This window comes from Nicotiana sylvestris, chromosome 4 (assembly GCF_000393655.2).
Source record: "Nicotiana sylvestris chromosome 4, ASM39365v2, whole genome shotgun sequence".
Classification (NCBI taxonomy): Eukaryota; Viridiplantae; Streptophyta; class Magnoliopsida; order Solanales; family Solanaceae; genus Nicotiana; species Nicotiana sylvestris.
Genome location: NC_091060.1, coordinates 168,560,344 through 168,632,230, shown reverse-complemented (window position 1 = coordinate 168,632,230; position 71,887 = coordinate 168,560,344). Strand labels below are relative to the sequence as shown.

General features: G+C 35.9%; 5 protein-coding genes across 9 annotated transcripts; 2 read left to right on the top strand and 3 right to left on the bottom strand.

Annotated features, from left to right (window-relative positions):
* The first annotated feature begins 18,494 nt into the window (after window positions 1-18,494).
* Window positions 18,495-24,211, top strand: LOC104212635 (sugar transporter ERD6-like 6). Its single transcript, XM_009761960.2, has 18 exons — window positions 18,495-18,889; window positions 19,505-19,567; window positions 19,647-19,736; window positions 19,850-19,909; window positions 20,014-20,079; window positions 20,181-20,246; window positions 20,339-20,414; window positions 20,946-21,010; window positions 21,091-21,183; window positions 21,324-21,404; window positions 21,492-21,576; window positions 22,063-22,109; window positions 22,265-22,327; window positions 22,408-22,467; window positions 22,565-22,630; window positions 22,725-22,784; window positions 23,032-23,146; window positions 23,786-24,211. The coding sequence occupies exons 1-18, from the start codon at window positions 18,689-18,691 to the stop codon at window positions 23,896-23,898; spliced, it is 1,470 nt and encodes a 489-aa protein (XP_009760262.1). The 5' UTR covers window positions 18,495-18,688; the 3' UTR covers window positions 23,899-24,211.
* A 4,491-nt stretch (window positions 24,212-28,702) lies between these two features.
* Window positions 28,703-30,794, bottom strand: LOC104212634 (3-ketoacyl-CoA synthase 4). Its single transcript, XM_009761959.2, has one exon. It carries the CDS (start codon window positions 30,577-30,579, stop codon window positions 29,029-29,031), a length of 1,551 nt encoding a protein of 516 aa, XP_009760261.1. The 5' UTR covers window positions 30,580-30,794; the 3' UTR covers window positions 28,703-29,028.
* A 3,475-nt stretch (window positions 30,795-34,269) lies between these two features.
* LOC104212633 (uncharacterized) lies at window positions 34,270-42,290 on the top strand. 3 transcript variants are annotated; one of them, XM_009761952.2, is made up of 10 exons: window positions 34,270-34,404; window positions 34,554-34,625; window positions 35,148-35,222; window positions 35,650-35,733; window positions 36,122-36,202; window positions 39,003-39,075; window positions 39,150-39,241; window positions 40,856-40,897; window positions 40,991-41,071; window positions 41,929-42,290. In XM_009761952.2, exons 1-10 carry the CDS (start codon window positions 34,378-34,380, stop codon window positions 41,998-42,000), a joined length of 699 nt encoding a protein of 232 aa, XP_009760254.1. In that variant the 5' UTR covers window positions 34,270-34,377; the 3' UTR covers window positions 42,001-42,290. The 3 variants fall into 3 exon arrangements, with proteins under 3 accessions (XP_009760254.1, XP_009760257.1, XP_009760260.1); XM_009761955.2 differs by lacking the exon at window positions 36,122-36,202 and having other exon boundaries at window positions 34,282-34,404; XM_009761958.2 differs by lacking the exon at window positions 35,650-35,733 and having other exon boundaries at window positions 34,288-34,404.
* Window positions 42,291-43,204: 914 nt separating this feature from the next.
* LOC104212632 (protein RADIALIS-like 3) lies at window positions 43,205-45,686 on the bottom strand. Its single transcript, XM_009761951.2, has 2 exons — window positions 45,319-45,686; window positions 43,205-43,430 (listed from the first exon to the last, which is right to left on the bottom strand). Exons 1-2 carry the CDS (start codon window positions 45,576-45,578, stop codon window positions 43,406-43,408), a joined length of 285 nt encoding a protein of 94 aa, XP_009760253.1. The 5' UTR covers window positions 45,579-45,686; the 3' UTR covers window positions 43,205-43,405.
* An 11,154-nt stretch (window positions 45,687-56,840) lies between these two features.
* LOC104212631 (uncharacterized) lies at window positions 56,841-69,312 on the bottom strand. 3 transcript variants are annotated; one of them, XM_009761950.2, is made up of 18 exons: window positions 68,706-69,312; window positions 68,434-68,585; window positions 66,691-67,001; window positions 66,126-66,203; window positions 65,770-65,990; window positions 64,686-64,778; window positions 62,224-62,307; window positions 61,877-61,993; window positions 61,602-61,707; window positions 61,456-61,518; window positions 61,313-61,366; window positions 60,903-60,960; window positions 59,908-59,984; window positions 58,392-58,462; window positions 57,783-57,843; window positions 57,592-57,651; window positions 57,279-57,341; window positions 56,841-57,165 (listed from the first exon to the last, which is right to left on the bottom strand). In XM_009761950.2, exons 3-18 carry the CDS (start codon window positions 66,970-66,972, stop codon window positions 57,043-57,045), a joined length of 1,611 nt encoding a protein of 536 aa, XP_009760252.1. In that variant the 5' UTR covers window positions 66,973-67,001; window positions 68,434-68,585; window positions 68,706-69,312; the 3' UTR covers window positions 56,841-57,042. The 3 variants fall into 3 exon arrangements, with proteins under 3 accessions (XP_009760252.1, XP_009760250.1, XP_009760251.1); XM_009761948.2 differs by lacking the exon at window positions 68,434-68,585; XM_009761949.2 differs by lacking the exons at window positions 68,434-68,585; window positions 68,706-69,312 and adding an exon at window positions 67,714-67,736.
* Between the last annotated feature and the right edge of the window lie 2,575 nt (window positions 69,313-71,887).

The following is a 71,887-nucleotide window of genomic DNA, read 5'->3' as shown; positions in this document are numbered from 1 at the left end:
CTTCACACTCATATCCGTTTTGAACTTCCTCAGTTTTTGCTTGATGGGAGGGCATGCCGGGTCATGGGCAATTTATGAACCACTAAATCTGTGCTTAACACCGGCATGTCATCATACGACCATGCAAAAACATCTTTGAACTCAATAAGTGTTTCGATCAATTCCTCCCTGATATTTGGTGCAATGTGGATGCTTACTTTAGTTTCTCTAATATCGCCGACATCCCCTAAATTGATGGCTTCTGTGTCATTTAAGTTGGGTTTGCATTTTTCTTCAAACTGGCTTAACTCCCTGTTTATCTCCTCGAATGCTTCATCCTCATCGTATTCCGATTCATTATCATAATCGACCTCTTGTATGGTTAGCTCGGAATCAGATCGATCTTTTAGACTAGGTTGAAGATCCGTTGCGCATGCCATGTCATTAGAACCAGTATGAAAAGAACTGTTCAGAAAAAGAAACGAAAGAAACAAAATTAAAAATAATAACTTATAAAATAAAAATAAAATAAAGAAGAAACTTTTCATTTTATTGAATTATGGGATAACAAGGTTTCACACTTTATTGAACACAATAAGAAGGAATCTGGATTACAACCCTCGAATAATCCAGAAAACAAACAAGGAAAATCAGAGCCAACTACCAGGACTCCCTCCAAGTAGGAAGAAGAGTAGCCATCCAATTGTTGACCTTGACTTTAGGACCCACAAACTGTATGTCTGCCTTACTGGAACCCTCTCCAGCTTCTATCATGTTGACGTCGGCAAACACTCTTCCAAAACTCTCATTCAAATCTCCGTTTGGCCCCATCAGAGGTCCAAGAACTTCCGGGACCGGCAACTTTCTGCACCCTGCTTTGACAAATGATCTGGATAGGCGTGGGACTGGTTTAGGAAGGACCCAAACTCTTTTCTTCAATTTGCGGGCTCGCTTCACATCCGCTACAGTAGGCTTGAATCCCAACCCAAAAGTTTCCAGGTTCTTGGGCAAAGAAACTGGCTGGATCATTCCCTGCAGATCAACCCCCAAACCTTTTCCTGGTACAAACCCATTATTCAACATGATGCTATCATGAAGGTTGCAGCTGTGATTCTGGGAAGTGGAAGGCCCCCGCCCTCAGGAATTTTGTCTACTGAGACTGCGTCGAAAACCTGATAAACCCATGGGCCCTTATCATCGTCGGTTTCTATGAAGGGCACAATAGCATCGCTGACGGCATGTGTGTCGTCATCCCCGTGTACCACAATCTCTTGTCTATCCCATTTAAACTTGACCATTTGATGCAGTGTAGAAGGCACTGCTTTGGCTGCATGGATCCAGGGTCGTCCCAACAAAAGATTGTACGATACTGCCACATCTATTACTTGAAATTCCATGGTGAACTCGACCGGACCAATGGTTAATTCCAGTACGATATCACCCACTGTGTCAGTGCCGCCCCCATCAAAACCTCGGACGCAGACACTGTTCTTATGGATCCTATCATCCGCAACCTTTAGTTTGTTCAGAGTGGCCAAAGGGCAAATATTGGCACTTGACCCATTATCAATTAGTGCTCGAGTGACCACCGATTCTTCGCATTTTACCGTCAGATAGAGTGCTCTGTTGTGTTCAGTACCCTCTACCGGTAACTCATCGTCAGAGAATGTCACTCGGTTTACTTCAAAGATCTTGTGCGCTACTTTCTCCAAATGGTTCACTGAGAGCTTGTTCGGGATATAGGCCTCGTTCAGAATCTTCATTAAGGCCTGACAATGATCGTTTGAATGGATTAACAAGGATAGCAACGAAATCTGGGCTGGGGTCTTTCTCAATTGCTCTATAATTGAGTAATCCTGCGCCTTCATCTTCTTCAAAAATTTCTCTGCTTCTTCCTCTGTTACTGGTTTCTTTATTGTTTCAGGATTGACCCTTCTCAATTCTGCGGGAGCAAAACACCTTCCCGATCGAGTTAACCCATGTGCCTCGCATACGTCTTCCACAACCTCCTTCCCCTTATGCGTCACTGTCACTTGACTGTAACTCCACGACACAGCTTTCTCACTTGTTATCGGCAATTGTATGACCGACTGGATAACAACTGGTTCAACGTGGACCCCTTTTACTACCAACATTGGTTTGTTTGCTACTCCCTGCAACACTGCTCTGACTGACTCTGGCTTCTTCGCAGTAATAGATGATCATTTCCCTGCTACCACAAATGGTTTGTCATATACCTTTCCCGACAGTACCACTGCCTTTCCACAAGTCGACTCTTCATTAGAACTGGCGCGAATCATCATTACCATTTGTGAGGGTGTTTTTGGTTTCCCTCATTCGTGCACTAGTTCGATAATGTGGGCTTCATGGTGCACCGGTAATGGATTTTCATTGATGTTGGGTTCCTCTGGTGCCTGAACCTCGATCCTATTTGTGTCAATAAGATCTTGTATGGCAGTCTTCAACTTCCAACATTTCTCAGTATCATGCCCGGGAGCACCCGAACAATATTCACAGCTTACTGAATGGTCCAGACTTCTGGGAAGGGGATTTGGCAATTTGGTTTCAATAGGACTTAGTAGGCCTATATGCTTCAACTTGTGAAACAGAGTAGTATAGGTTTCTCCCAACGGAGTGAATGTTCTTGGCTGTTGCATTCTTTCTTTCCTGAAAGCCTGATTTCCGCGGAAGCTTGGCCCTGAAGGATTCCTGTAGGCCCTCGGTGGTGGATATGTGTTTTGTGGAGGTGGATATGTGTTTTGTGGAGGTAGATATGTATGTTGGGGAGCCGGTGCACGCCATTGCGGACGAGCCGGAGGCTGGGTGTAAGTTTGGGCGTGATGGACGGAAAAATGTTGTTCTGTGGTGGGTAGTAGGGTTGTGGAGGGTAATTTGGAATGTGTGAGTAGTTTAGATGATGGGGTCTGGGTTGGTAATGAGGGGAAGGACCTCTAGATCTGGACCAATTGCCTGCCTCTATTGTCGTGACCTCTTCTCTCCTTTTCTTTCCTAGCGCACCTCCCGTGCCGCTCTGAATGGCCTGAGTTGTTGCCTTAATTGCCGAGTAACTCAGGATCTTATTGGACTTAAGTCCCTCATCTATCATACCTCCCATCTTCACCACTTCATTGAAGGTTTTTCCAACTGACGTCACCAAGTGACCGAAGTAAGTCGGCTCTAGAGTTTGTAGAAAGTAATCTACCATTTCTCCCTCTGTCATTGGAGGATCAACTCTGGATGCCTGTTCTCTCCATCAGAACCCAAATTCCCTGAAGCTCTCTCCGGGTTTCTTCTAAAGCTTTAGCAATGTGAGACGTTCTGGGACTATCTCAAGATTGTATTGGAAATGTCCTGCGAAAGCCTGTGCCAAGTCATCCCAGGTGTACCACCTGCTCGGATCTTGTCTTGTATACCACTCCAGTGCCGACCCGCTTAAACTCTGGCCAAAGTAAGCTATCAGTAGCTCATCTTTTCCCCCTGCTCCCCTCATTTTGCTACAAAATCCCCGTAGATGTGCCATAGGATCGCCATGCCCTTCGTATAAATCGAACTTGGGCATATTGAACCCTACTGGTAATTGAACGTCAGGGAAAGGGCATAGATCCTTGTAGGCCACGCTGACCTGGTTGCCTAACCCATGTATGTTCCTGAAGGACTGCTCCAGGCTTTTAAATTTCCATATCACCTCGTCTTGCCTTGGCTCTTAGCCGGCTTTTCAATCTCTGCCGGGACCTCAAAGTGGGGATTATAGGTATGTGGCTCGGGTGCTTTGAATGTGAGTTCAGGAGGGTAATATTGTGTGTCGTCAGCCTGAAACAGTGGCTCACTGGATGATCTGTGCAATGAGGCTGGGGGAGGCGCCACAAAGACGGGAACATTTAGTGGAGGAGGGTTTTGACTGGGTGGTGGAGCTTGGGGATCATAGGCCTCTCTTCCCTGATAGTAGTGATGGCTTGGGAAACTCGTTGAAGGGCCGGTGGAGGGGTATTCTGACGTGTGTCCTGGTTGGAGAGTAGGAGTAACAGGTAGTTCCTTCCCCTTTTGGGCTCTAGCTAAGGCTATCTGCATTTCATTCATTTCCAGCCTCATCTTTTCCATTTTTTCCATGGGCTCCTTCAGCATCTGATTTGCCGTCTTTTCTGACTCAATACTGTTGTCTGAACCAGTCATGCTTTCTGGTATGGGCCTTTTTGATCTTGTTTAATAATGGTACAGTGCCAGTACGCTTTAACAAACTAACTGATATTGATTGGAAAAACAACAAACTTGTCAGTGTTAGAGTCTTAACAGATATTGTATTTGCACGTTGGGGGGATGCAATGTTCTTAGGCAGTTAATCATTTCTAACAAGCTTTTGCTCTGACCGCATGCATCATCCCGGCTTATTTTATTTGTGCCTTTTTTGAGTGTTTCAGGGACCTTTCTTTTCTTCTTCTCTCTCTTTTTTTTTCTTTTTTTTAATTACGGTCGAATCCTATAGAGATTGCCTACGTATCGTGACCCCGCACGAATCAGACCAAGCGTAGTTCGTGCCATAAGTAAAATAAATACCCAATTTTACTTTTTATTATCCAAATATGCTATTACAAGCCATCATTTGAAAGAAAAACAAACGAAAATACAGACTCCATACTTTTTAAGAATGTTTGAAGAGAACATAAGGGTAGACAACAGACTCTGAAAAACAAACAAGTGCAGGATTTAACTAGGGATACATTAAAGCCTTGAATTTTGGTGCCCGCGAGGCATCATTCGGCCTTTCCGCGGGCTTTGGTGTTAGGCCTCTTTGCAAGCTTTTTAATTCCTCCATGATCTGGTGGACATAACCCATGACTGAGGCAAAAAGGATATCACGGGGCATTTCTTCACATGTTAGGCATTTCATGGTGATGTAGCGCCCAATCCCATTGATCCTACCCCTGATTATATCCCTCTCTATGCACAGCTGTTCTATTCTTTTATTCTTTAGTCCCAATATTCGAGTATTGTTAATGAGCTGATCTTGGAACCTCTCCATTTGTTCTTCTATTCGGGCTATTGCTCATAGCAGCGTTCCCTATCTGTTCTAGCATCTCGGGCTTGTTTAAGGACCCGATCACTGAGAGTGGAATTTATTTCTCTCAATGTTGTAACACCCATTTCCTAATCCCTTTTCACTTGCCATAGGTACTTTCTCCGCGTTGCTGTAACTTTTGCCCACCTGGTCTGTAATCTTGCTATGCTAGCCTTGGATCTTTCCAAATCTTTCTCGCCTTCAGCGACCTGATTCCTTAACTCTGCTATCAACCTTTTATCAGCCCGACTTCTCAGTTGGTTGTCGGCATCCATTTTCATCTTCCGGATCTGAGCTTTGAGGATCTCGCCTTCTCTGGCTAATCTGTTCTTTTCTCCCTTGTTGGCAGCAAACTGCACTTTGCTTTCAAATTTCAGATCCTGAATCTGTTGTTTCAGTTTGCCTATTTCGGCAAGATATTCCCGCTCTTTGGCCAACCAGTCCCAATGCTCTAGTGAGGACCTGGCAAATTCTTGAAGGTGAGATCTTTTAGTCGGCCTTCCAGACGACATTTCCCCTTTGTACCAAGCTTGATATCCAGGTGAAACTTCCCCTCTTGCCTAATTCAGCACGCAAGTATTTGCCTCTAAGTATTGACATTGGCTCCAAATCTGGCGGACTCTTGCTTCAGGAAACTGACCATCGGCACTGATCTCAATTACCTGGGTACTTAGATCCTCATCTTTGGGCACTATCTGACACCTCCCTAGTTGCCTCAACACCCGATACGGCGCATAAGGTTGAATGCTCTTAAGTCCCATCAAGAGAAAATGGGGCCTAGCTGCTGGCATGTATATGACTTCGTCGACCGGTAACCATCCCAGTGTCCACTGTATTTGACTGGCGTTGAGGGTCCGGAAATATGAGGTCCATGCCGAGACTCCTTCAGGTAGGTGGGCCTCATTAATTCTGGTGTAGAACTCCTCTATGCAGGTCTTTTCAGAAGATCCATGGCTCAGGAATTGGGCTCGGTGACATAGGTGCTCAGTCATCCACATTTGCAACAACAAGTTACAACCTTCGAAAAAATTTCCTCCGGCTTTGCAGGCCGTGAGAGCTCGGAACATATCAGATACAATCATGGGCGCCAGCGTGCTATCTTTTTGAGTGAGCAACGTACTGACGACCCCAGCTATCTTTATGTCGATATTCCTGTCTTTTCTTGGGAATACTAAGAGCCCTAAGAAGGTTATCATGAAAGCAACCCGTCTATGTTCATCCCACTTTCGACGGTTACTTTTGTTGCACAACTTGTTTTCTGGATTGTCGAATCCTCCTATGTGACCATATCTTTGGTATATGAAACTCATAGTGCAAAAACCTTTTTCCAAGTCAGGGTTATGGATTGTTCTGACTATCTTTAATGAGTCCAAAAACCGGTGTACCGCTACGGCTCTTGGAGCAACTAGGTATTTATGCCTCAATGGAACCTCAACACTGCCGATGTAACCTGCTATTTCCTCTAAAGTTGGGGTAAGTTCAAAGTCCGAGAAGTGGAAGACATTGTGCGCAGGGTCCCAGTGAGGGATCAGTGCCCTTATAATATCTCCTCGAGGACTGATGTCCAACAAACTCATGAGACCTTTCAGATGTTTCTTGATTTCGTCATACCCTTCTTTGCCTAAATCATTCCACCATAGCCGCAATTGGAGGGGAATTTTATTCATGATTGAAAAAGGTTCATTTTGACTCGTGCTCATTCTGCACATTTATTAATAAGATTTAAACAAGCGAAAATTTATTCGACTAAAAAAAATATGACCATTTTTCCTAAAAAAAAGAATTTCTAAACACGACCTTTCAGTACTTCAGGGACGAAGATTTTAAGGTTGTGTGATTTAACCAAAATAAAAAATAATAAGTGGCCGTTTATACAAAGGCAGCCTTCCGGAGTTCCTTTTGGGAACATTCGGCTATTTTTGATATAAACAGCATCACCCGACTCTATGACAGAAAAATGAAAATTTTGACATTTTTATTATTTATTAATTTTTTACAAAAATGGGAGGTTGGACCCGACGAGGGTTGCCTACGTATCTCACGTCCTGTGAGAATCAAACCGGCGTAGTTCGCCCAACATAAACTAAACTTGTAAACAAGACTCTTTTTTTTCAAATAAATCAAACTAAAAATAATTTTTTTTTCATTTTTTCAAAATTTCGGCAGGGTTTTGATACTACTTGGACATTGGTTTTATTTTTCTAAAAAGTAGTTATCTCCTTACACTGCTATATTTTTTATTGGCAATTTTTCAAAAATTCTTGATTTCAGAAACCGGTCAGCATGCAGATCTAAAGCAAATAAATGTGCAAAACAAACAGAATGCAGCAGGATGGTCTTTTTCCATTTCAGGTTGCTAGTCCTAGACGGACCCAACCCCTGTGTTGAGTCCCCTAAGCCAGATGCAACATGATGCAAATAAACGTTCCTACTAGGGATCCGGCATGCAGTCAAGTTATTCTAGGTTCAACTTGGGTATATGTTCTAGACAGTGTACCCGAGTGGACAACTCGAGTTGAGGAAGGAGCTCCTTTCCGGGAACCAAAAGGCCAGCCGGCTTAGAAACTTTCCGAGCCTCTTCTATTTCAGGGTATGACACTAACAGAATAGGGAGTCTCAACCAGTAAGCACATCCCCGGAGGTGAGAAGAGAAGGTTTCGGCACAGTTTATATGCACAGTTCAAATAATATCAAAGCGGTAAAAAAATATCATTTTGCACATTTAGGCCAAAACATGTAATAAGATCAAATAATTAAAGCCAAATACAACAATTCATCTAAGCTCGAATTCTGAACCCTGAACCAGAGATTCTGGGTTCGTTCCCCAGCAGAGTCGCCAGAGCTGTCACACCTCCTTTTTCCGTCCTCGTGAGGGGTGAAGGAGTTTTTCCAATTAAAGGACAATCGAAACGGGATTTATTTATTTACTTAGAGTCGCCACTTGGGAGATTTAAGGTGTCCCAAGTCACCAATTTAATCCCGTATCAAGGAAAATATTCGACTTTCCAAATGAAGTCTGCGAACCAGAAATTCTAAGTAAGGCATTCTGTTGACCCGAGGGAAGGTGTTAGGCACCCCCGAATCCCGTGGTTCTAGCACGGTCGCTTAAACTGTTGTAATAGCTAAAATATCTGATTTTAATACATGTTCAAAAATTATAGTGCAATTTCAACTTTTAACCGCTTTATTGTTATTATTATTTTATAGAGAATTGCAACATCGTAAAAATGTATCTCGAACCACGTCACATCAATGTACCCGTGGTTATCGACATATTCCGACTCTGTTGAGATTTTGATTTGGGTCACATAAATGTGCACCCGAGTTTTAAGAAAATTAAATTATTAAAGGCGCGCCTAAAGCGACTAACGTATCACTTACTTTGGGTAGGGCCGTGAAAGTTTGCTAAACGGTCCATTCCGAAGTCTAAGCAATTTTTATAGTAAATATTTACTGAGGGCCCCGCAATTTGTGATTTACTATGGCGAGGCACACCTCCATTTTTATTTTAAAAAAGATCGTCCTATAGTAACTATGTTTTTCTATTTCCGTCCGTCTCTAAAATAAAATAAGAAAAAGTACCTAATTTATTTACATGCTTGCGGGTTATTAGTTAAGATCCGTACACGATTTGTTAATTCTGAAAATGATGCAATAAGGGCGATCCGTTTGCCATTTATTGGGCCCAAGTCCAACATATGTGAGGTAAAACTGGACCCGGGCCATCCTTAATCCAATAGGGCTAATTAATGGTTTCTACACATTCATAGCTTGTAAAAAATGGTATCATCTTATTAACAAGTTTCTTCAAATTTAAAGTGGCGTTCTACTGGAATGTAAGAACTTGGAAATCTAATTAATTTTTTTTTTAAAAACCATTTACATGCATTAAATTAACTACTTGTATCAAATTAAACAATGTTCCTATCAGTTTCCGAAATAGGCCATTTGTTCAATGAGATAACTATTGAATGTTTGATAATAATCTAAATGGCCTAACATGCTTTTGATATATGCAATTTAACAAATAATACTGAAGTAACAGAACAAGAGTTACTATATCATCAATCCTTTTAACTAAACATACATGGGTAGTTTTCTTACTAAACTATTGCAAAAAGGCATGTCCAGTTATACATAAATAAACACTTACATGATTCTAATGAAAAAGGTATTCTAATACGTATACAAATAAATAAACAACTATAATGAATTTAAAACTTCAACTCTTCACTTCTTTGCATTCATACTTCAAGTTTTAACCTACAAGAACTAGTGTATCAATTTGTGTACCTGATATTTGAAAAGTAAAGAGAAGAAGAGGAGGATCAGTGCAGAAAGAAGCAGTAGCATACACAGCAACACAGCAGTACAACAACAACCAGTAAATCCAGGAAATACTAAAACTGAAAGCTAGCAATACCAAAATGAAACACAGACAGATGTAAGGACACAGTCTTCTGATTTGTTAAACACTCAAGAAAAGCAGCCTGAAACTCTTAATGTAAAAGTTCTGATTTTTACTTTCTGAATTTTTTCCTCTCTTTTCCAGTATTTTTCCAGATTCCTTTCTCCTTTAGTCTCTCCTCTTTTTTTAAAATTTGTTCTTTTTCCCTTCTGTCCAGACCCTCCCCTCTCTTTATACAAGTCTGTCACCTCTCCTTAAGTGCTGCCCGACCCCTCTTCTTTTCAACAAAATCAGAATTCCCACTAAAAATCTGCTCTTTTTACTTTAAATCCCACTAAGGAAGCCTTTTCCCTGATTTTCAGCTCCCCATTACCTTTTGTTCCCCATTAATGCATTAGTTAATACCCCCATTAACAAAGCACTAATACTAAAGTATGAACTTAACTGTTTCAATCCCAAATTGCCCCTGAAAACCCTTAATATTACTGCCCTCCTAACACAAACACTATTGCGTTACAACTTTTAAAATCTGAAATCTGTTTTCAACCTTAACAAAGATTTAAAATTTAAACCTGACTTTCAAATGTACCCAAACTTATTTTTGATTACTGAAGGATGGAACTAATGAACTTGGAATTAAATCAATCTAGACTTAGCACAACATAGAACTTAACACAATCCCTAAAACTGAAACTGAAATATTTAATCAATATGCACATGAATGCAGTATCATTGTCAGTCTATTGACAATTCTCTGAAACTGAGTATCCGTAGATCAACACACACAACAACTGTCTGACGAACTTACTGGTCTATAAACAAGAACGAATTAATAGACGAAACTAATTAACTGACTACTTGCCACAACTGATACTAAATAATCAGACCCAGACAATTAGGCAATTCACAGGCAATTTCAGTGGTATTGACAGAAACATAGATTAACTGGAAACTAATTAATCGACGCAACTCATTAATCGATTATACAAATTATAACACATAACAATCATATCGAACCTAAACAAATGACAAAATTGATCCTATTGAATATGAACAAGGTCAATTGACTAAAAGAAATTTTAAAATCAATACAGCAAATAAACAGATATGTAGAGAAGCAAATACGAAGGAAAGAAAAGGAAATACCTCATAATAACAGAATTATACGATCCAGTCTTCAAAACTCTAATTCGGACACTTTGAGATCGAACAAACCTTAGTCGAAGTATTCTCAACTGAAAATACTTCGATTAAGGTCGATTAGACCCCAACCTTTTATTAAATTTGGGCAGATTCTATGATTTGGAATTTTAGGGTTCTTGAAGGTCTAATTTGGGGCTTGATCATTTCTGGTCAGATTCGAACCAAACCAAGTTTGGTTTGGTTACAAGTGAGGTCAGGAGAGTGACTGGTGGGATTTTGGGGTACATTAGGGTAGTTTTAGGTATTCGAAGATTCGAGCAGTTCCAGGAATATTCGACCTAAACTACTACCGGATCCATAACGAGGATGGTCAGGAGAAACCATGGTGTTGATTTGGAAGCCATCGGAGAAAATTGGGTTTTCAGACCAAACTTTGATCGAAGATTCGAGATGTTGGGGCCTGATTCGAGGGAAACTAACATCAGATCTGGAAAGAGGATGTTGTGGGGAAGCTATGGTGTTAAGATGGGGTCATTTGGACCACCGGAACCGCCGTGAGGCGATTTCCGGTGGGCGGTGCACGGTGGTTGACGGTGGGGATATGTTTGGTCTCTGAAAGTCAGAGACGAAGGTGGGAAAGGGGGGTATGGCTTTGGGGGGTGGGGTAAGGATTTAGGACTTATATACGGGGTGAGGTAATTGATCCTGGCCGTTGGATGAGGTGGGATCGATGGCCAGGATCTTTCGTTAAGGGGGAAACGGTGCCGTTTGGTTTAAACAGGGGGGTTGGGCTTAACCGGGTAATGGGTCAGGGGTCGGATTTGGTCACATCTTTGGGACCGTTTGATCATCTGAGATCAACGGTCCAGATTGAGACGCTTGAAACGGCGTCGTTTGATAGAGGCTGGAGACGGGTTGAATTGGACTTGGGCATGGGGTGTGATTTTGGGCCTGACTTTCCTTTTAAAAAAACTGGCCCAATCCGAATTCCTTCATATTTTGAACTCTTTCCCTTTTCTTAAAAAATTAAATAAAATCCTAAACAAATTGTAAAATAAAAAATAAATAAAACTACTCACATATTATTTAACACCTATAATAATTAACACACAAATTAAACATTTAAATAAAATCAACACAATGGCAAGAAACACATATGCATATTTTTTTGTGATTTTATTTTAATCCAAATTATGGTTAATTAATTATAAATATATATATATATATATATATATATATATATATATATATTTATTTTTTATGTATTTTATCCTTTTATATAAACCAATGATTAATTAGTTACGCAAATGTAACATTAATTCCTAAATGCACATGTACCTATATTACTATTTTTCTGTATTTTTCTTTAATTAGAATAAAATAAACATGCACAGATAAAATGACACGAAAAATTCAAAATCCTATACAAAGAAAAATTATTTGTGATTTCTTTTGGAGTAGTTCTTGTGAGGCAAAAATCACGTGCTCACAAGAGGTTTCCTATCGATATTCGGTTGTTATGTGCAGCTGCTGTGATTAGAGGTTATCGCTGCAAGCGTTTGAGCTCTGTGGTATATCACGTAATCGCACCGAGGTTGCGGGTATGGGTTATTACAGCTTTTTCAAGCTTAGTCAGAGTATAGATATGTGATTTTGATCTTGTGGATGATTACAGAAGTAGAAATGTGGTTCTAAGGTTCATGGGCTAGTTTGGACTGGGAGATTTCAGTTACATTGTGTTATCGGACATATACGAGATAAGGTGACATGGGATCATCCCTGAGTATATGCATGGTAAGGTTATTCAACGATTGGTTGGCTTTTGGAACAACTCTGGGCACGTTCGAGGACGAACGTATGTTTAAGTGGGAGAGGATGTAACGACCCGACCGGTCATTTTGAGATTTTGTACTTTGCTCGCCAGTTTTAGGGCATGACTTGCTCCGTGTAATGTATTATGACTTATGTAAATCGTTGGTTTTAATTTTCAGGGTAATCAGAATGAATTTGGAAGAACAGTTCCTAGTTTGAAGCTTGAAATTTGAAAAGTTTGACCAAGATTTGACCTGTTAGTATATGATCTCGGATCAAAATTTTTATGATTTGGTTTAGCTCCGTTAGGTGATTTGGGACTTAGGAGCATGATCGGAATGCATTTTGGAAGTCTGTGGAAGGTTTAGGCTTGAATTGGCGAAATTGAGATTTTGGCATTTTCCGGTTGATAGGTGAGATTTTGATATAGGGGTTGGAATGGAATTCTGGAAGTTGCAGTAGCTCTATTGTGTCATTTTTGACGTGTGTGCAAAATTTCAGGTCATTCAGACGTGGTTTGGTCGGTTTTTTGATCAAAAGCGTAATTCGAAAGATTTTGGAATTCTTAATCTTGAATTTGATGCAAATTTGGTGTTTTAATATTGTTTTGAGCATTCCGAAGGTTAGAACAAGTTTGAATGATGTTATGGGATATGTTGACATGCTTGGTTGAGGTCCCGAGGGCCTCGGGTGAGTTTCAGGTGGTCAATTGGACCATCTCATGTTGTGAAAAATTGCAAAATTGTTGTTGTTGGTGTTGCAGATTTTTGGCCTTCGCGTTCGCGATGCATGTCCCGCGTTCGTGAAGGGTTAAGGTGCGAGGCTGTGAAATTGATGTCCCAGCAGGACCATCTACTAGCATGAGAGCTAGTGAACCCAAAGCACGCCTGAAGCGTGGTAGGCCTATGGGTTCTAAGGATTGAAATCCTAGAAAAATAAAATCGACAAATGGTCAAAATAATACTATGAAGGGATCTCCTGAAGAGACCCAAGATCTAATTAGTTCTGAAATTCCTGAAGAAATCAATGAACCCGAGGCTCAAGTGAGTGAGGAACTTTTAATAAGTTCTACTGGTGATGGGATTAATTTAAATCGATCTGAAATAGTAGTGGATAATATTTTGCATATAATGTTGCACTAAATATTATGCAAGATAATGGGGATCTTGAACCCCGATCTGTCGAAGAATGTCGACAAAGATTTGATTGGCCAAAATGGCAAGAGGCAATTCAATCGGAATTAAAGTCGCTTGCTAAAAGAGAGGTCTTTGGACCAGTAGTCCAAACACCTGCTGGTATAAAGCCAGTTGGTCATAAATGGGTTTTTGTGCAAAAAAAGAATGATAAAAATGAAGTTGAAAGATACAAGGCTAACCTTGTCGCACAAGGATTCTCACAACGGTCTGGAGCCGATTATGAAGAAACATATTCACCCATTATGGATGCTATAATATTTCGATATCTCATCAGTTTAACCTTATGTGAAAGGCTTGAAATACATCTAATGGATGTGGTTACAACTTATCTGTATAGGTCACTTGATAATGATATTTACATGAACATCCCTGAAGGATTTAAAATGCCTGAAGCATATTCAAAATCTCGGGAAATGTATTCAATCAGATTACAAAGATTTTTGTACGGTTTAAAGCAATCTGGTCGCATGTGGTATAATCGCCTTAGTGAATATTTTTTGAAAGAAGGCTACATAAATGATGTTATTTGTCCATATATTTTTATAAAGAAAATGGAATCAGAATTTGTTATACTTGCTCTTTATGTTGATGACATAAATCTTGTTGGAACTCCACAATAGCTCTACAAGACAATTGAATATCTTAAGAAAGAATTAGAGATGAAAGATCTTTGAAAGACAAAACTTTATCTTGGTCTGCAAATTAAACATTTAGTAGACGAGATCTTTATCCATCAATCTGCCTATACAGAAAGGGTCTTAAAACGCTTTTACATGGACAAATCACACCCACTGAGTACATCAATGGTTGTTCGATCACTTGAAGTGAATAAGGATTTGTTCCGGCCTCCAGAAGTGGATGAGGAACTCCTTGGTCTCGAAGTACCCTATCTCAGTGCAATTGGTGCACTAATGTATCTTGCTAATGCTACAAGACCTGACATAGCATTTTCTGTTAGTTTACTAGCAAGATATAGTTCTTCTCCTACACGGAGACATTGGAACGGAATTAAGCATATATTGCAATATTTAAAGGGAACTCTTGATATGGGTTTGTTTTATGCTAACAAAGATAGTGCAGATCTTGTTGGTTATGCCGATGCCTGATGCATGTTATTTATCTGATCCCCATAAAGCTAGATCTCAAACCGGGTACGCGTTTACATGTGGAGGTATTGTCACATCATGACGCTTCACAAAGCAATCTATTATTGCTACTTCTTCAAATCATGCTGAGATAATAGCTATTCATGAAGCAAGTAGGGAAAGCGTATGGTTGAGATCAATAATTCATTTTATTCGAGAAAAATGTGGTTTGGAATGTGAACCCCCCCCCCCCAACCATTTTATACGAAGACAATGCTGCATGCATAGCCCAATTGAAGGGTGAATTTATAAAAGGATATAGAACGAAACACATTTCACCAAAATTATTCTACACACACGATCTTTAGAAAAATGATGATATTGATGTGCAACAAATCCGTTCAAGTGACAATCCATCAGATTTATTCACTAATTCTCTGCCAACTTCAACTTTTGAGAAGATGATATACAAGATTGGAATGCGAAGACTCAAATATTTAAAACAAGGTTTTCATCAGGGGGAGTAAAATAAGCGATGCACTCTTTTTTCCTTACTAAGGTATTTTCCCACGGGGTTTTTCTTATAAGGTTTTTAATGAGGCGGCTAGAAATGCGTATTACTAAATATGTATACTCTTTTTCCTTCACTAGAATTTTTCCCACTGGGTTTTTCCTAGTAAGATTTTAACGAGGCACATTATCTTTTAATAAACATCCAAGGGGGAGTGTTATGAAACTATTATATTGTGGATGTTCATTTATTACTCCGCTATAGATAATCTTCCTGAAGAAGATTATCCATTTAGTACTCTGGTGAAGTTTATCTACAAGCAGCTGATGCAGGCAGGTTGCAAGCAACTCAATGAAATGATTTGCAGCAACTTCTTATTAAACAGACAGGTTGCAAGGAGCTCATGCAGACAGCTTACAAGCTGAAGAAAAGCCTCGCAGTTGCTTCATTTCTTCTATAAATAGAGGAGATTTCAGTTCATTATGGACATCAGTTTGAAAGTTGAATAATATATCAGTATCTCTCTGTACTTGTCTTTAGTTTATTTTACTTTACAGTTGTTATTTTATAACAAGTAGGATTTTGTTCAACCATTTCAAAATAAGGTGCAGCAATTATGTGTCTGAATTAAACTAATTATGATAAAATAAGAACAAAGATAAGCTGACTAGACGAGTACGTCGAAAAACGATGGAAAATCCAAACGCAATCCTATTTGGTTTACTTGTTTGTATCCACGTTCCATTATATTTCATTCAAAAACTAAGGCTCTTAATCAAATTTAATGGTTCCCACTTACTTAGCTTGTACAACTAATAAGTAATTATGCGTCGAATAAATAAATATGAAAGCACCTGTTGCATTCCTCACGTGCCATTTTTTCAAAGGAGTTATTCAGTTTTAATTTTATCAAGGAAAAGCAACAATCGTAGCTATTCTTGACCAAGAACATTTTTAAAAAAAATTAGCTGTATTTAGCTTCAAAGTAAAATAAGATGTGTATATGCTTTCATCCTCCCAAGCTTCATTTATGAAATTACATTCGGTATGTTATTGTTATTGTTGTAGTTATATTAGTGTCGGTTTCTTTTTTTTCCAGCCTAACCCAGGCCCTAGCAAGTATTAAATATATCTTTCTTTCTCCTTCTTTTTTTTTTAAATTTGTTTCTTCTTCTTCTTCTTCTATGTAAACTACAACTACTAGTCCTCCCACCAAGTCGTCGTCTCAATTATTTTTCTAATGTTATAGTGGCCTACATTTCTGGATAAGCTTGTAGAATTATACGAATTAATTATTAATGGTCGAGTTATCTATAACTTTCTCTTTCTTCTTTTCTTGATTGGCTGGTGTGATGTATTATTTTATTAAATTATTATATCAGCAAAACATATAAGATTATTCTTTTTACTCCTATTCGTCTTTTCTTCCTATCCTGTGTAATTATTTCCCTCTCTTGCTACTTAGATTTGAAAGTATATATTTGCATATTTAAAAAAGTCATGTTTGGTGTGTTATTATATTAGCATAAACTAGGTCAGCTAATAAATATAATTAAAGAGAGAGCACTATATTTTGGATAAAAATCATCAGTAAGTTGGAAAAAGGAAGAAGGTAGTGTGAATGCGTTGCATAGTAGGAATTCAGTGCCTAAATTTCTATTGCAGAAATACTACATTAAGGGGTCAGTTTGATTACCGAGATAAGGATATTTATCATAATATAAAATTTAATATTATAATTATTCCATGTTTGATTGTAGGTATTAGTTAATATCATTATAAAAGTTATACCCAAAATAGTGATATTAGCTATCTTATACATGAGATGGAATAGATAATCTCATAGGTTTGCAGAATTATAATCCCATAAAATATCCCAAAACTGAACCAAACGACTCCTAGGGATTTGTGTTATGCACATTAACAGGGTAAGTTTTATTATATTATCAATGTAGTCGACATGTAATATCATACTACTCCCTCTATTCCAGTTCATGTGAACCTATTTTTTTTTGGGTCCGTTTTAAAGAATGATCCATTTCTAAATTTGGTAACAATTTAGCTTAAACTTACAATTCTACCCTTAATGAGAAACTTTTATAAGTACACAAATATTCTGGGCCCCTTTTTCACTTGTTTAGGACCACAAATTTCAAAAGTCTTCATTTTTTCTTAAACTCCGTGTCAGTCAAACAAATTGGAACGGAGGGAGTACTCCCTCCGGTCCAAAATAAGTGTTTTTTTTGCCTTTTTTGTGGTCCAAAATAAGTGATTTTTTTCAGATTTCAAGAATGAATTAATTTTTTTTTACATTACCCTCGGAGTTAATAGTATTGGAGTATGTGTTAGGAGGACATGAGTAGTTTTATTGTGTGCCTCACATAACTGACATTAGTTGTGTGAGACTCCTTTTTGTCTCATAAATTTGTGGACCCCAATCTTACACTTCTGGGTTCACAAAAATTCGGGTCCACAAAACTGTGAGACAAAAAAGGTGTCTCATACAACTAATGTCAGTTGTATGAGCCACAAAATAAAATTTTCCGTGTTAGAAGTATTTATGTGAAGAAATAGTAAAAATTAATATAATCAATTTCATTGTTAATTAATGTTAAAAGGTGGATTTCTTAATTTGTGTGAAAACGGCTAAAAATCACTTATTTTGGATCAAAGGGAGTATATTTTTTATCCTTTTTTTTTGGGCAGTATCGCGGATTTCTTCAGCGACTTAATTGTTTAAAATTTTGCAGCAAAAAATAGTGGCATATTCCCATAAAACTACATCATAATTTAAAATTTTAGATATTTATTGAATTCAAATCAATAAAAGTCATATAAAGTCACATTAAGTTACAACTTTCACACATTATTACTACTACTTTCGTATAAAATGATACAGGCAAGTTTATTTGACAAGACACCCATGGACCATAGCGAGTCCATGTTAAACACATCAACAAGAATTGTGGTGGAGTGATAAGTAGTCTTTCATCCTTAACCAGAGGTCTCCGGTTCGAGCCCCTGGGTATGGAGTCGTCTTTGTTAGGGAGCACTTTATCCCCAATATGGGACTTTCCGGCACGAATCCGAATTTAGTCGGGTCCCAATATGAATACCGAACACCGGGGGAAACCAAAAAAAATGTCCACGTTAAACACATGAGAAACGAACATGACAAAGACAAAACAGTAAAAAGGAAAAATAGACCAAAAGTTTTACCTGGGACCCTTTTTGTGCTAAGTACATTACAGCCACCGTCCACAGAAATGTACTTTTCTTAATTTAGCTACTGTTGTCAGTCATAACTATTTTCATTCTTTCTTCCAAACCTCTTCAATTATATCTGTTTAATTCCCTCTTTCTTTGTCTGAAAACAATTAATATCACCCATATTTCCTAATTCTTGCTCCCTTTTCTTTTGCTGTCTAAATATCAAACAACTTCCTTATTCTTGATCTAATAGTTCAAATTTTCAAGAATTGTAAAGGGGTTGACTTAAAAATGAGTTCAGAAGAAAATAATGAAGATGGGAGAGGAGGAGGAGATCTGAGGAAGCCATTTTTACACACTGGAAGTTGGTATCGAATGGGTTCAAGGCAATCCAGTTTGATGGGTTCTTCTCAAGTTATGCGAGATAGCTCTATCTCTGTTCTTGCTTGTGTTCTCATCGTTGCTTTGGGCCCAATTCAGTTTGGTTTCACTGTATTGACTTTTCTAATCTCTCAACTCTTTCTTTTTCAAGTTTCTTTATTTTGGTTTTTATACTATTAGAAACTTCAAGTTTGATGGAAAAAGATTAAATTTTGAATGAAATTGACTTCTTTAGATTCTTTTATTGTGTAGAGGAATTACAATTTAGGTAAAAGGTTGCATCTTTATTGGGATTACAATTTGTTATGCCATTCTAATTACTTACATTTTTCTCATTCAAATTCTTGTCTTTGATTGTGTTGTTAAAGACATGATTAAGTAAATAAATATGTGCTCGGAAGTTTTTAGATGAGATGATCCCATGATTTAACAATTGCGACGTGTCTGTTTGACAATCTTCAAATTTGGTGGAAGAGGATAAATTTGAATGGAATATAAGGTTTTAGGTTTTTTCCTTGTGGTCAAAGGATCACAATTGGTTAAAAGGTTGTATCTTTATTGGGATTACAGTTTGTTATATCATTTTTATAACCTGAACCTCTGGAGTTGACATTTCCTTTTTGTGCCTACACTTTATTCGGTGACCTACCCGATTTAGATTGCTGCTATGGATATTTGCATGTGTGTCTCTATTTGATCAATTGTTTGTTCTTGTTGTATTTGAAGTGTGGCTACTCTTCTCCTACGCAAACTGCAATTATGAAAGATCTGAAGCTCACTGTTTCTGAGGTCCGGAAAAGTCATTCTTGCTTTCTATTTTAATTCGATTTGTTTTAGTGCTATTGTTGACTAAAATTGATCTTCTCAGTTCTCTTTGTTCGGTTCTTTATCGAACGTGGGTGCTATGGTTGGTGCAATATCTAGTGGTCAAATCTCAGAGTACATTGGGCGAAAAGGGGTAAGAGATCATTGCATCAAATTAAATAAGATTCTTGTTTTTCATTTACTATTTCTGTGTATTTCCCTTTATTGCTCAAGTGGATTCTCAACTCCTTTTTTGTCCTACTGCAGTCTTTAATGATAGCTGCTTTACCTAATATCATTGGTTGGCTTTCCATCTCATTTGCCAAAGTAAGACATTTTACTCGAAGTGTATGATATGGTGCCTCGTGAACCTACATTGCGACGTATGTACTTGTTTCTCCCTTGTTTTTTTACCTTCCGATATGGTTCAGGATCCTTCCTTTCTGTACATGGGAAGATTGCTGGAAGGCTTTGGTGTGGGAATAATCTCTTATGTGGTACTATTTAATTTCTTAAGTCTTTTGTGGTTACAATTATTGGATACACTGACATTGTCAAAACTTAATGCTTAAGCTTTTGGCTTTTTGATGTTTTTTAGGTTCCTGTATATATTGCCGAGATAGCACCTCAAAATTTGAGAGGGGGTCTAGGGTCTGTTAACCAGGTTCGTTGAGTTAGTCACTTGCTTTCCTTATAAACCAAAGTTCTTAATGCGTGCTAAATCAATCACATGCTATCATTTCTATCTTGATGCAGCTCTCTGTTACAATCGGGATCATGTTGGCCTATTTACTGGGACTTTTTGTTAATTGGAGGGTGCTTGCTGTTCTTGGTAATGATTATTCCTCTTGAAAACTCTCGTTAAGACTACATTGTACAGTTATTACGTCACATTATCGTTTTTTCGCTGGTGAATGACATTCATTGTGTATCATTACCTCCTTGCATCCACATGGAAGTAAAAGATTGATATAAAAATCTTCTTTTTTATATATCACTCAAAGGATATTGAATATTACATCATACCCCTTGAGGTGCGGCTCCTCCCCGGACCCTGTGCGATGCCTTGTGCACCGGGCTGCAAACAAACTCAAAGGATATTGAATATTAGTAAAAGATTGATCTGAAAAATCTTCTTTTTTTACACTTTTGGGGAGAGGGTTATGCTTCTTCTTAATTTTTCAATGATCAGCTCTAAAAGAAAAACGATTACCTAACAATTTCCAGATTAAACTTTGAATAAGCTGGCATATGACCGTGGCATAGCCACAGAAACCCATGGAAATGTTTAATTGTACTTGAACTAAGTAAATCCATGGAAATGTTTAATTGTACTTGAACTAAGTATTGTTTTCTCTTATAGGAACATTGCCTTGCCTAGCACTGATACCTGGATTATTTTTCATCCCCGAATCTCCGCGGTGGTTGGTGAGCTACATTATATGCCTGATTCCTTCGAGGCGTTAGTTGCTGTTTTTTCTCATTTAAATTTCTGTGTAAAAACATAGGCCAAAATGGGTTTAACAGAAGATTTTGAGACTTCATTACAAGTTCTTCGAGGGTTTGATGCTGACATTACCAATGAAGTAAATGAAATTAAGGTAAATTATCATATAAAGCAGTTTTGCTGTATTAACTCTCTGAAAAAAGGTTATTGCTACACATGCAATTCCAAATAGAACTTGCTGCTAAATTTGTAGTTAATAGTGCATTTTTTCCCTGTGTGTGTATGCGTGTGTAGAGGTCTGTAGCATCAACAAGCCGCAGAACAACAATGCGTTTTGCGGATCTCAAACAAAGAAGATATTGGTTACCTCTTATGGTATTTTGACGTCTCTTGCTGTTATTGAAGTCTCTTTGTTAGTCTATGCCCCTGTGTTTATCAATCTTTTTAATTTTTCACGTATAGGTAGGAATTGTGCTACTTATCCTGCAGCAATTAGGAGGAATCAATGGTGTGATATTCTATTCCAGCAACATTTTCCTATCTGCTGGTACGTAGATAGCATTAAACAAGCGATTGTGTTTGTCATCTGTTAAATATGGAAGTAGCTGTAGCATTTGCCTCCTCAAAACGAAGTGTCATGTTAAGTGTGTCATGTAGCATCTATCTCTTTGATATGATCCGCTGCTGGCAAAACCAGAGGCAGATCCGAGATTTAAACTTTATGGCCATTATATTTTTACAGTTATGGGTTCATATCTACCATTTTTTGCTAATTTAATGATTTACATATAAATTATACTCCTCGTCGAAAGTTATGGGTTCGATTGAACCCGTCAGTTTAACAGTACATCCGCCACTGGACAAAACTGAGTTGTGCTAGATAATACGTCATGAGAACCCTTGAAATAAACTAATTGACTAAGATCGATCTTTTACCTCATACACCAGTCCTTCAGTTACTTAAATCTCTTATGATCTACAACTTTTTTTATGTGATATAAGTCTCTCTAATTTAGCTGTCTCAATTTGACAGGTATTTCTTCAAGTAATGCTGCAACTTTTGGTGTTGGTGCTATTCAGGTCCGGCTTCTAAATATTTTTGTTTCTCTTATTTAATTTCCAAGTATGCATATTATTCAGAAAGGAAGGGAAAGTTTTCGATTTATGTGTAACACTTGCTTGCATTGCTTTCCTGCAGTCAGATTTAATCACTATCCGTCATGTTATTCATGTAGGTTGTTGCCACTGCAGTTGCGACATGGCTGGTGGATAAAACTGGACGTAGACTTTTATTAATTGTAAGTTTTATAAAAGTCATAACATATATGCATAGTTTTCCAACTTTTGACTTAAATTATAAGGGAAATGCTTTTTGTAGGTCTCATCTACTGGAATGACTGTTAGTCTCCTAATTGTTGCCGTTTCCTTCTATCTGAAGGTAATTTTGTGGAATAAGTTGCTTTTGCGTGAAGAAATGAAACTTAAACTTATCTTATCATCTTTCTCATCGTTTGTTATCTTTTGTATTTGATCAGGGTTTTGTATCTGAGCACTCTACCCTCTATGGTGTATTGGGAATATTATCAGTAGTAGGGGTGGTGGTATGTACCATTCTCGATGTGTACGCCATTCTCTCTTAAAAAGACATGCTTAAAGTAACATATTTTCATTTTTCTAACCAACTTCTCGTTTCAGCTCATGATTATTTCATTCTCACTCGGAATGGGCCCGATTCCATGGCTTATAATGTCTGAGGTACTTATTTTTTTATTTATCTTGTTACGCTAAATTTCAGCTTGGTATTGAGTTCTCTTAGTACCCGCTTTTGAGAATTATATAGTCTGTTGTACTAGACAATTTCTGAGCAATTGAAGTAGGTCCAATTATCTAGGATACTGATCTGGAATGACATGGACGACTGTTGATGAAAATTTTCGTGCTTGCCTTTACGTTGTTAATTTTTTATTTTTTTAAAACTTATTACGTGCATCTGGTATTTTAGATTCTTCCAGTCAAGATCAAAGGCCTCGCTGGAAGTACAGCAACATTAGCCAACTGGTTATTTTCGTGGGTAATAACAGTGACTGCACCGCTGCTTATGGCTTGGAGCAGTGGAGGTATATCTTTCTCTCCGGCTTACACCACATGTACCTCTTTGTATACATATTAGTATAACATCCATTCCCGAAAACAGCCTCTCTACCCCCTCCGGGGTAAGGGTAAGGTCTGCGTATACTTTACCCTCCTCAGACCCCACTGGGTGGGATTCTACTGGGTTGTTGTTGTTGTATCCATCTCTGCTATGTGGCCATGGACATGTATAGCCATTTTGGTCCGCGTAGCATGATACGATTCCCCCATTATGAATACGTGTGTTGAAAAGTTTCGGCACTTTCATATGGACTTTTAGAACATGATCATATTGGTAGATCTAATGTAGGGGTCTCTTGGTATGATGGATAAGCAAAAATAATCCTAGGATAAAAATTTAGTACGGCCTTATCCCTTGTTTGGTTACTAATCCTGGGATAAGTTATCCCAGGATTATTAAAAATAGTACCGAGATAACTTATTCCGTCCAAGGGTGGAATAGTAATCCCAGGGTAAAGCAGTAAAATTGACAACCCCAGGATTAATGCAACATATCAAACAGTCTATAAAAAATAATACTAGGATAACTAATCCCAGCATAACCAATCCCAACATAACTTATCTTCAACCAAACCACCCCTTAATGTATGTACATTTTATATCAGGAACCTTCACCATTTACATGGTTATGTGTGCTTTCACCGTGGCGTTCGTGGCAATTTGGGTACCGGAGACGAAAGGAAGAACTCTGGAGGAGATTCAGTTTTCCTTCAGATGAAGAATCTTTATTTTGTCATTGTTCTTTCTACTCCCTTGTTCCTCCTTGTTCTTTTTGTCACAATATCTATTTCCTTTGTGCAAAAGTTTCAATTTTTTGATATGTATAGGAAAAGTTAGTGGCATTGCTGCTTCATAGAGTGTGTATTTCATCTTCAGCTTATCAGCCCTTTACGAATTGTTTTCTTTTGTTGTATTTCTTGTTTGCTTGTTTCTGCAGCTGTAATTTACTAGTATGATTTTTTTGTATATTGCAAGGGTGATTATTTCATTCCATTTAAATAATGTGCAAAAAGGAAAATTTTATCCTTTAATTTAGGTGTCTTTGTAATCAAACTTTTTTTCTGATCAGCTTTCATCCTAATGTATAAAAGGGACGCCCGGTGCATTAAGCTCCGGCTATGTGCGGGGTCCGGGGAAGGGCCGTAACACAAGGGTCTATTGTACGTTGTCTTCTCTTACCCTGCATTTTTGCAAGAGGTTGTTTCCACGGCTCTCGAATCCGTGACCTCCTGGTCACATGTAGTAATTTTACCAGTTACGTCAAGGCTCCCTTTTTGTCGTCCTAATATATGTATGTGAAAAAGTTAGTGGTTGCAGTTTCATGAACTTGTATTGTTCTTTACCGGGGGCTTTTTCTTTACCATATGAGATGCTGCCACTAATTATCTATGATTTTCCCGAAAAGAACAAAAATACTTTAACAATAAAAATCTGTGAGTTTTAGTGGTTTCTATACGTATAAATTTTATTCCATAATAGAATTTCACACTAAAAATAAGATGCTTCGACTGTCCTCAAATTATGTTACTCTTTTTCTTAGACTGTGTGAATACTTTCATATTATCACCAAGGATGTGTGGGATTAATAAGATTCATCTATCTTTTTAATCCAGGAGTTTTCCACGTTGTGCACTAAGTAGTTTTCATGATGATAGCTGTTGTTTTTTTCTTTTTCCAAATTGTCCTTCTCGATTCATAAGCGCCAAATGCAATCTACAGTACCAGCATAGTCATTTGTTCCAAACCATTAGAATTGAAAAGCCAAAAAAATAAATAGTGAAACTGTGACATTTTTGAAAGTGAAGCGGCCCCATGAATTCTCTTTTCCTCCTTTTTTTGTTTGTTTTATTTTTTGTGTGTTTTGAGCCGAGGGTGTACCTGAAACAACCTCTCTACTCCCTCGGGGTAAGGTATGCGTATCCTCCCAACAGAGGCGGGTCAATGATTTAAAGTTTATGAGTTCCTATAACAACCTTAAGTAAATATACAATAAATAATTGGATTCACAATCAAATATTTATGGATATTTAGTAGATTTTTTAATACATATACATGGTATATGCAAAAGCTACTGGGTTCACGGGAACTCACGCCCCTGCTCCCTAGACCCCATTTATAAATTTTTACTGGGTTGTTGTTATTGGCGGTGGTGTGGGGGGAGGGGAGGTGTGTCAGCGTGGGGGCTCTAGAAAGAATGGCTGAGAAACACCATCCTGAATTTTCTGCCCTTTTAGGATATAGAAAGCCAATTTTGGATTTCACATTCTTCTATAACCAGACAGAGAAATTAAAGTGGGGCAGGCTATGAGTTCTGAAAATCTATGTGCGGTTTGCAATTGTCGCAAGACAATGTGCAGTACAAGCTTGTAACCATTTGCAATCACATTACCCCATGAGATGAGTTCATCAACATGAGGCATGACTGCTTACCACTCAAAGCAATTATATCTATTCATTTTATAGATAGTATTTGACTGGAGATTTCCTTTGAAAAAAGAAAAGATTATTGGCACGTATTAAAATGTTATTCAAATTTGTGGTTTTAATCATGTCATAATATTTATATAACTATAAGAGTATGTCATTAAGGATAAAGTAGAAGTTTAAAACTAAAGAGCAATTGTTGTTCAGAACCGGTGACATAAAATGGAACAGAGTAATTGTTACTCCCTCCGGTTCACAATAAGTTACCAATTTGTTTTTTCATTTTGGTTCACAATAAATGTCTAATTATGTAATCAAGAAAGAATTCAATTTGTTTTTACAAAATAACCCCTATGTACATATTCCTAAAAAGTTCTTACTCCTCACATTAAATGTTTAATTAGGGGTAGTTTAGTCATAGTATGTATTTTTGTATAGAATTTAGTATTTTCTTAATGGGCGTGCTAAAAGCAAATTGGTCACTTGTTGTGAACCGGAGGGAGTAATGAGAAGCTTTCAGAAACCACTATGTTTTATTAGTTGTTAGCTAGTTATAGCGACCATTTACTATATTACTTCCTATAGCTATGTTTTCAGTTTTTTTTAGAGTGTATTCGATGTATTTAAGCTATTGTATTCATGAATACAGTAGCATTTCTAGGCGTGAAACAGAGAATTACAGCTAGACAGATTTTTGTATTCGACTGTATTCACAGAGTGAAACACGGGATTACAGCTAGACAGATTATTGTATTTGACTGTATTCGACTATATTCACGATATATATTTGTGAATACAGTAACGTAAATAGCGCAATTCATGGTCTATTCAGCTGTTTTTAAACGGAAAGTGAATCAATTAACATAATAGACTCCTGATATAACTCAACAAACTCAATTATAACACACGAAATTTGTATTTCCAGTTATAAAAAAGATTCTCAATCGAAAAACACCCAAAAAACATAGAAATCTTCAGAGAAAATATGCTGAATATTTTTCTCACCGATAAATACAACTAAAATATAGCAATTTGAATACATATATACATCTGAATACATAAATTATATTAATTAAAAAAATATATGAATACATTCATGGAATACAACGAGATAGTGAATACAATGAAATACATGGAATACAGCGAGGTACTTTGAAATACAATAAAAAAAAGACAATAAATACAATGAAGTACATGTAAATACATCGAGATACATTGAAATATATTAACAGAAAATTCAAGTTACTCAGCCCCAAACTCTGTCGTCTTTATTCAAGAACAAACCCTAATATTTATTTTCGCTCAATTCCCTTGTCCGTTTCTAGGCCAGCAACATTGCCATTGATCTATGGGCAGATAACATATCAGTAAAGCCATTTTCTCTAAAGAAGTGGAAATCTCATCAAAATCTAAGCACTGAAGAGGTGAATGATTTCAATAGCAGATTGTCTTCAAAAGGAAATACAGGTTTGAAAAGGAAAATAGCAGTACTACTCGCGTTGATGGAGAACACTTTAAAGAAATGGGGATACAGTTTCGCCACTTTTTCCTTATATAAAACTACAATTTACAAACTTCAATTGAGACAGAAAAATAGCCTCCAGATTGTTGATTCCATGAAACTAAAGAGAAACAAAAAAAGGAGAAATTTCCCCAACATTTCATAGGCTAAGCAACGTCTTCATACTCTTCATTATAAAAGTGAAACTTATTAGCATCCAAATGGAGCAGGGTGACAAGTCAACGACCATCAGAATGTGATGGATCTTTCTCTCTAGGGCTTGATTTCGATATTGATTCAGAGCCCCAACCCACTGACAATGAAAATTTCGCGAGACAATCAAGATGAATCAGTGGAGAATAGTGATTGTATTCTTGGAGAAAGACTGGCGTTGAGAGAGAGAATGAAGAAAAATTTGAAAGAATGAGAGAGAAAAATAATACAAAGAATATTTTATGGCTTAAGGGTAGGAGGTAACCATAAATAGATATTTAGCTATAAAAATCAAAAGGTAGCTATGAAATATAATTTTTTAAAAAGGTATTTATTTAAAATAAATAAGGTATCAACATTTGCTATATGAAATATAATCTTCAAATGGTCATGCTACGAATCAAGTGCACCAGCCAAGAAATTTCGCGAAAAATAACTAAAGAGATGCCTTTATGCGGATCAATTGGTTTTGTGACTCTTTACAAACTTGTTTTTAGTTTTATAATCCTACCTTAAATCATTTACTTAATTTTAAAATTGTAAAGGGGCGTGACTTACGAATAACACCCTTTTATGCAAAAGATGCAAAGAAAACGTGGACGAATTACTTCTGTCACTGCTGCCTCATTAAGCAAGGAATCTAAACTTTTCAATAATCGTTACAATCCATCCACATAAAAGTGTCCCCTGCATAGTGAATTTCATTGTCGAATCTTTCCACATGCAGGAATTGAAACAATATCGTTGCATCCAAATTAGGTTCCTAGCCTTACTATAGTAAGACAGCAAATGAACAACCAGCAAACCTAGAGGCGAAGCTTCCACATAGGAACCCGTGGGAACAAAATTTAATGAAAAATTTGTACATATATGTGCAGAACAAAATGTAACTATTGTTTACAAATATTTCAATACAATGTGTTCCCAAGTCCTAAAACTCAGTAACTGACAGTCCAAATTCGAACAATCTCCCTTAGTTATGCCCAAGCATTTTGCTAGTAGTGCTAACACAACTTTCACAACCAGGCAATACTGAAAAGTCTTCAGCACAACCTTACTTGAACCGAGGGTCTACGAAAACAACCTCTCTACCTTCACCAAGGTAGGGGTAAGGTCTGCGCATACATTACCCTCCCCAAACCCTACTTATGGGATTACACTGGGTTTGTTGTTGTTGTTGCTTCAGCACAACCTTGTCCTGTAATCCTTGTCGGCTACGTAATAACAGACCTTATGTCTCACCTAAGGCCAGGTAGCCAAGATAAACTGAACACCGTCTTAGGACTTACTGGACTAAATTCTTGAGGATGATGAAATTTATGAAATAGATAAATAACAACGATGAACATCAGATGCCACTTATGGAATCATTTGGCTCACAGTGAGAAATAAGTAAGGCCTACTCACAAATTCAATCATGAAGAAATGTTCATTGAAACAAGTTCACTAACTATCAGAATAGCACTCACTACACATATCAAGATACGAGTAAAGGTTGAAATGGTACAACACTAATTAGCATCAGGCCCTAACCAAGAAAAGAAAAACTGATGCTTGATTCATGAATTGAAAGTAAACGGGAAAATTGGAGGCAGAGCATCACTAAGCTTCAAGCAAAGAGGCGCCATGAAGTACATGTAACTTGAGAGGACATGGCCATTGAAGCATCTACTAATAACCGTGACCTGCATAATCATGATCTCTGCCGTGTTATGAGACTACTTTTACAGGATACCTGTCAATACAATCTTCCCAGGGACCATTTTGAGAAGGCTTTACATTTCGCAGTGCCTGCCAAACAGCACTATTACATTTAAAACCACTTCCAAATGCTATCTGCCAAACTTTGTTACCTTTCCGCATTCTTCCTTTGGCCTCTGTATACGCCAGTTCATACCAGATGGAGCTGGACGAAGTATTTCCAAAGCGGTGCAGTGTCATTCGAGATGCCTCAACATGAACCTGCGTCAGCTGCAAATTCTTTTCCAGCTCGTCAATAACGGCTCTTCCACCAGCATGTATGCAGAAATGATCAAAGGCCAACTTGAAATCTGGAATATAAGGCTTCACATGCTTATTGCATATTTTCTTTATTATCAGAGTAGCAAAGAACAGAAGCTGCTCGCTGATGGGTAGAACAAGAGGACCCAAGGTAGTGATATTCGTCTTAAGTGCTCCACCAGCGATTGCCATGAGATCTTTCGATAAAGATACCCCAGTTTTCCCAGCATCATCCTGTTCTTGGTAAACACAACGAAACGCCTTATCATCAGCCCCGCGATGTGTCCTAACTACATGAACAAGCTTATATTTTGCCCTTCTTCTATCCACAGACTTGTTAGACAGCAGAACAGCTGCACCCCCGACTCTAAACAAACAATTTGGTATCAACATGGACTTCTTATTCCCAAAATACCAATTCTGAGTAATATTCTCAGTACTAACAACAACAGCATAGGTATTCCTGTGCACTTGCAACATGTCCTTAGCAAGATCAACCGCAATCACACCAGCACTACAACCCATACCTCCCAGGTTAAAACTCCTTATATTACCTCTCAACTTATACTTGTTCACAATCATAGCCGAAAGCGATGGCGTCGGATTGAACAAACTACAATTTACAACAAGTATACCTATATCCTTAGGCTTCACAGAGGTATTAGCAAACAAATTATCCAGTGCACCAAACATAACTTGCTCAGCTTCTTCCCTGGCAGCCTGCATAGAAGGCTGCGGGGGAAGATGATGCATGGCCTCGGGAACATAGGTCTCGTCTCCGAGGCCAGAACGTTCTAGAATCTTCCGCTGAAACTCAAGCGAAGACTCATCGAAATCACCGGTGAGCCGCGAGTGCTGCATGAACCGTTCATAAGGAGCCTTGAGTTCATCAGGAGCTTTATAACAAGAGTAATCAACCAAATAAACCGGGCGCGGCCGGGTCATGATGTAAACCGTGGATCCGAAAACTAAAACCGCCGAACAAATAATAACAGAGACTAGATTATACTTCAAATGTAGCCATAAGTGACGAATATCATCAGGATTCATTTGTGAAGCTTCAATTAAAATCACAGCCATTACAGGAATCAAACAAAGAGTCAATAAATTAGAGATCAAGTAATGGTAACCTAATTTAACGTACTTCAAGTTTACACTCTGAAGGAAATCCGGCAACCTCCGACTCTGCTGGATCTGAACTCCGACTGGTTCAGCGCCGCCACGGGCGGTGTTGACTTGAGCGCCGGCGCCTCCGTCCATGGCGGCGAAAGAGAGAGAAGATAAAATGTGCTAAGAAAAAAATGAGAAGAAAAAAAAAAGAGTTTGAAAGGCTCTAGACCTCTCTCACTCTTGTTCTTCTTCTTCTCTCTAGAACTAGAATGATTGGGACTAGCAGTGGAGCTGACTTTTTGGAAATTGCAAATTTAGCATAAGGATTCCGAATGGGAGCATTTTACTCTATTTTCACGTAAAACGCCGTGCTCTTATAATACAACTCCACATCCAATTTTAGTCGTCTCTTTCTGTCATTGTCCCGAGAAATTCCTCTAATTTTTTCTGTTAAAAATATTCAAAATGTAAAATGAGAAGAAAATTAAATCAATCGGCTATTGTCTAAAAATATTTAAATTTGAACTCGAGATATTTAATTTTTTTGGTTATATATATGGGGCGGGGAAAACATATTTATGGAAAATCGAACCTCCACCTACCTTGTTAAGGCGCTTGAGTTATTTTAGACTCATTACATTCGAGCTGGTGTAGTTAGATGGATGAAATTTTATCTTAACTAGGGATCTTGGGTACGAATTTTAGTATGAAACGCTTTTCCTTAGCAGTCATACGTAAACATAAATTTAAATTAATCGAATCAATATAACATAAAGCGGCTTATTGTACACACAAAAAAAGGCTAAGATAGAACAAAAAAAACATGTCTAAAAGATTTATGTGATTGAATCCTTTTTTTTTTTTTGAATAATTGATTGCTTGTACTGTCGAATAAATTAACTTTTGTCATGTTGTGCAATGTCGGGCTGGTATTAGTGATACTCCATTTTTTTAAGGACAGCCAAGATGCTTCGATGGACATAGGGACCATACATCTATCACCTTCAAAATAAATACAGAAAAATAAAATGTAGTATCTCGTACATGTCTTTAATGCAGATTTTGTCACCACAAATTCTCTCATTTATGATGTTGGATTTAATAAGATATACAGTAAAACCTCTTTATAATAGACTCGTTTGTTTCGAATATTTTTGGATGTTATAGCGAAGTGCGGTTATAGAGAACATATATTATAACATAACATAAAAATTTGTTCCGAAAAAGCTTGACTTTTATAGCGAGGTATTATTATATATGAATGTTGTTATAGAGAAGTATGATTGTAATTTCATTATCGACCGGTCGAACACATGTACGATAATACATTGAACATACATATTCTGATATTCATTTTTTGTTTTTAAGTTTCTTAATTTGAAATCTTGCACCTTCAAAAATCGAGGAGGTAATATTATGTTATCAAATTATGTACTTGTTTTTTTCTCGAACTGAACACAATTTTTAAATTTTATATGCTTATTGAAAGAAATTTTGCATCTCCAGAAAAAGAAACATTTGAAGGTTAGTAATGCTTAATATAATTATCCTCTCTCCGTTCACTTTTACTTGTTCAATGTTGACTTTGCACACCCTTAAGAAATAATAAATAAAATGCATAATTTATCATACTACTCATATTAATTGGTGTATAGTCTTAATGGATTTGGAATGAGTAATTAATGCTAAGGGAAAAACAGGAAAAATAAATTATTTTTCTCTTAATATGTGAAAGTTGACAAGTAAAATTGAAAATCTATTTTTAGTAAAAGTGAACGGAGGGAGTATTTGAAAAACAAATATTGTTAAATGCTAGTTTTTTTTTAATCTTTGAAACATTTACAATTGGAAATAAATGTTTGCTATAAATACAGTGGGTGAATCATAAAACTCTTAAGAGAGTGTTTTATTGGCTTTTAAGCTGGTCAAATCAACTTTTAAGCTTCTTTTAGCTTTTTGTATTATTTGACAAAATTAAAAATTGCTTAAAATAAGTTAAAAGCTGCTTAAAACAAGCCAAAAATCATAAATTGCCTTAATACGGGCATGTAATACTTATAAAAAAGCTTTTATGACATTTTCAAATATTTCCCTTAATTCGAGCGTGCGACCATTTCAAACTTGGAAAAGTAAGTACATTTTGATAATTCAAACACTTACCAACTCATATTTCTAATTTGTTTAAGTTTTGATTTTTCAAAAACTGACTAAAATTATGAGGTGGCTGAAGTTGACAAAGATTACCATTCTAGAGAAAGTTTAGTTAGGAAGCGATTGTTCCTTTTCATTTATCAAAATGCACTAAAGTATTCAAGCATTTGTTGCATTTTGTTATTGTAAGCATATTGTATATTTTATTTTTAATTAGCTCCTTAAAATATGATGCACCGTTTGAATTAAATACTAGATAGAAATAGAGAATAAATAGAGGAGTATGTGGTATTAAAGTATACCATATGTAAAGCACGATGAAATAAAACATCAATTAGCCCCATCTGACCATATATAATACTTACTCCGCTTCACTGATCAATTTGTTTTTTTTTTTATTTTGGTCCAAAATAAGTGATCATTTATATAATCAAGAAAGAATTTAATTTGTTTTACAAAATTACCCTTATGTACATATCCCTAAAAAGTTGTCTTACTCCTCACATTAAATATTTAATTAAGGGTAGTTTAGTCATACTAGGTTTTTTTGTATAGAATTTAGTATTTTCTTAATGAGAGTGCCAAAAGCAAATTGGTCACTTATTGTGAACCGAAGGGAGTACCATTTTAATTGTTACATTTCTTTGTATTGCGTGCTCAAGTTGAAAATATTGTAGGAAGCTTATATAAAATCTGTAATTTAAATTTCAAACTTTAACTTTCAACTTTTATGATTAAATGTATCATAAAAAGTTATCCAATCGATCTAAATTCTCAAAATATTACAGTAAATTTGAGTCAAGCCCTAACACTTATTTTGAGACAACTAAAAGCTTTTTGGCGCGGTACACAAATATTACGGGAGGTTATTGGTGTAAACATATTTATACAATTTAAGTTATCTTTTAAATAATTTGTATACGATCAAAATCGGGTTCGTCCATGACGTGATAGATCAGGCTCAGAACATGAGGGGCTGAAGATCGACTCCAAGTCCTACCGAACCGGAACCCGAGGTCAAAATGTTTGTCTTCGAGAAAATTGAGTCTGTGATCCCGTAGTCGACCCTGACCCCGAACGAGATCGAGTAAACATTGTTAGCGTAACCAACAGAAGACCGAAATATCCGTGACCGGTCGGATATTACGGTGAGAATGTCGCACGTATCAATAAGGAACCGACAATCAGCAAATCAAGAGATTTTTACCTTTTATAGAATTGTAACTAAAGTAAGACTCCCCTACTATATAAAAGGGGTCTGATAATTCGTTTAACATATTGTAACACGCATTTCAAAGCAATACACTATTTTTCTCTTTAAGCTCTTACTCAAATGTGTCTTGATACCAATCGAAGTGCATCCAGTTCGAAAGTGACCACCCAATACTTTAACTGTTATGTGGTTTGAATTTACTTTATCATTATTTATTTCAATTGCAATCTATTTTATCATTTAATCAAATTAATTCACATGTCCTTAAAATCACTTACAAATTCAATTATTATTCGATTTTAAGGGTAAACATAATTGCGCACGTAAATCTCTTGATGAAGTAATGAATAATCTAATGAAAATTGAAGATAAGTGATAAAATAGAGAAAATATTTATATGATTATTCGTACTATTTCCTAATTTTTTTGGTGAGTTGGATGACATTTGTCAATTTAATAAACGTAAACGGGTTAGGGCAATTGACTGTACTATAACGGCTTCAATACCCGTTTCCAACAGTACACTTCATTCAGGAAATTTCCCTCCAATCGGACCTTCGCTAGTCGTTCAGTCTCCGGCGAAAATGGAAGCCAATGTTCCCCAGTTTAAGGTAATGCTTTCCTTTACGGAGAATTACTCTTATTTTACTTATGGTGAACTCATTTATCTGCTTTCTCAGTTCAATTATTTAAATCCTTTTGCATATTTGCTAATTTTGTTTTCTGGATATAATGTTCAATTTAACTCCTTTATTTTCAGCTAATTTTGGGTTCATCTTCTACCGCCCGTAGAAAAATTCTAGCCGACATGGGATACCAGTTCACAACCATGGTAAATTTCCAATTATCATTTATTGCTTGTTTTGTCTATGGGTAAATATGCTCCTATTTCTGTGAGATGTATTTACAATTCAAAAAGACTTAAACTTGGACCAGTTCCTGCACTAAATCATTTTAATTGGCCGTAAGTGACATTGAGGTAAATATACTTAAGAGGAAATGATATTTGAATAGAAGTAAATGTCCCTACAAAGATCTTCTGTGTTAGTTTTACTGATCTCTTGTGTTACTTTTTAGTGATCACCTATGAAAAAGGTCATATAACTAAACAACGTTTGTAATGGATACAAAAATAAATCTCCCTGATATTTACTAATTAACAATATTGTTAAGTGACAAACTGTATATAAAAGACACTATGTCATGTTTGGTGCATGCAACGGTTGTTCCATTTACAATTCTTAGTTGAATAGATAACAAAGGATTGATATTGCTACTCCAACTAGATTGAGATTGAGGTGTAGTTGATTGACTGTTTTTAAAATTGGTGGATTTTCACATTGTTGTAACATAGTCTGCAGATATAGACGAGAAAGCTATCCGGAAAGAAAAGCCCGAAGATTTAGTTATGGCTCTTGCAGAGGCCAAGGTTTGTTTTCCTAAGAACTTGTGCAAATTCATGCATCTCAGAACATATTCTTGAAGTGGTTTACTGCTTTGAAATTGCTGTATAGAATATTGAATCGGTTAGGGCACATTTATAGATGATGCCATTGTGATTTACTCTTGTCTGTGGCATTGGTTTTTGATTTATGAGTCACTGTATGTAAGGCGTGATGCATTCCTTTCAGAGTATCTCGTCGTGATTTATGTCACTTCAATTTCGGGGTTGATGTTATTTGTAGAAGTGCTCTATTACATACCTTGTTGTGATTGTGTATCAGATTTTTAGGCAAATCATTTAGGCTGTTCTATTTCCTGGTCTAGTTGAGTTAATTGGTTTGGCTCATAGTTTAATTGAAGCCTTGGTTTTGAAAATGCTTGTTTTAATTCCATGTAATTGTATTGCATGTCAGGCTGATGCTATCATATCAAAATTTCGAAATACTGAAAACCTAGAGAAGGATTCCAATCCAACACTTTTGGTTGCAGCTGACACAGTATGTCTTGCTTTTTTTTTTTTTGCCTTTTAAAACTTCCCACCAGAAGTTCTTTTTCTAGCTTCTATTTGAAACCGATAATATGCTATTTCTGCCAGTGCTTTTGAATGATGGAAAAGTTGTGTGCTTTTTCTTTTCTTGTATTGTTTTTCTTGCTTTTTATGCTCTGTACTGTATATACCTTTTTTCATTTTGCTTTTCTTCTTTCAGAATGATTAGATTTCTTCTTGGGATATTGGAGGATAATTGTGATGTCCACAAGCTTGCATAGTTACACAAATATTTTCTTTCTTCTCATGATGAATTCTGCAATTATTGGACTTTGCTTTATAGTCTGAAAGCATACATCATAATTGGCATTGATCTGAATTGCTGGAACTATAATCAGGCAGAAGCCATCATACCAAGGGTTTCCATTGGTGAATCCGAAGGGGATGCCGAGCCAACACTTCTAATTACCTGTGACCAAGTATACCTAATTTCTGTTCTTGTCATCATTTATGGTTAATTATCCGATTGATTTACTATGATGCTTTTACAAATATTAGCTCTGTTTTCTTTCTCGTTTTCCTCCCTAACTAATTTACTACTTTACTTTAGGTGTTTGGTTAAAATACGACACTTTTACAGAAATTTTTGTTTGATCATAAAGTGGTGTCTTTGTAAACGCGGATATGCATACTTAGTGCTGATTCTTCAAAATACATTACCAAAAAACTGCACGTACCTGTATCGGTGCTAACAGCACACCCATATCGGATACATATCTGTTAACAACTCCATACAATATAAGCTTAACAAGAAGACTGCCAATACTTTTTAGTCTAAGCAGCAGAAACCAGCCAACATTCATTTTAATACCTGGTGTGCTTCGAGAACTTATAATCTGATTTGCCAGGGGAAAATATTGTAATTAGAGTTGGCAGTTTGCCACAACCTAGAGCAACATGTTTCATTTGGTACAGTTTGTTCAAGCAACGACTTAACTATAATTCATATGGTTAGCTGTTTGGTTCTACTTATGGCAATAGGCTTTCATTGCTTTATGAGGGTCTAAAGCTGAGGTTATAGCAGGCTTGTTTGTGCTTTTTGAGTTGATAGCTTGTTGATTAAACTCTCTTTTAGCTAGAAAAATTGTTTCATAAGTTTCTTTGAAAAGTCAAAGAACGTGTTCAGCTAGCTGACTCCACTTATCTGTTGTACTAACTTTGATTTGATGATTGCACATGGTCATAACAAAGAAAGAGTAAGTTTCCCTAGAGCACCAAGAGTCTGACTATTTCAGTATTTTGGTTTTGAGCTGTGAATCTGGCAAATGAAGCAGCTATAATTTGATAAGATACTTCCGCCTCACCCTTGTTTTTTCGGCTTAACTAATCTGAGGTCATAATTCCTCTATTAGAGATGTTTACAGTGGCATGATACCTGAAGTCTATTTACTTTGTTCTATATCCTCATGCACTAGTTTCTTTCTGGTGATAGGACATCCTCTTCTTGATAGGCAGAGCAAAACTTTCATCGATTTCTATAGACTTATAAAGAAAGAGTCTTTTATTGATTTCTGTAGCACCAAGAAGGCTCCAGGAGTAGCACGCTGGAAAATCCATCTTTTCTTTTGGAGTTTTTGTAGTATATGATGTAAATATTTATGAGAACTTGATCTTCTCTTCCTATATTTCTGAAGTACCCTCTTGGTTCTTATCACTAATAAAATACCTTATCCTATAAGAAAAAAAGTCTAGGAAGCCGAATATGCTATAAATTTCATTTACGAATTCATCATATACCAAAAGTTCACTAGATGAAGACAGTGAGATTTTATAAAGGTATGGATGTTGCTTTCCCTTCGCAATCTATGACTTATCTCTACCCAAACTGGTGAAGATGTGCACAACGGAGTGGTTCTTCACACTTGTCTCTGATCTTTCCTCAGGTCCCTGCCAGCTTTCTACTACTCTGTTAAGGCTATTAGGCATCAATAGGAGTGACAAACGGGTGGGTCGGGTCGGGTCGGATATGGTTCGGGTCATGAAAAAAGGGGTAAATTATCCCACTCGACCCATATTATCCATGACTTCTTGCATATGATCACTTTTGGGAGAATTCTTAGTCTCCCTAACTTGAGGAACCCCCAATTTGAGGCTTTACAAATGTAAAAGTTAGACCCATTGGTTATCCATTGATTACCCATTGGTTAACCATTTTCTAAATAGATAATATGGTCCTTATCCATATTTGACCCGTTTTTAAAAAATTCATTATCCAACCCATTTTTTAGTGGATAATATGGGTGGTTAACTGATTTCTTTTAACCATTTTGCCACCCCCAGGCATCACCGACCGCGCTCCATCAAGTTTAGAGACATGCTTCAGATCTTCCATTTCTTCTAACAGTGTAGAAAGAGATGTCTAACATGTGTCATGTTTAGCTAACCATCCAAAACATGCTACCTTAGAATGTGCCTCCATTTTCCAGATCATCCTTCGTGGCTGCTGTCTATACCCTTCTATTTCCCCCCCTTTGCATGAATTGATAACAAGATTTCACGGAGAAGATACCATCTTCCTTCAAAGTTCGAAGTCCACTGTCTATATCTGATAGACATATGTAATCCCAGCACCCCTACCAGCAAAGTAATACTCCCCATTTTCCAATCCTGAATGTTTATTTTCCGGTTCAGATTCCTTCCCCCTTCACTGCTGCATTCTGCTATAGTGCATCTCTCGTGACCATTAGATAATATATCCATTTATCTCTTTGAGGGGAGCATATCCGGTCCGGCTATCCTGCACTAATCTTATTTCCTGCCATATTCCCACCTTTAATCTTGTGAAAGGTTGGAAATCACTCCATAATTTGCTGAATTGTTTCCAGAGACCTACCATGAGAGGTCTTGACTGATTTATCGCACCAGTAGTCTCCACACCTTTGATCACCTCCTTCATTTCATCTTTTTCTTCACTGAATCTCCATAGCCATTTAAATAATAGACTGCTATTTTGCAAGATCAAGTCTCTCACCCCAGTCCCCATCTTTTTTCGCGGCCTTTCGCCTCTCAAAACAGTTTGCCACTTGGTTAGATGCATCATCTTTCTATATCTATTGCCTTCTCACAAGAATTCTGATGATGGGACATTCTAGTTTACATGTTTGGGAATTTTTTTTCCTGTCCAATTGTTCTCGTTTTCTTCAGTTTATTTCATGGTATGAGAACTTTCCATGTTAATAATCTTCTCCTAATCTTATTCTAACTTGAAATGATCTGGAGGTGGTGGTGGTCTATGAAGGTATGGTCAGGGAAAAACCATCCACTGAAGCAGAAGCACGACAGTTCATGAAAGGTTTACCATTTCTCCAAATGATTCTTGGTATATTAGTTTTGTAATTCTGCTAGTCTTACACTGGTAATTTGCAGATTACGCTAATGGACATGCAGCAACTGTTAGTTCTGTTCTTGTTACAAACCTGGTAACAGGATGCAGAAGAGGAGAATGGGACAAAGTAGAGGTACCTCTGTTGATTTCTTCTCATTTTCAATCATCAGATTGCTCTCTGTGGCTTTTTATGCATTTTTGCTTTTCAGTGGATTTGCGTCTACTTGCAATCTCAAATTTGCAATGAATACCTCTAATTTAAATATTAATAAATAAAAGTATTAAATGCTCACAGGCGATTAATGACTTCTACGCGTTGGGTTAGGCTTATTGAACACTTCACAAGGTTCCAATTCCCAAAAGCCATTCAAATTAAAGTTTACAGAGATGAGTTTGTGGAAAGTAGAAGTTAGTTGAAGTTGGGCCAGATTGGAACTACGTATCTGGACTTGTGAGACAACACCAACAACAACAAACCTAGTGAATTCCAACAAGTGGGGTCTAGGGAGGGTAGTGTGTACGCAGACCTTACCCCTTCCCACTAGTATCTGGACTTGTGAGAATGAGGCAAAATTTATAACTGCTGAAATGATGTTCAAATACTGATGATATTGCATAGATTGTTGTTTCCGACATATTCAATTACCATGTTCTTAGGTTCTCAAGATTATAACTTCCACAATTATGCACCTATTGTCTGATGATCTGGAAATTTTTTGTGTATATTCAGCTTAGCTTAATCAAGTGTTTAAGCATGTTACCAAAAAGTACAAACGAGTGATGAAATTATTGAGTTTTTACACTTGCATTTGCCTTCAAGAATGCTTGACCTTTTCCTAGATTCATTCAGATATCCACTACATTTGCTTATTGTCTTAAATCAGGAAAATTGCCTATATCCTGTTTGGCTTTTTAATCATTAAGTGTTATAACATGTTACCTCAGTGAAGATCATAATCATAAGTGGCTCTCTTTCTGATTGCATAAGTTCTTTCAAGACGTATCCGCTGAAGTGGTTGAGGCCTTAACGGTATATTTTTCATTAGCCTGGTTGTGAATTCTGGCTTCTGTTGCTGTCATTGATCTATTGTCTATTGTTTATTTTCTTCTTCTTGAGCCGAGGGTCTTTCGGAACAGCCTCTCTATCCCTCTGGGTTAGGGGTAAGGTTTGCGTACACTCTACCCTCCTCAGACCCCACTTGTGGGATTTTATTGGGTTGTTGGTGTTGGTGTTGGTTTGTGAATTTTGGATTGCAGCACAAGTTCAATGCTGCAGCTAATGGTTTCTAATAGTGGAAGTACCATTTGTACCTTTACTTTTGTTTTCCACCTGAATTAGGAAGTCCACCATACCTTTTCCCGTTCATCCTCTTCCGAAAAGTCAATGCAAGCATCCTTTTCCCGTTTAAGTGCAGATTTTCAGAAAGCTGCCATAAATCCTTCCACAATATGCTCAGTGATCAAAGAGTTTCTAATTAATTTGATGGTTGTGATTGAACTGACTTTCAATGAGTTGGAGATGGAAGGTTCGCCAGGTGAGATTGTTTGTGTTAATGGGAGGTTAAACTCGTGAATCTTTAGAGAAAGAGAGACCCTTTTTGTTTATCCCTTTCGAGCATGTGGCTTCGCCCCTGTACCTCCCGCTTAGTTATTTGTGTACCTTAACTGCTTGAGATTTTTAGCATAATCTCGTTTATTTTTATTTCTCACTCATCCAGAAAGAGGAATAACATTCTTTTGGTTGCAGATCTATTTCCATGACATACCAGATCAAGTTATAGATAAGCTGGTATAACTTTCAGCTGAATTCTTAGTCATTGATCTTATCAGTTGATGCATGCTGTAGTCTGTTGTCTTAAGATCTTTTCTTTTCCCTGATCAGATTGAGGAAGGGATAGTTCTTTATGCAGCTGGTGGCTTGATAATTGAACATCCTCTTATTTTACCTTGTATTAAGGAAGTGGTGAGTGTACCTTTCTCTCAAATATCATCCAACACAAGTCATAGTCGTGATGGTTTTAACATTTGTTTGTTTGACCCTTCATCCTTATGGAGACCTAAACTTTCATGAAGCCATTGATGCCAATGCAATAAAAATAAAATGATGGGACAGAATATCTCTGGAATACCTGACCGAATGAAAGAACTTCACTGATTTTTATTTAAGGCAGGATACCCAGATTTTTATATTCAGGCCGGATACAAATCCAAATCTACTCTTGTCCTGATAGGTATACGAATGCTTCCCAGTGGCTCTTGTCAAGAAGAAGCCGATATGCTCATTAGGTCTATGGAAAAGCTGCTTTAGAGTTTCGAGAAGGTGTTTTTGCATAAGGCATGATAGAGCTACGAGTGTCTTACAGCATATAAAGGATATTAAAGTGTTTGGTTAATCGTGAAAGGAACTTGTCGTTTGTATAAGATGTACTATTAAAGATACCTTTTGGAAGTGCCTTTCCATAAAAATTTAGGCTTTAGACAAAGTCACACCTTTTACTTGATTTTACCAAGCACTAAAAGTCCTCTAAAGAACAAGAAGTACCACAACCTTAATGAAATGCTTTTGTGACTTGGTTGCCAACCACTCTAAGAAACTTAAGGAATAGAACTTTCTTTCCTTCTGATGGAAAAGTTTTTTTTGGTTCTTGCTGCTAAGCATTCCCGAAAGACCCTCCACGCCTCTTTTAGTACTAAACGGCAACTTGCATCAGCATCTGATGTCAAATATTCTGCATATACCATGTTTTATTCTTTTTTTTCTTCTTGTTTATGTATATTTACGACTTGTTATAATTTGTAAGATGGTTTTTATCTGGGCAGGTTGGTTCAACTGATAGCGTGATGGGTCTCCCAAAAGCTCTGACTGAAAGACTTATAAAGGAGGTTCTCTAATATGACTTGGAATTTTTCTGGGCCAAGTCCTACCTCATTAGTCGACCCCAACTTGCTTAGGACCAAGGCATGGTCATTTTCAATGGTCCGCCCTCATTCTTATTTATGACATTTCTGAGTGATATCATGAATTGAGTTCTATGTCAGTGATCTCTAAGACACAATCCAAATGTTTACTCAAAGATCATAAATGCTATTTCATGTACTAGATGTCCTATGCTTATCAGCTGGTAATGGACATCTAATGGTATTTTATTGTACTTTAAGATATCCTCTCAGTTTACATCTCATTGCCGATGGTATAATTGGTTATGGCTTATTTTATTGCATTCCAATTAAGCAAAGGTTCAAATCTTAGCCGGTTGCAATTTTTTCATAAGGCAAAGGCGCAAGGTGGTGTAGAAGTTAATACCTCAGTAGGGTAGCATGGTGGTGTGTTTTACTTGTTTCTTTTATATATACGTTACAAGGTGGGAATCAAATCCTTACCAATAAATTAAAATAGCCAACCAATTGGATTACTAAAACTCCTTTGATCCTTTTTTTCATATTCTTTTTTAATACTACTAATACAATCTAATCTAAAATGCAACAAGTTAATGAAAATTAACTAAAACTATAAAAAGTTCACAAGCAAAAAATGTGCAGAAATCATTTTCAAGCTACACAGTACATTATAATACTCAAAGTTACATTAGGTTCTTACATTATATTACTCAAAGTTACATTAGGTTCTTACATTATATTACTCAAAGTTACATTAGGTTCTTAAATTATAAATAAGGTGGGGTCTGGCATATAAATTCTTGTTGACACTCAATTTTTAAGTTCATCTTAGACTTATATTACACAGAAATAATAGTAATAATAAGAAGAAGAATAACAATATAGAGCAAAATGTTGTATAAGTTACAGTTAAATCTTCAAAAGAAATGCTATTGAGTGCAAAGAGGCTTTCTTGGAGCATATAAGGTGGATAACGCAATGCTTTAGCGTTCTAAAAGACAACGTTGCCGATTTGATTTTCTCTTCAATATTAATGGAAGCAGTCACTAATGCTTGCATTAGGGTAATAAATATGTCTACATTATACCTCTTAAGGGTGCGACCCTTCCCTTGACCTTGAGTGAATGCGTTATTTTTTGTGTATCGGATTGCCTTTTTTTACTAATGAGTGTTCTCATCTAATGTCTGGATAAGATCATAAAGAGGAACAAATTTGTAACATGGAATCCATTATAACTCTAGCAGAACATGGACAGTTATATTTGGAATGTATATATAGTTGCTATCAAAGGAAATTTATCCAACAATGAAAACCAAAATAATCTTTTATTGGAGTTCCACTGCTCATATAAAATAGGCTCCTTCTGAATAATATAAAGTACTGTGCTCTTTCTCGCTTTTATTGGAGCTTCAAATACTTCAGCCTGTCCAAAAAAGAAGGAAAAAGAAAATAAGAAGAATTTAATCCCAACTCATCATAAGAGAACCTAAGCGGCAATGGCGCTGAAGTATGATTTTCATCGAGGGAATTCAAAAAATTTTAAAAGTAAACACACGAGAAGCTAAGGGGATTCAACATCTAATATATATACATGAAAAAAAATTTAACCTTATATACACGATGTAATATTCAATGAAGAGGTTTCGGTTGAACCCTTTCTGCCCATCTAGCTCCGCCCATGCCAAGAGGTAGCTTATATACAATTTATCATCACATACTTTCACGTGGTTTGCATATTGAAACAGTTCAAGTGTAAGAAACACAAACAAGTACAGGTTTTGGAGATAATTTTATCCATGATCATTGAACTTTTGTGTTTGTTATCCAAAAGTCATTTTTCTTTGTTTGGTTACGTAAAAATCATTCAACTTTGTGTTCATTACACAAAAGTCATTTTACTTTCTTTTGTTACACAAAAATCATTTTACTTTGCTCTAGTTATCACAAAAATCACATATTTACTTGAAAGTCTATTATGTCCTTGATATTATATAAACCTTCATATTTATGTAATACCTTCTATATTATATACTATGTAATATACTTTTAACTATGTATTTTATTTTATAAATAAAATAACTTAATATTATTTTATTTTTTTATAATATATTCGTATATTTAATTTTTTCTTAACGTTAATTTTCAAGATATATTAGTAGCGTTATAAAACAACTTTTTTTCAGCAATTTTTTTTAAATTTAATTGACCGACCAAAGTTGGTCTGTAATTACCGACCAAAGTTGGTCTGTAATTACCGACCAACTTTGGTCAGTATGCCCTTCCGACCTTCAAAATACCGACCACACGTTAATGGTCGCATTTTGGACGGTTATTGGCCATTACCGACCAACTTTGATCGATTTTTTGAATGGTTTTTTTCCGAATTTCTTGTAATATAATTTCCCAAATAACCAATTACCCAAGTGAATCCCCAAGAAATATCCCTAGCTCAATTCACATGTAGTACCTAGGAATTTTCCTTCAGATTAACATATGATTTTTTCCTCATTTTCTTGTTTGTTTACTTGCGAATTTTCTCACGGAAATGCACTTGCCGATTTATTTCTCTACTAATATATGTTAAAGTTACTGACAAATTTAAAAATGCCACTAATATATTTTGAAAATTAACGTTAAGAAAAAATTAAATATACGAATATATTATAAAAATAATATTAAGTTATTTTATATATAAATAAAATACATAGTTAAAAATATATTATATAGTATATAATATAGAAGGTATTACATAAATATGAAGGTTTATATAATACCAAGGGTATAATAGACTTTTCAAGTAAAAATATGGCTTTTGTGATAACTAGAGCAAAGTAAAATAATTTTTGTGTAACAAAAGAAAGAAAAGTGACTTTTGTGTAATGAACACAAAGTTGAATGATTTTTACGTAACAAAAAAAAGAAAAATAACTTTTGGATAACAAACACAAAAGTTCAATGGCCATGAATAAAATTAACTCCAGGTTTTGGATGTACTAATAATATATGAGTAAAGAAGAATAACGAATGTGCCGTGTACATTTCTACATGGAAAAACATGTTTGAATCTCTATTCAAGGATATATATGTATACGACGAGTAAAGAAGAATAGACAAGAGGGGTTGCTCTGATGGTAAGCAACGTACACACTACCCTCTTCAGACCCGGATTATACTGGGTTGTTGTTGTAGTTGACAAGTAAAAATCTTAATCGGTAAAGTAATTTTTACGCTATCTACATGCAATGTTCACAAAATCGAGGAATAGATATTTAATTGATAACATTGTGAGATTGTTATTTAATTTTACGTACCTTTGCTCTTCATCATCCATGAAATTGTAGCCTTTACCATTATTTGCCTTGTTGTAATTAGGCAAAGCAACATTTCCAGATTCAATGTGTTTAATATCTTCAACAAGTTTTTCATAATGCCTTTTCACTTCTTCCTCAGATTTTCCACCTACTGCTTTGGCCAAATTACGCCACCTGTCTGGTGTTTCCCTGTCATAAATAGCCAATGCATTCTCAAACAACTTGTTTTGCTGGTGTGTCCACGTTGAATTTGACGCCATTTTTTTGGTTATAATTGCAAAAATTGATAAAAATATAAGGAAAGAAATAAATGTATAGTTGTGTTAAAAGTGATGATAAAGAGAAGATGCAGTGAACGTTTTTGGTGCAGAGAAAAGCTAACATGTTTGTTCGATTTATATAGCAATGGGGACAGAAATAGACAGAATATGGTGGGCCGGTGAAGAGGCGTTCTCCTCTTTTTTATTTCTTTTTTCTTTAGCTTCTTGTGTTGTTAGTATAATTTAAAAACCATGGGAATTTTCGTAAAAGCCAACATGGTTTTTTTCCCAATTATTACAAAAGTTAACCCTCAATTCGCAGACAAAATTATTTGGAGTCTGATCTATAGGTCACGAGATCGAGTCGTGAAAGTAACTGTTAATGCTTGAATTAGGGTAGGTCCAGAGGCATATCCAAGTTGATAAATATGGATTCACGCTAAAAAATTCTTATAGTGCAATTATTATTGGGTGCACCTCTACAAGTAAAATTAGTAGTTCAAATCCCACTCTGAACGGTCTTGTCTTCGGCACGAAATATACATATATATATATATATATATATATATATATATATATATGTGTGTGTGTGTGTGTGTGTGTGAAACTTACTAAAATTTCAAAAAGAATATAATTTTGAACCTATCATTTCAAAAGTATAGTGGGTTCATGGTAAGAGACTAAAGTTAAACCCGTCAAATATAAATTCTAGATCCACATCTTCACAACAGTGCACCCATCCTCTTGAAATCCTGGATCCGCCTTTGGGTAGGTCTATCTGTTTGAAAAAATAGACCCGTAAAAATAATATTCACGGTATTAGTGATAAACACAGAACACTAAGTTATGATTAAATCAACAAGAATAGAAATGCAGCAATAATGACACCAAGATTTTACGTGGAAACTCTTCTGGATAAGGGAAAAACCACGGCCAAGAAGAGCAACTGATATCACTATAGCGAGGAATTTTACACTGTGTAGTAACGAGTAAAAATACTCCTAAGACCACTACACCCTTAAAAGAAATAAACACTCTTTTGCTTTTTCCACCTCACTACAATATCTCTCACACTCTATTTTTCTTCACAAACTATTTTCTTATAGTTTATGGAATACCTTGCTCTCTCTTTTCTCTCTTTGTTGGTGTGTAGAAATGAGAGTTAAAGCTCTCCTTTTATAGCCAAAACCTCACTCTCTAAAGCCTACAATATTTGACAATTTACACACCCTTTTCACAATTTCAACAAGGTTGGCTACCAAACCAAACCAAGTCAATAAAATTGGCTACCAAATTATACAAATTCAACAAGGTTGGCTACCAAACCAAACCAAGTCAACAAAATTGGCTACCAAATCTTCTAGTCTGAGTGTATGCCGACAAGTTCTTTGCATAGCTCGAACTTGTCTCTTGGTACCGCCTTGGTCAACATATCAGCTTAATTTTCACTTGTGTGAATCTTTTTGACCTGAAGTGATTCGTTCTCCACTTGCTCATGAATCCAATGATATCTGACGTCGATGTGTTTTGTTCTTGCATGGTACATGGAGTTTTTTCTTAGGTCTATTGCACTTTGACTGTCGCAATAGACAACATACTCCATCTGTCGCAATCCAAGTTCTTGAAGAAATCTCTTGAGCCATATCATCTCTTTGCCTGCTTTAGTAGCCGCAATATACTCCGCTTCAGTTGTGGACAGTGCGACACACTTCTGTAACTTCGACTGCCATGATGTAACTCCCCCTGAAAAAATAAACAAATATTCTGTAGTGGATTTTCTGTTATCAAGGTCACCTGTCATATCAGAATCTGTATAGCCCTTCAAAATATTGGATTTGATCCTTCAAAACATAAGCATTCATGTGAGCTTCCTCTTAGATACCTGAGTATCCACTTTACAGCTTCCCAATGCTCTTTTCCTGGATTTTTGAGAAATCTGCTAATAACACCGACTGCATGAGCAATATCTGGTCGAATGCATACCATTACATACATCAAACTTCCGACAGCAGAGGAATAAGGAATCTTGGCCATTCTCTCTTTTTCCTCCGTTGTTGTAGAGCACATCTTCTTGCTCAACTTCAGATGACCAAGAAGGGGTGTGCGATCCAACTTAGCACTTTTCATATTGAAGCGCTCCAGAACACGTTCTATGTACTTCTTCTGTGACAAGTAAATCTTTCTTTCGTTTCTCGAACAAGTAATTCTCATTCCCAAAATCTGCTTAGCATGACCCAAGTCTTTCATTGCAAAAGACTTATTCAACTGTTTCTTCAACTCGTCAATCTTGGAAGCATTCCTGCCCACAATCAACATATCATCCACATATAGCAAGAGGATGATAAAATCATCATCAGAAAATATTTGTACAAATACACAGTGGTCTGAAGAAGTCTTCTTGTAGCCTTGCTCCCCTATAACAGACTCAAACTTCTTGTACTATTGTCTGGGAGTTTGCTTCAATCCATATAGTCTCTTCTTAAGTTTGCATACAAGATTTTCTTTACCTTTTGCCTTGAAGCCTTCAGGTTGTTCCATATAAATCTCCTCTTCTAAGTCACCATGAAGAAAAGCAGTCTTCACATCCATCTGCTCAATCTCCAAATCAAGACTGGCAGTCAAACCAAGAACTGTCCGAATGAAGGACATTTTCACGATAGGAGAAAATATTTCGTCAAAGTCAATACCTTTCCTTTAACCAAATCCCTTGACAACCAATCTAGCTTTGTATGTGGGCTTCAAACTATGTTCTTCAACTTTAACTTTGAACACCCACTTGTTTTTCAAAGCTCTCATGCCCTTAGGCAATTTCACCAACTCGTAAGTATGGTTTTCATGCAGAGATTTCATCTCATCTTGCATGTCTTCAATCCATTGATCCTTGTGCTCATCTTCTATGGACTCCGCATAACATTCAGGTTCTCCCCCATCAGTGAGTAATACATAATCATTGGGTGAATAATGGGAGGAAGGAGTACGAGGTCTAGAAGACCTCCTGAGTAGAATATCTAACTCGTCCACAACTTCGTGAGTAGGAGCATTTACCTCATCAACATTAGCATTGTTATCACCATCACCATCACCATCAATATGCTGATCTGGAATATGGTTCTGGGCATCACCATCATCATTGAGCCCACCAGCGTCATTCGCATTTGTATGAGAAATTTGATCAAGATTAACTAAACCTTTAGAACTTGGAGATTTTAGCTTCCCCGCTTTGTTAATATCTTCAATGGTTTGATCATTCACGAAGATAACATCACGGCTTCTCACGACCTTCTTCTCAATTGGATCATATAGCATGTAACCAAACTCATCAAGGCCATAACCAATAAAGATGCACTGCCTTATCTTGGCATTTAATTTTGGCCTCTCATCTTTAGGCACATGTACAAAAGCTTTGCAACCAAACACTTTCAAGTGGTCATAGAAAACATCCTTGCCATACCAAACTCTGTTTGGAACATCACTTTGCAAAGAAACCGCAAGGGATAGATTAATAACATGTGTGGCGGTCAACAAAGCCTCATCCCAAAAGGAATTCGGTAACTTTGCTTCAGAAAACAAACATCTGACTCTTTCCATCAAGGTCCTATTCATCCTTTCTGCTAAACTATTAAGCTGAGGAGTCTTAGGAGGAGTCTTCTGGTGTCTGATACCCTGTTGTTTGCAGTATTCGTCAAATGGTCCATAATATTCACCACCGTTATCAGTACGAATACACTTCAGCTTCTTTCCAATTTCTCTTTCAACTGAAGCCTGAAACTGCTTAAAGACACCCAACACTTGGTCTTTAGTCTTCAAGATGTAGATCCAAAGTTTCCTTGAACAATCATCAATAAAGGTAGCAAAATAAAGTGTACCACCCAAAGTCCTTGTCTTCGCTGGACCACATAAATCTGAATGCACTAACTCAAACAACTCTGTCTTTCTTGAAGGGGGATGAAACTGGAAAAAAACTCTTTTTTGTTTTCCAGCCAAGCAGTGCTCACATTTTTCTAATTTTGCACTTTCAAAATTTGACAAAAATTTCTTCTTGGCCAGAACATTTAGTCCTTTCTCGCTAATGTGGCTAAGCCTTTTATGCCATAACGTTGAAGAGCTATTGCTCTCAACGACATTCACCATATCAACACAGGTAGAGGTCGTAGTCCAGTATAGACCATGACGTTTTTTCCCACGAGCCACAATCATCGAACCTTTAATGAGCTTCCACTTTCCAGCACCACTGGTACTGACATATCCCTCATCATCCAAAATACCAACAGAGATCAAATGCAAACGAATATCAGGTGCATGCTTTACATTATTTAAAACTAGTTTAGTTCCAATACTAGTTTCCAAACAAATCGTTCAAACACCAGTCACCCTAGATACAGTCTCATTACCCATACTCAAAGTTCCATAGTCACCCTGAGTATAGGATGAGAAAAATTCATTCCTTGATGTCATATGAGATGCGGCACCACTGTCCACAACCCAGCTTGACTCGTCACAAGCAATATTTATCAGATCCGCATCAAGGATAGTAACAAGATCTTCTGTAGTGACGGTGGCCACACGATTGTCATATTATTTCTGTTCTTCCTTGTCTCTATTCTCCTTTTTCAAAATCCTGCAGAACTTCTTTGTGTGCCCTTTCTTCTCGCAATGATAGCACTCAATATCTTTAAGTCTGCTTCTGGATTTGCTTCTATTATGTTATCTATTTTGAGAACCCCGATTCTTGCTTCTCCCCCTAGAGTCAGTCACCAAGATATCTGATGAGGAGGAACCCTGAGATTTTCTTCTCATCTCTTTATTTAAAAGGCTGCTCTTGGCAAGATCCATAGAGATCACACCATCTGGAGCAGAATTTGATAATGAAGTTCTAAGAATTTCCCAAGAATCTGGTAGGGAACCAAGTAGAAATAAGCCTTGAATTTCTTCATCAAATTTAATGCCCATAACAGATAACTGGTCCATGATCCCCGGAATATTATTCAGATGATCTATCATCGCTGAACCATCGTGGTATTTAAACCCAACATCTGCTTTATCAGAAACATCTTGTTGTTTCCAGTTTTTTGAGCATACAAACTTTCAAGGTGCTCCCATAGGGTCCGAGTATGTGTCTCCCCAGAAATATGGTTCAAAACATTATCGTCAACCCACTGTCTAATAAAGCCGCAAACTTGCCTGTGTAACAAACTCCACTCTTCATCTAATTTATTATCAGGTTTTATAGTGGTGAAGGCAGGTTGATGAAAATTCTTGACATAGAGCAAACCTTCCATTTTGCACTTCTAAATGACATAATTTGTGCCATTCAAAGTAACTCATCTACTAGTGTTGGCTTCCATTGTTTATCACAAATACAAACATTATTTATTAGGAGACCAAAGTAATTCTTTTCTGATGTGGAAGTTCAGACTGTGTTGCAATCACAGAGCATACTCAGACAGAACCTTGACTCTGATACTACTTGTTGGAAAAAATAGACCCGCAAAAATAATATTCACGGTATTAGTGATAAACACATAATACTAAGTTATGGTTAAATCAGCAAGAATAAAAATGCAGCAATAATGACACCAAAATTTTACGTGGAAACCCTTCTGGATAAGGGAAAAACCATGGCCAAGAAGAGCAACTGATATCACTATAGCGAGGAATTTTACACTGTGTAGTAATGAGTAAAAATACTCCTAAGACCACTACACCCTCAAAAGAAATAAATATTTTTTTGCTTTTTCCACCTCACTACAATATCTTTCACACTCTATTTTTCTTTACAAACTATTTTCTTATAGTTTATGGAATACCTTGCTCTCTCTCTCTTCTGTCTTTATTGGTGTGTTGAAATGAGAGTTGAAACTCTCCTTTTATAGCCAAAAAGCTCACTCTCTAAGGTCTACAATATTTGACAATTTGCACACACTTTTCACAATTTCAACAAGGTTGACTACCAAACCAAACCAAGTCAATAAAATTGGCTACCAAATCATTTGAATGAGATGGACACCATATCACCGTCTACATCATACTTTTTGGAGTGCGGTCCCTGCATAAATGCATGATACCTTGCCCTTTATAATGTAAAAATTGTAGTTCTTGAGTTAATAATTCCTAAATTATTAAGTACCTATGTTTTGTTTAGTTCATTGCATTAAAATGAAACAATTTTTCATTTTTTTCCGGCATTGCTAAGTATAAAATAATACTGAATTTTATACCGGGGATTATTCTCTTAATAATCCTAGCAATCAAGCGAGCTTAGACTAGGTAACTAGGTTTATCCTTAATCCAAGAAAAGTTGTTCCCTAACCCCATTATTTTTCCGTCACATCTAGCTATAGATCTCTAATTTCTGGGCATTTCTTAGTTGTAACGTAAAATATAAATCTCCACTTCCCAACAATGAGGTTGAAAAAGCAAATGGTAAAATCAATTTCCAACGGCTGAAAAGTGGTTCTATTATTTATTTCGAGATTTGTAGTTTATCGGTTTGAGATTCTAATCCTTTTAAGTTACTGAATTAATAATTACTAATATTTTATACATATATACTAAATTACTTGAAGGGAAAATTTGGAGCAACGATAAAACTATTTCCATATGACGTATAGGTCACGGATTTGAGCCGTGGAAGCAGCCAATAATATTTGCATTAGGGTAGATTGTTTACCTCACACCCTTTAGGGTACGGACCTTCTTCGAACCTTGTATGAATGCTGAATACTTTGTACATCGGGTTGTCCTTGTTTCTTATATACTGAAAGACATATACAAAATTTGGACTAAAATTAATAGTTTCAATCGAACTCGTAACCTACACTGACTAGCTAATTATTCTTTATTTTACATGTTTTCAACTTTGAAATAACTTTTGAAGAGTACATAATTAATATAATGAAGGATGAGAGTGAGATCAAGCTGTGTGCAGGGCAAAATGAAAAGTAGCTTTTGTTGTGTTGGGTGTTTTCCTTTTAGGGAGAAATGTTAAACGTGATAAGGCCTCCTCACTTTCTTCTTGGCTCTTGCCTGTTTTAAACAAAGTTCCATATCAGTTTAGCTGGCTCAGTTTTCTTCCGTACAATAGCTGTACATTTTGTTCAGGGTTCACTCCAGCTACTCCTTGATAATCTTTGTCTCGCAATGATTAATACTACTCCCACCGTTCTAATTTACGTGAACCTGTTTGACTGAATACGGAGTTTAAGAAAAATAAAAGACTTTTGGAATTTGTGGTCCTAAATAAGTCAAAAAGAGAGACCCTGCGTGGTTAAAAAAACATCTCATTAAGGTTAGAATTGGAAGCTTAAACTAAATTGTTTTTAAATTTAGAAATGGGTCATTTTTTTGGAACGAACCAAAAAGGAAATAGATTCACATAAACAGCAACAGAGGGAGTACTATTTTCGAAATTTTACTGACACAATTAATTTTGATTCGCCTATTAAAAAGGATAAATAGTTCTCCACCAAGAAATTCTTTATTCCAAAGGCTCGGATACAAGACATTCGGTTAAAGATAAAACCCTTAAGGGTCGTTTGGTTGGAATGCGATTTATACCGGTATAAGTTATGCCAATATAAATTATATTGGGATAAGTTATGTTGGGATTAGTTATGCTGGGATTGTTGTTTATTCATTGTTTGGTATGTTGTATTAAGAATGACAATTGCATAATTTCTAAAAAGAAGATATAAATTATACCAGTGCTAATTACCCCACTTTCTATAAGGTATAAGTTATCCCAGTGTTAAAATTAATACCGAAATAACTTATACGTAATTTGCTAACCAAACAAAGTATTAATGTGGTATTAAATTTTTATACCACTCTTATATCTTCTTATATCTCATACCAAACGACTCCTTAGTGGCGTAATGATTAGTATCCTAGTAGTCTAGTACGTTACATGGCTTAAATGAAAATTACACTATATGCGGAGGAGAGGCAGAGTCCGAATTTAATTTTCATGGATTCAAAATTATATGAAGTCACATCAGGTGATAGTAATTGAGTTTTGAATTAAATTTGTTGTACATATTTAATGACTTTCTTGATATGCATATTAGGTAGGTTTGGACTAAAATTAATGGGTACGATGTAACCAGATCGAGGCGGAGTTAGAGAAGTAGATACGAGTTAGGATGAACCCAATAATTTTTGCTTAGACCTTGTATTTGTATTAATAAATTTATTATATATGTATAAATATTTAATTGTGAACACATTAACTAAACGAGTTATGGATTCAAGGATAACTTTAGAAAATAAACTTTAAATTTCGGCTCCGCCTCTAAACATGTATTACCTTCTGCCTCCGCCCCTAACTATGGAGCACTACTATTTTTTTTCTTTTTCGTCAGCCTGTCAATCTTTGTGTTCTAACTGTTTGATAAATTGAAGATTATATATTCAAGTGTCTTAAATCATAGGTTCGAGTCGTGAAAATAGCTATTATGTTTGTATTAGGTTAAACTGTCTATGTCACAGGTGCGGGCATAACTCATAATGGGTCATTCCCCGAACCCTACGTGAATTCGGAATACTTTGTTCACCGAAGTGCCCTTTAATACTGTGAGGTCGTATGATCATCCAGGTGATATATGGAATGGAATCCTTATCATCCACGTTGGTGTCCAGCAAATTTTCATATTTGTGGATATACTTTTTCTGTCCTTCTCATAATCTTTAACCTCACCAGTACTATTATTCTTTTCCTTTTTTTTTTTTTGCAACTTGAAGTTGGGTTTTTATATTCTATATATATACTTGAATAAGTGGTGCTGGGATGGATTCTTCATTTCGAATAAAACCATATTGACATTTTCAGCTTAATTGACAAAGGATAGGGAATCTGTCATTTTTACATAAAAGATCTAGTGCCACAACAAAGCAAGATTGTAAATTGTAATGTTAACAAATGTCCAAGCAGATGTTGGATTAATTTCTCGTGGTCACTAAATTTCATTCACTATAATCATAAAATCACGAAATTATTTTAGTCACATTAGAATAACTTAATTTTACACACCATAACAGTAAACTTACAATATACTACACGTCACGCTAAATTAACTGAAATTTACATATTATAACAATAGTAAAGACACAAAACTATACTTACTCAGAGACGGATCCAGGATTTATGCTCTATCGGTTCAACTTTTAAAGTTTTTAGCATCGAACTCATTATATTTTTAAAGTTATGGGTTCATATTTACTATATTTGCAATTTTAATGAATTTTTACACATAAATTTTTACTCCGCTTCAAAAGTTATGGTATCAATTGAACCGTCCCTAACTTACTACATCCGCCCCTGTACTTACTATACTAGTTAAAGTTACCTTGATAGGTAAGTTTCGTAGCTATGGTGGATAATGTTCAATTACTTTTATGTGACAAAAAATAATTTCGTGACTTAACTATTATAATGAATAAAATTTAATGACCATACATGAAAATATTAACTCATCAGGTATTAGTAGGTTCCAGAACCTAATTTCCTTGGATAATGTATATTTTCTTTAGTTCATATTGGGGTTTGGGCTGTTCAAATTTCTTAGGTCACTGTCCCAAATCATAAGAAGGTGCATAGAAAATGAGCTTTTCAACTTTCTTGGAAAACTTTTCAAAAGTTGATACTCAAATATACATCAAGCTACTGATAATTAGATTCCTTATCATCCTTGATTCTTCTGTGTACTACTAAAAAATTTAAAAATTAGCTACAAATCACTCGTAGTTAACAGAACATTTCGATAGTCTATCGCTAATCTGTCGTTAAATAGAATTAACGACGATTTTTTTTTATTTAGCTACATAATTTGTGTTTTTTTACATGGATTAAATTAAGGACCTGCCTTGCATGGTTATCTCTCTCATTTCTTTGTCAAAAAATCTTTGAAAGGCATCCTGTGATTATTCTCCTATAGTCCCAAATATGGTCCCTTCTTGCAATTTGAGCTTGGTGCCTAACCTTACCTTTTCCACTTCTAGTGTCCAAGTGTGAATTTCTATCTTTCTGGGGATTCTTCCAACTCAAAGGCTAAGATTGCTCTTGCATGAGAAAAGAAATATATTACTACTAGAATTCCTTATGATTGCAAAATAAGGAAAGGAACTACTTTTGATTTTCTTTAAATATAATATTAGGTGTGCGAATAAAGTTCATCAGTGAAAATTGATTAAAAAAAAGTTGCATATATACGGTACTATATGATCTTAATAGTATGTTTTTCCAAAAAATCATATAAACGACTTAGCTCAAAGCGGACAAATCAAAGTTAAAAGTATCTATTGGTTGGTTTAGCAACAAGCATAAGTAATCTTCCTTTGAAGGGACTGTCCGTTGAAGTGGAATAGAATTTGCCTCATATCCTTTTGCTTATAGTCAAAGGATGTGATTCCCTCACCAAGATGTGTTATGCAAGAAGAAATCTTTAAGAATTTTCAACAAGCTCCAAGAATTACATAAAAAATGTTTTATCTATTTTGCGCCAAAGATAGGGGATTAAAAAAGTGCAGAATTTTCCAGCCTGTAATGAACAACAACAATGTAAAATCATATCCATAACCCAGGGAACATGGAGATGCTGGCATTTTTTTGAAAAGGAATGAAAGCCATTTGACATATGCTCATGGTAAAGAGAAGATTCAGTAGAATCATCTTTTCTTATAGGATTTGGATGTTCTTTTCTTCAATTCTTTTTCTCTTCTAATTTGAAGATGATGGACAATACTTTTATTAATTTCTTGGTCATAGGTGGGGAAATAGATTTTTTTTTTTATAAAAAATTCATTCATATTATTCACTAAAGATGAATTGGATAATGAACTTTTTATAAACGGGTCAAATATGGATAAGAACCATATTATCTACTTAGAAAATAGAGAACCAATGGATAACTAATGGGTTTAACTTTTACATTTATAAAGACTCAAATTTGAAGTTCCTCAAGTTTGGGAGACTAGCGATTCTCCTAAAAATGATCATATTCAAGAAGACATAGGATAATATGGATATCCATATTATGCGGTTAACCGTTGTTTATCCGTATTATATGCGGGTCGGGTCGGATCATTTATCCGTTTTACATTATTTGTTTTCGACCCGCCCGTTTGTCACCCTTAGTCGTAGGGTTCGAACTCCTGACCTCTAAATTCTGATTAAGGCTGGGAAAATCCAAATCATCCCACCACGACCCTTGCCGGTAAAATCCATGCAATCTTATAAAGTAAAGAGAATATAATGCAAATCCAGAATCAGGCAAGTGCATAAATGAGATAACACAAAACAAATATGATACACATTTGAGTTATTTAACCACAAAACATAAAGCCTTTCTACGTTCCCAGATGACCTAAGAACTCAATATATAAAAGATGTGGATGCACCTAAAAGTTAGAATGAGCAAAGCTCTTCTTCAAAATGCACTGCCTGCGTCTCCTGGCTGATATGATTTCTTCAAATAGAGAGGATGTCAAATTCATGGGGCATAAAATCCTCGCTCGGCCTATAATACTTATCTGGGGAATACAGGCTCAGGTTTGTCACTTGACTGGTATAAAGGCACGCGAACCTCTCCACCTGCGAATCAACAAAATGCAACTTCAGTTCTCAAGTAAAGATCATGCTCACAAAGTAAAGAGAACTTCACAAACCCACCAAGTGCAGGATACTACCCAAGTATTTAATCGTACCTGATGTGCGAAGCGAGAATTCTGATAGCCAGTCTTCATGAGTTGTCCCCAGACCATGTGGAACTGCAAAATGTTTGATGACTTTATAAATAAATAAATAAAAAGGATAATATTTCTCTTTTTTGAATTAAATCGATTTATTAATACCAAACCTAGGCATTGCCAAATACAACAGAAGTAGAAAGTATTAATACGTATTACTACATATTATTTAAAAGATTTTTCACTAAAGTTTTCTCCAGACAAGGATGAACTGTTATCTAAAGAAATAATCCCACGTTTAAAAGAACTTAGGTCTCTTTAACAATCATACCTTTTGGTGACATTCTCGTTGTGCCTGCTGATGACTGAGCCTGACCTCCTCGCTTTGAGACTAAAATGATTCCATTAAACCCAGATTAATTAAAACCCATTACAGATATCAAGGTAGGGAAATTGACCAGATACAGCACTGTTTCTGTTAGTGGGTTAAAATTTATCTTCCTATATCTTGAAATAACTAACCTTCAGCTTGTCAAGCTCGGACAACATCTTCTCCTTGCTGATATCATCAGTATCTTCAGACCTGAAGCATATGACAGCTCATGAAATGATTCAAGACAAGCGGAAAATTAAAAATGAGCTGATTTCTGATGATACAAAAGTTTTATTCACACAATTGAAAGAGTATCCTGTGTCAAAATGGTTCCATGACCGGATGATATTCGGTCAAGATGCACATAAAAAAGGCTTCTTATTTCTCAACTTAAAGGAAACTTGTCGCTGCTCAGTCATAATACTACACACTGGAATAAGTCTCAAAGAGGCTGAAAGAAATGTTCTCGCAAACAAAGGAGAATGTTCTCGCAAATTAAGGATTTCCTTCTTCTCTGTCATTCTCCGATCACCTTCAATCAATCAATCAACTAAACCTCAATCCTAAACTAGTTGAAGTCGGTTTTATGAATTCTCCAACCACCTTGATTTTGTTTCTTTATTTCCTCTTTTTTTTTTCTCCTCGTACTTTCTTAGCGGAGGGACTTGAGGTGAAAAAGATCACACAGATAAAAAGCAACACCAAAAATCATGCAAGTATGAGTTCTACAATGCAAAATGAACAGAGGGAAAGATTACTTGAGAGACCACTTAAGATGGTGTATTTCATCTTCAATGTGATCACGCTGACTCCTTAGTAACTGAAGTTGCTGCAAATCATGTGAAATTGCAATTATTACATTAGCATCACCATGTAGCATAACATAAAGCAGACTTATCAGATTTAAATAAAATGCTATAAATTTACAGATAAATCATTCGCTTCATCTCTTATCTTACAAGACCATAGAGGAAAATATTTTCACATATAACTAGTGTATGGCATATGGAGAGAAGTTATTTTCTTAGATGAGAACAGAATTGCTTTTCCGTGAAATTTCCAATAAAATATATATCAAAAGATCTAATTAATAAGAAAAGAGACAAAAATTAAAGTGAGTCAGCAATCAAAGGATAAACATGAATGACAGCTAGTAAAGCTGTTGTTTAAGTGTCCAACATTGAGGAAATGGTTGTTGTCTCCTTCTATGGTCTTGGATAATCCTCACTTTATGTGCTAGCTTTTGCGATTAAGGCCCAAGGTCCATATCTTATTGTGTTTCCCATTATTGGTTCCCCATGTTATGTTGTATACACTCAAGATGTCCAATCTTGGGCGTGCGAAATGAGGTTTAAAGTGTTCCACATGCGTTAAGGGATGAGTTGTTGTTTCTTTATATACTTTTCCTCACCACATGAGCTAGCTTTTGGAGTCGAAATAGGACTGCAGTCTATTTCCTTAACAGCTGCAAGTGAGCCAGCCAAGTTGTTAGCTACTCAAGCTTAAAGTTACAATACTCATACTATTATTATTTGCTTAGATAAAATGTAAAATTGTTGGCCCGAAAATCCCATATATAAAGTATCGAAAGACCAAGTTCATTATTAGAAAAAATAGATGTGATCTAGTTGAGGTAACACTAAAATAATAAACATGAACAGGGCACCAAGTGTGGCTGCAAGTGATATAAAGCCAAAATATCAACTACTCAAGCTTAAAGTTGTGAAGATCATAACCTGACAGGCCATAACACAAGTATCATTCTATAAGGTACATACTTTTTCTACTTTACAAATAAAATATGTAATTTTAGACTTATCATACTTTTTCTACTTCACAAATAAATTGTGTAATTTTAGAATGATGGTAGCTATAAGTGCAAAACCAATGATTTCTGATGGTAGGGGTTTGAACATCAATTTTTGAAATTCAATGTTGATATGCTATTACCTCTTAGCAATATTAACAAATTACCTTTTTCAATTTTATTTGGACATGAAAATGGTCAGTCCAGAATACTGGTTTACTTAGTAAAGACATCGTAAGTTTCTATCCCAGACATGCGGTGCTATGCAAGGTCTCACTTCCATCATCCCACCCTTTTTTAAAAGTCAGAGAAAATGCTCTCACAAGCACAGCAAGTTTCTCCATTTCCGAAATCAAATTAATTGTTCTTGCTGATTATGTTCTCACGTATACAGAGCTATAAAGCATATGAAGTACAGAAAAATCTAATGAAGTACACAGAAAGAGCCGAAGGATATGTTTATCTACCTTCCGAGTGTCCCTTAGTTCCCAGAGAAGTTCAACCTCTCTCTCAAGCTCTGGAACAACAAGCATTGTTCTCCAACCTGCTCAAAGATCATAAGATTCTAAAGTCCAGAATTCAAACTTATTATAAGAGAGACAGGAAAGGTTATGGGTTTGGATATGATGATAGCCGTGACCATAGAAAACTCTAGCAGAGAGAAAATTTGGAGGACATTAATTTTCTTTCCATCCATGAGAATAGTGATTCTTGAAAATCTTGGAATTTTCTTTTAATATCATTATTAGTGCTTAAATATAGCAGCTACTCTTGTTTGAATGGTTGTTACCTATTGTATTGTATCGTATTGTTACTTTAAATACAATGTTTGTTTTGATTGTTACTTAAATTTTATTGTATCGTATTGTTAAATAAGTCCTTATGTAACAACAAAAACTACCACTTTATGTAACGACCGATTTGGTGTTGTCGCATCGTTACCTTGTTTTTTCCTCTCATCTTGCCTTCCTTATTATTAAATAATCTTGTTTTATCTTTTTACCTTACATTTTTTTATAATCATTCTACCTCGTACCTTACTTTTTCTTTGTAATATTGCAAGTTTATTCCTCATATTGTTGGTGCATGACATCATGAACGACGAAAAACAGTACAATCTATCCAAATATTATATACATTAAAAGGATACCTTACAATACAATACGATATGATACAACACATTATGAAATGATATATAACAACCATCCAAACAAGCTGCAAATGGTCACAAATAATGCAAATGGCCATCTATAATTAATTTTATCAAATCTGAAGCATACAAATATCATTTATTGTAATTATTCTACTATGGCTCGAAAATACTGGATCATCAGTTGCTTATGTAGTTTGATGAACTAGCAAGGTGTTCGGAAGCCTTATTAAAACTCATTACCATTATACCAATTTTTACATAAGAAACAGAGAATAGCAAGAAGGAGCACATGAAATGGAGAATGCATACCCAAAACTTTTTTGCTGCGTAAGATATCACCGTAAATGTGATCTCCAACATAAAGAACCTAATTGAAGAGAACAATGTGTTACATCCCAATAAGTTAATTAAATGCAAATTAAACACCATATTTAATCACCCAATTAGATCCATGACCAAGCTCATAATAACACCAAGTAAATCCACTACTCCTTCCCTCCATAACTTCCTACAAGTAAATCCTTTACTCCTTCCCTCCATAACTTCCTAGAGTGAAATTAGACTCCTGATTCTTAAGCTAAGTGCTGTCTCTTTCAGCCATATGAAGTATTTAAAGAAATGTCTTTGTGCTTGTACATTGTAAATCAGTAACCAAAAAGAACGCTGAAAGCAGTAAAATGTAGTAATCAAGAGAAGACTATATTAAATTCGCAATATACCTGTGAGCTTGACTCAATTGAGAGTAATTTATGCAAATGGCCAACATTTCCTCCCTGAGGAGAAGTTAGGAAAAATATAGTCATTTTACACAAACCATCAAATTTCAAAAACTATGCAGCACGAATTATATCTACATCCGCACCTGGTAAATTCTGCAACCTTTCTTCAAGCTCTTTAAAGGCAATCTTATAGAAGTGCTTCCCACCTAATGTATCAGACAAAGTCAGAACATGCACAAAATGGAGAAAAGGCAGTGGCTAAGAGAAAACAAAGTTTTTCTGCACTGACCTGTGCCATAGGAGTCCCATTATCAGTGTTAATAAGCATGCCACTCTCAGGCTCAACCTCAAAAAGATTTGCACGGTTTTCATCATGGAAAAAACCTGGTTTTGCACTGCATAAAAATCAAGTACCTGTTTGTCAGCAGGGTGATCAATAACTCTGCAAACAATAGATAGATAAGGAAACAGCGACAGGCATTTGCCCTACATAAGGCTGCATATGATTGGCGCCTAAAGAATCACATGGGCATATTCTAGAAAGTTTAAAGGGAAGAAAATGACCTGCCAGTGATGACTACATCAAAGTACCGAAGCCAATCATAACGGGAAGTAGACGATCCATCTGAAGGTGAAGGCCCACAGAGAAAGTTCATAACAATGTTTGTATAGTCCCACAAGCTGCACAAATATGATTAGGAACCGTATAAAACATAAAGAATGCATAAAACATCAAAAGAGAATAATATGAGTAGCTCTGGAGAAGTTATTGATGGGATTTGAAGAACCATTCAGGCAATACGGCTATTAAATAAAGACTTTAAAGAGAGCATCACCTAATGCTCCCCCCACCCCCACCCCCCCAAAAAAAAAAAAACCACGAAAGAAAAATGAAGGAAGGGCATCATCACCTGTTTGTTACCAGGAAAGTAGCACGTCCAGATTCTCTAAGCATTTTGAGCATCGGAACAATTGAGGTATCGTTATTGATATATCTGATGGTGGCAGCGGCAGAGAACAAGATAAACAAACTAGTCAAACAAGGAGTGCATTATGAGAATATACAAGACAATATGATAACAACACCACAGGGTTTGCATATTTCTAATTAAAGAACATAGAAGATGTTCTCAACTACTCAACACCTCCACCCATTCTCATCTCCCAAGCCTGAAATTCTTAAGGCGACAAAGCTTATACATCACTCTCTACAAAGCTTTTCTAATTTAAGTTTAAGAAACATTTCTCAACCACTTGAAACACCGAACAATGCCAAAACAATAACTCAATGATAAAGGGACGACTTAACCGAAATCAAGAAAAAACTACAACACGTATATTAAAAGCTAACCAAAAAATTGTTGGTTTTTTGGTTTTAACCCTCAGGGTTGGCCTGGTGGCAATTGACTTGAGCCTTGGGGTTTGCTCCCTTTCAAGGTCTCAAGTTCGAAACCCACTGGGTGCAAACAATTTCTGAGGGCCATCGGACTGGGTAAAACCTGAATTAACCGTGGTGCACTTGCGGGAAACTCCTTTCCGAGGGCCTGTGCATCCCCGGGAATAGTCGGGGCTCGAAGAGACTCGGAGACTCGGACACCCGGTGCAAATCAAAAAAAAATTGTTGGTTTTTTTCTAAAGGGTGTGAATAGGAAATGGAAGAGACACCTCTTGGATTGCACCTCTTCATCTCACCCTTTTATTGTCTATAAATTTAGAGGCTTGACCTCATTTTTACACATAGAAAAATCTGAAAATTTCTCCTCTCTTCTCTACATTTTTGCACTGTTTTTTCAAAACAAACATATAAGTGTCAAGTGCGATTTGTTTCGTTTGTTGAGTTCGCTGAAGTTCTATAATTTCGATTGCCAATATTACAGAATAGTTTTTCCATTCTATCCTGAGAGGAAGTAATCTATAACCTTGGGCAACAGTGAGTGAATTAAATTCCTTAAGGACACACAAGCAACTTGTGGGCTCGGAAATTATTTTATGTTTTGTTTTATCGAACTAACATTTCTTTACTTCTCTGATTGTCTGGTTTCGAACGAAGGGATACTAACAAAATTCAAATTGAAGAAAAAGTAATGGAATGATTGTTTATGCATGTGATAAGCAGGCGTTATCATAATGCTAGGCTCTCTCTATACCCAACAAACTTCAAAGTCGGATCTATAATATCCGCCAAGCTAGCCATCGTAGGACCATGTGCAAAGATATCTTATGGTCAATCCTAGGCTCACTAGAGAGAGAGAGAGAGAGAGAGACTCAGAAGCACTTGCAGCAAAGAGGGATAACAATGGCGGTAACTTCTACGAGTATTACAATGCAACAAGAAGACACACTTGCAGACATTGCCATAATAGATGGAAACAGCAGTTTCTGCACTCTGGATTTGGCTATTTCTCCAACCAATTTCTCCTAAGAAGCCAATTCTAATTTCGATCTTAAGATTTGAAGTCAGACTACAGATGGTTCATAGATAAACCCGCAGCAAAGGAGCTACTAAACTAGATCTGCACATTAGATGTCAGATTTAAAAATATTACGATCAGCTCTTTGATCAATCAGAGGTGAAAATGGGTGAGATGTCAAACATTCCAGTATATCGGTTCTGAGTCAGTTTTGGATCTTCTTGATTTTAAGTCCCCTCTTTTCTCCGTTTACCTTTATCCTTTTACTGTTTTAGAAAAGCACTGAGGCTACACTCCATAAGAAAATGACAGGAACTACTGATGATTTCTAGATTTCGTGAAATATGGTATGCTACAGTTATCTTACTTTTTTCTACTGCCCTACACGCACCACACACCTACAACTGGCCTTTAGCTTTTCACAGAGAAGCGAGAGATTACTTCCAGCTACCTTTTCCCCCCTAAACCTAACTAGTGAATGATAGGATAGCTTTGGATAATTTATAATTCTTATAAGAACGGCAACGACACATCGCCAATCTTCTCCAATCACCTATATTTTAATACTGAAACATCTTTTTTATTGCAAGTGAGAAGAAAAACACAAGACAAGTAAATGATTCTGGAAAAAGTGTTGGTGTACATTTGATCAGAGATTGAAAGAGCGAAGCCAAAGGCTTCTGAACTGAGTGCATGATGGTTGAAGTTTTCCTCTCACTCCTCGTTCAGAATATTAAAATTGTTAATATCCTTTCCTTTTCAATAAAATCCTTGTTTTCCTCACACAAGTGCATATGCAACAACTAAGAGGGAAAAATTTAATTTTAAGGCCAACACCCTAGGATCAAGCATGTCTTCTTTCCTAAGGTCCACCAAATCTTACCTTCACCGGCTATGAAAGAACTCCTAATTACTACTCAATATGGTACATTCTCCAGAAGCAACAAAACAGTTGCCCGTACCTTTTTGGATCTTTTGCAACCATCTGCTTCAAAGTCCCATCACGGTGGCACAAATCAACTGCTGCTCTAACATCCTTGTACATGCGAGAGTAGCTGCAAGAAGTGTTAGCAAATAAGCAGACCATGTAGAGTATTGAAGGAAGAATTGCTGTTAATAAAGCAGCGACAGTGAAAACACACAAGGAATATTAGTAAATGTAACCCAGAGGCCAACCATATTCATAAATCCCTCCCCCCCCCCCCTCCAAAAAAAAAACAGTAGTCAGATGAGATGTTTCCATAGAATTCCATGCTAAGATTGAACTCAGAGAGCAGCCGCATTAGCTTCAAAACTACAGAATCGTCCTATAACATAACCTCAACCTAGCACAAGGTCTGACATTTCTTTTGTGACAAAGTAATAAATTTTATTCATGTGTGGGCACAAGGTCTGATGTTTAGCAAGAGTTCCAAAAAAAGAAAAACTTGTAAACAATTCATCACATGCATGCACATACCCACCATAAATAAACTGCAACTTCCTGTTCAATGAAAGTAGTCCAAGATATTCTTGCGAAAGCATATTGCTGCATGGGCATTCTGACACATACATATCAAATTGCCAAGGTACAAGAACTAGTCACAAATTTCAAATATTAAATATTTTTACACTTCTGACAGTATAAATCTTGAAGCAACTGACAAACGATGACAAGACCGTGGAAAATTGCTTGAATTGAAAGATAGAATAACATCTCTATGGAACAAGCTGAAAGTAGACGAAATCACTTATTGAAGATATATCTACGGTGCATCCTTATTGAAGAAATCTAATTGCTTCCATAAAGCTACTACAGGTGAGAGCTACAAAACAGATAGCTAGAATTAGATTGGTAGACCCTCTTGATTTCGAGCATATCTCATGATAGAAAATCTGTTAATCCCGTGTTTACACCTCTTAACTAATTGAAAAGAGAAAAAATAAATGACGAGACACTATTTAAATTAAATGCATGCAAAGCCGGATTAAAGAACACATTGGCAGAAATACAGATTAACATTACTGTCCGTAAAAGTTAAAAAAGAGTGCTGGTTACTCTCTTACTCTGCATTTTCAGGAACTTTTCCTGGATTTTTGTCCTTGAAGTCCACCAACTGAGCAAATAAGTAGGCTTCAGCCAGAGAGAAAAGGGTATCAATAAGTGCATAATCAGGTTCATCAAATGAATCCCGAAGCAAGGTATTGCCATAAGTAGCAACTTTATCTTCTTTGGACATCTCCCTAAATCCATGGTAAGCAACTTTCACATATTTGTGTCGGTCCATCTGTTACACGAGCAAGCAGAAAAGGAATAATATTTAAATAAGAAAGAAATGCAACTACAACCATAGCCGGGATGAAGTGAAATTAATGATTAAGACAGGAAACAATTACAATGTAAGGACAACGTCGCAACAAACCTTTAATATATTCCCCCTCTTTTTATCAAGAACCAAACCTCTGACCATATAGCTCCAATCAAATGACCATTCCAACAGCTACACAACATCCAACATGGTGAAAAATCTTCTAGTTATCACTTCAGACATCAGTAATAATGAAAATGAAATTTCAGATTCAATAGTCAAATAATCCGCCAGCACATACAATACATGAGCAGTGATTTTTGACGGCAATCACCATCCGTCAACAATTGATCCTAAAACAACCAACTGCTTTTACAGCAAGGACAGAATAAGGTTGGACATTCAATATCTAAATCATGAGAACGAAAATGTTCAACTCAACATTACACATAATATCTCACTACATGTACATACCAATACCACACTCTAGGTCATTACAAGTCACAATTGATGCTAATACACATATTACATGTCATTGAGCATAATATCCATAAAATAAAATGAATAATCTTATTGTGCCCGAGGAATAATTGAGAAAACGAACTAGCACATAGATATGTCTGATCGATTTCTACTGAGACTTTTCTATATAAAAGTACTAATAGTAATTTTCACGAACCTCTGGAGGGTATCCTAAATCGTAGACTAGCTTTCTGACGGTGCCTTCATATGCAAGAGATTCAAAAGTCTCAGGTTTGTATTGAGCCAGGGTGTAATCCATGTCAAAGCCAACCGCAACTATACTTTTCATGTTTAAAGACCTGTTGCAGAATATCTGCTTTCCTATGTCAATTTCACACCCTCCTTCGGGAGATGACCATATGCAGGATTGTTGACCACCATTGGCACCATTTCTCTTCTCAATCAGCGTCGTCCTGTTATCTACACTAGCACCATCCATTGTACAACTTGTATGTAACTGATCAATCCCTGAACAGTATAATCATAATGAAAATTAGCTAGTAGAGGATATTATATGAACTTGACAAATTCCATTAGTAATCTGAAAATTGCAGCATGCACGGGGCTTCCTGATCGATGCTTTAGGAACAGGAAAAGCAACACAAACTAACAGAGAGAACTCAAGCCCAAAAAAAGAAGAGTTTTTGACCAATCCAATGCTGGTTTCAATAAGACAAGGCCAAAATGTAGCCTTAGAAATGAGAGTTATAGAATTGGCACCCATGAAGAGTTGCATATCATTCTGGCCTTTGATCACAATCACTCAGTTAAAGCCTTTCTTCATTGATTAAAAATTCATTATGGTATTCATCAACTGCTATCTTACGTTAGTATTATCTTGTATTAAATTACATAACCGTATCATAATCATTTCTTGCACAAACACTGTAAACTAATAACAAACCATGCAGGGAAAGTAGGCGAAGGTACAAAGAGAAATTTTGAATGTGAATCTCAGCCGCATCTAAAATAAGTTTTCAAATTCCGAATGTCAATCTCTGTTATAACAGTAACAGACACCAAACTCATCGACACCAACCTTCTCAGCTTTCTTCAGGTAGAGGAAAATAGTACTACAGATAGTAACTTAGGCAGTGTAGGAAAGTAACAAAACCATGAGAAAGGAGTATACTTTTGAGTGAAGTGACTCTATCCTAAGACCAAAATCTTAGTATCTTACCTTTAATCACAATTGTAACCAACTCAAAGCACCAGATCTATGTCCCAACGTGTAAGCCTATACTCCAAGTGAAAGCGAGAGAGATGGATCACGGATTTTGCCACTTTGAAAGGACATCAAAGTAACAAAGAATTTTTTGAAAAAACAGCTTTCAACGGGACCTAATCTAGTTTCCCAGATAACAGAATCTATTCTGCTCCTTAAAAAAAATTGTTCAAGCTCATACCAGTTGCACAACCAAAATTCTCAATATTTTGAAGTTCCACAGACAAAATCAACTATGTGTTCAAAATGTGAAAATCATCATAATAACAAAACTAAGACTAAAAATAAAGTTCAAATGACAGATTATAAACTGAATGAATTCATCATTTTTAGCCTTAAACAAAGAAGAGTCAACTACCATGAAAAATGCCACACAACTCTAAATCCTGGGCTACAATGATTTTTTTATTGAGGTAAAAAGAGATTTGGCCATAAAGAACCCATTCCTACAGAATTAAGAAACCATTAGAAAAAATAAAATAAAAAAGGACCGCATAACACCTCAAGTAACAACAACAGCATGCTCTAGAAAAACAGTGCTGAGTTTGCTAATGAAAGTAAATATGATTAAATAGCTAAAGATACAAACTTACCCCTCGTCCCTCCAACACCCCCAAAAAAATAAAGAAAAACCCCAAAATGGCAAAACAAAGAAGAAGCTAATTTTGTTATAACCTAGAAATCCTTGAGGGCCAATACACAAGGTTTGAAACTTGGTGCATAATTGGCCCGCCCTCTATCCTTCTTAACTTAAATACCAAACCAGGCTCGTGGCGTGCCCCTAACCCACACATCACAAGCTGGCTTCTTACCACTATACCAAAGCCCTGCGGGAAAGAAGCAAATTCCTTTACTACAATCACAAACCCAGTTCAGTATTGCTAAAAACACCAATAAAAGTACGTCAAAAACAAATAATAAAAAAACAGGAGCAGAAAAGCACCAACCTTTACGACGAACTGGTTTCCCACTTTCCGGGAAATAGTCGGAACTTTTAGAACAAGGAATTCCGGAATGGAAATGGAAGCTTCTGGAAAGAGATGAAATGAGGTGGTGAGGAGGAGAGAACACAGAGAGACAAAGAGAAACTGAACGCTTCGGAATTCGCATCTTCGACTTAAATAGCCATTTTTGGAATTCAAAATTGGAAGAGAAAGTATTCGAAGTGGCTGTTACTGATGATGATGCTATTCTTATGCTTATAGGATTATTACAACAACTTGCCCCCTTCATACATTTAATTTAACATAAAGTATTTACGGAAGCGGATAATTCTCATTCTATTCTACTGTATATGTAACTTTTTTTTGGTATTTATGATTAGAAAAATGGTTGTTTGGATTACGGGAATTGCATTCCGTTTCCCATTTCAATACGGAATCGAATTCTTCTGAATCGTGAGTTTGAAGGAAATGACGTGACTATACGGTGTGTTGCCACGTGTGGCGGTTTTAAGTTTAGGGTTCCGACGGTCAGTCACCGGAGAGTGACACTGGTGGTAGAAGGAAGAATGGCGGAAGCGGCAATTTAGCTTAGGGGTAGGGATGTAGACCGGTGAAATTTTCACTGCCATTACAATTTTTGAGGCGACCGTTTTTTCTGCTACCTAAATTTACCGCGGTAATATTCTGTAAGAATATTTCTTTTCTATTTTTTATTTCATTACTGCATATTCATCCTGAGTGATTAAACGTACTAACAATAAGGGATCCTTTGGTAGGGTGTATAGGGAAAATAATAAATGTATTAGTTTTAGTATTATTAATTTTTTATTTTTTAACTTAATATTAGTTATACACTATATTCGGTAGGGGTGTTCATGATTCGGTTTGGATAGATTTTTCCCTAAAAAGAAATCAAACCAAGTAAGTCGGGTTTTCAAATATTAGAACTAAACCAAACCAATTAAATCGGTTTTTTCTCGATTCGGTTTATGTCGGTTTTTCGGTTATTTATCGCTTTTTTCTTAAATATAAGACATACACTACCAAACACACATTTCGGCGACTATATTTTTAACGTAACACTATCAAATCAATTGCCCTTTGAGAAATCTATTATTTACCAAGATATATTGATGATAATTGAATCAAATAGTGATGAATAATTTAAGGACTCAATTAAAAATATATTATTTTTAACATGAAATAGATTCTTACACTTAACAAAAGAAAACTACCAATTAAACTAGAATGTAAAGGTAAAGAACTGTACTAAAAGTGCAAACGATTAATATTTACTATAAAAAATTTAAAATTTTGTATAAAAGTATACATATATATAGGTGTAATAATAAATTTAAAATGCCTACTCCTATATTCGATTTGGTTCGATTTTTTTAATTAAAATAAAAACCAAACCAAATTTGATCGGTTTTTAAATTTCAAAACCAAAACCAAACCAAACCAAAAAGTATCAGTTTGGTTTGGTTTTCGGTTTGGTTCGGTTTTCGGTTTGGTTCGGATTTTCGGATTTTTATGAACACCCCTAATATTAGGTATTGTTCTTAGGTCATCTCCAACCTTCCCTCATTTCTCCATAATGGGGATATTTTTTGTCATAATGAAGCTCCAACCCTCCCCCATTTTTGCCTCCAAAATAGGGATGAATTGTGTTCCTCCAAATATGCGGACACTATTCATCTCGCCCATTACTATTCATGTATATTTTATTATTATTTTTATTATTTAACTCTTTTAATTTATCTCTTTATATCTACCTAATTATGTTTATGTAATATCTTTATAATATTAATTTTACATCTTAACTTTGGCGAATATAAAATATTAGATGTTGCTAAAATTGAAAATTGAAAATACATTAAATTAAAATACATAAAAATTGAAACTACGATAAATAGCATATATTATTTAAAAATTTATGGTATAAAATAATTTTATATTAAATTATATGTGATGAATATGTAAAAAAAAAGAAGAAGATAAATTGAATTAATAGAAATAAGAAAATAAAATTTAAATAAAAGATAATAATATAATATTGAAGAGAGAGAAGAATATAAATGGAATATTCCTTTTGGAGTAAAAAATGAAGTAATGGTTGTAGTAACTTTCCTGCATTTTGGAAGAGAAAATGGAGGTAAGGGTTGGAGATGGCCTTATACATAGCAAATAATGACATTAATAATATATCATGGTTTTTAATACATATATAAGAGTATATAAAGATAGAATTGCCCTTTCAAAACCTTTTCCAAATCCTTTCAAAGAATGTAGAGGGTATTTTTGTATTCAAATATTTTTTTCAAAAAAAATTGAAAAAAATTATGTAATGCATGTTATTTTTAATACACCAAACTAAATCGACGATATAAAATAATCTTAACATAACTAATTTCAGCATTACTAATACACTATATTCAATACATTCTTATACACCCTACCAAAGAGAAGTAGGCATATGTGTTATATATCTATTAGATTAGTGTAAATATTCGGTGCGAGTAAGTGTTTATTAAGAAAAGAGTTTAACCATGAAAAAATTATAGTAAAATAGTAAATGTTTCTTTATGCTTACTTAGAAATATTCATATTCGCGCTTTGAGAATATAACCAGAACACTGGAGGATTAAATGAAGAAAAATAAAAGTTTGACTCAATTGGTAAGAAATTAAGATATCATCACATTTTTAATGGAGAGAAATCTTATAATGAAGAAAGTTTTAATCAATAAGAGCCTTTTTGGAAAGTCACCTTGGAAATAGATTTGGGTGTAATTGGGTGTAATTACACAGTTTGACATATTTGTTTGGCCAAGTAATTACTTGGTTAGCATGGAATTGAGTGTAATTGTAGGGGTGTAATTACACTCTCCAATTCTCAAGGGGAGGTGAGAATTGGTGGTAATTACACTGTGTAATTGTAAGGTTATTTTTTAGTTTCTTTCTTTTTTGTTTTTATTTTAATATATTTTTTATAACTTTTTATTTCTTTTATTTTTAATTTTAATTTTAAAATATAATTTTCTTTGGACATTATTTATTTTTTATTTCTCTACCTTTACTTCTTGTGATTCCATATAATTGCGTATATTTTATTTTTTTATTTATTTTTATTATTCTTTTTTTTGAAACTATACCTCCTAATATTAGAAATAATCAGTAATTAAC

Coding starts and splice junctions, on each gene's coding strand:
- LOC104212635 (XM_009761960.2), top strand. CDS start 18,689: ATGAGTTCAGAAGAAAATAATGAAGATGGGAGAGGAGGAGGAGATCTG. Junction 20,247..20,338: donor GTCTAGGGTCTGTTAACCAG/GTTCGTTGAGTT, acceptor ATCTTGATGCAG/CTCTCTGTTACAATCGGGAT. Junction 20,415..20,945: donor GAGGGTGCTTGCTGTTCTTG/GTAATGATTATT, acceptor TTTCTCTTATAG/GAACATTGCCTTGCCTAGCA.
- LOC104212634 (XM_009761959.2), bottom strand. CDS start 30,579: ATGGACGGAGGCGCCGGCGCTCAAGTCAACACCGCCCGTGGCGGCGCT.
- LOC104212633 (XM_009761952.2), top strand. CDS start 34,378: ATGGAAGCCAATGTTCCCCAGTTTAAG. Junction 35,734..36,121: donor TTTTGGTTGCAGCTGACACA/GTATGTCTTGCT, acceptor AACTATAATCAG/GCAGAAGCCATCATACCAAG. Junction 39,242..40,855: donor GAGAATGGGACAAAGTAGAG/GTACCTCTGTTG, acceptor TTTTGGTTGCAG/ATCTATTTCCATGACATACC.
- LOC104212632 (XM_009761951.2), bottom strand. CDS start 45,578: ATGGCGTCAAATTCAACGTGGACACACCAGCAAAACAAGTTGTTTGAG. Junction 43,431..45,318: donor ATGGATGATGAAGAGCAAAG/GTACGTAAAATT, acceptor TTTTTTGGACAG/GCTGAAGTATTTGAAGCTCC.
- LOC104212631 (XM_009761948.2), bottom strand. CDS start 68,991: ATGAAGGGGGCAAGTTGTTGTAATAATCCTATAAGCATAAGAATAGCA. Junction 62,308..64,685: donor GTTGCAAAAGATCCAAAAAG/GTACGGGCAACT, acceptor TGCCACCATCAG/ATATATCAATAACGATACCT. Junction 61,367..61,455: donor AAGGTTGCAGAATTTACCAG/GTGCGGATGTAG, acceptor ACTTCTCCTCAG/GGAGGAAATGTTGGCCATTT.